Source organism: Varroa destructor, unplaced genomic scaffold, assembly GCF_002443255.2.
Source record: "Varroa destructor unplaced genomic scaffold, Vdes_3.0 BEIS01000002.1, whole genome shotgun sequence".
In the NCBI taxonomy this organism is placed as follows: domain Eukaryota; kingdom Metazoa; phylum Arthropoda; class Arachnida; order Mesostigmata; family Varroidae; genus Varroa; species Varroa destructor.
Window position 1 is genome coordinate 4,969,580 of NW_019211455.1, and position 72,089 is coordinate 5,041,668.

A 72,089-nucleotide genomic window follows, 5' to 3' on the forward strand; every position below is an offset into this window, starting at 1 on the left:
GTTTCTCTCTTATTTAGACTATGCGATTCGAATCTTCTCGGCAAGCACGATGTATAATTTCATCGAAAATCGTAGGCACCTTTGTCAGATTCTAATAGACTAATTAAATCGATTAAATAAATTCCATTTATATAAATGTTCTGTAATTATAAATAGTATTTGAATAATTACAGTACGCTTAGCCTGGTCAACCGATTTTTCACAGCGCTTCATATAGCAACAGTGTTTTACAGTATCTATTTAATTAAATGGCGTTATCGTAAGCGGGTGTTTATTTACTCGAGAGGTAAAAAACAAATAGGTATATATCTACATAATGAGTTATAGGACATTATAGACAACAGGCGATATTCATTTCGGCAAACGATGCTATTTTTAAAAGCAAACCGCAACCTCTAGAGCTGTGAATGTGGTACGTACACGGCACCGTGAGACGCTCTGAGAGCCGCGTAAACAGCTACTGCTAGGTACATTATTCTGCTCGATTTAATCAACCACAGGCAAAGTAACATCAAAGAAAGTTATTACGAAGTGAGCTTGAGCTAGTCAATTTTTCTTGATTTTCATCTAGCTAGGACGACGCGCATCTTGACTTTGCTGTTTTGCTACAAGCCAGGCCCAAGACCCAGAAGCTAATCGCACCAAAACATATCCAAGCGTTTGCGGGGCAAGGTTAAAAATAACAGTTTGGCTCAGAAAACAACTGCAAAAGGCACTTTAATCTACAAGCGATACTCTCACAATGGCCGCACCACCTACCCCCAAGGATTTCGTGGCTATCAAGTCCACGGAGGCCACATGTGGACTGTTGATCGAAAGCTTCGTTAGATAACACGCTTTGCCCGGAAGCTTGCACATGAGAAAATTAGCGGCGAACAATCAGGTGCCTTATGTTTTTCGGAGAGCTTCGATTTAGTGCCGACCTATACTGGACGATACTGATAGCTATGGGATTTTGTATGAGCCGAAACGCATAAATATAATGATTTACGTGTATCTGTAATATTTTATTGGATATTCGCGTTATCGGATCTAATCAGTTCCGAAGACAGCTTATAGTCCTAACGGCTTTGTCGCGACGTCACAAGAGTCGCTAAAATGGTCTCGAGGCATGTGATACCGTAGCACGCACACAAAACCTTACCGTCTAGTGACCGAACTCAGCCACATGACCTGAAGCGTACATCAATAGTAGTTTTCATTTGTGCACTCGAGTGGCTATTCCGGTACCAATCGTGTACTTAATTTTATATATAATATCACTTCGACAGTAGCAACAGAACGAGGTATGCTTATTTCGTTATTAGGTCATTTCGACCTCAAACACTCGAAGAGTAGGTAAAATGTCCTGGAATTCATCGCAGTCTTGGCCTTTTTGGAGATACCGTGTTAAATAACGTTTATAGAATACATTTAGTTTTATATAATATTGGTAATAGTAACTTGAATCGAATGCTATTTCCCTTCGTTTAGAGCAACTAGCTTAGATTGCGATGTTGATCTGCTCGACGTTCGAGACGAAGGCGTCTCTTTGCAGCCGGGCTTGTCACTGTGTAGCTGCCATCATTAATGAGAAGTTTTCTTGAGTTTAATTTGCCCTTAGTGACCAACGTGTTTGACAGGGTAATTTTCAATGAACATATTATATTAATGCAAGTAACATCATGCGCTAGCTCTGAAAATCCAGACTATTTAGTATTACGAGTTATACACATACGTACATATAAATTAAAGAATACAAATTAATTTCATTTATAGTGACACGTGTATGTTTCACAGTGTGGTAATGTCCACCCCTGCGCCAAGTAAGCTTCGATCGTCTGAGATCAACGTTAGAGAATCGGCCGTTTCTGCCACCAATTTAAGATCGCAATTGACCTTTCTATTATCACTTTCTTCCAGTGGTAATATGCTATTTTAGATAAGTCCGAAATTAGCCCAAACCATGCTAACGACAACCTACTTAGTCGATATTTGTATGTACGTATCCAACATAGAAACAGATTTAGGCTTGTCAACATGTTCTGTGCCTCATACGACACTTGCCATAGGCCCATGCACATAAGGACAATTAGGTGTGACGACGCGCCGACAGGCAGAAAACATTGACGAAAGCTGAGGGGTTTCAAGTAACGGCTCAGCCGATTCATATTATTAGAGAGAGAGAGAGAGAGAGAGAGAGAGAGAGCAAGCTAGCTCTGAGATCAGCTTTTCTGCTTTCCACTTACGGCTTATTCTTCCTAATCTGCTCATATACTCCCTCTCCCTCGTTCTGTTCTGCTGCTTACCAAATCCCCCGTACCGTTTCCTACGGGGATCGGATTCTCTATACGTTACTCTAATGCCTTACTAAAAGCTCTATGTATAGGCCTGTCTCATTTGGGCCCTTCGTTGGCAGAGATCAACGCGGCATAACGTAGCAACGGCAGTAGCAGCAGCATGGAATAGTGCGACGGTAAATGATTCTTCTCCGGTGCAAAGAAAACCTGCTAACAGGCAAACAGGCGGTACTTTCCTAGCGCTCTGCTCCGTTTCACTTCTATTCCATCTTCTCCCCTCAATTCCTGTGATGCGTTTGTGCTATTATAAGACGAAGGCAGTAGCGGACCTCTTTCTGTTCGTTCATACGTTCATCTGTCTATATTCGTTCAGTGGCGTTCAATGAGAGACCCAGTGGCCACCCAGAGAGCTAGCAGTGTAGTGGCCAAGTAGCCGTTTTCGTCCATAAGACAACCTGTTGCCAGACGGCAGCAAATCGGCACTTCGGGCCGAGGTCCCGCCCCTAGACCCTGTACGACTCCAGCCAGCTCTTCGTTCCCGATTCCTGCGTACCCTTTTCTACCGGCTCTCGCATCATCGTCACCATTCGACCTCGTTTGCGTCGGAAAATACGGTAGTGTGGACTACGAATTTTCAGGTACAGAGAATACTTGAGACACAGAAAGCAGATTGGGAGGCAGGCAGATAGACAGAGCTCAGAGAAGGAAAATGGGACGGGGCTGTATGTAGGAATTTGGAAAAAGCCGGCTGGGAGATGGGGGCATTTGCAGATGGGAGGCTATGCACGAAGAAGTCAAGCACGAAATGCCGAGTGAAGGTGAAGTAAATTCAACCTGAGTGGATCTCCGCCGATCTGTTCATCGTCCTCCTTTACCTGTCGTTCCTCTTTCGTCCTCGTCTTCCTTGAAGCTCAAGCTCTGTCTCATTCTTCGTCTATTTTCCCCTGTTGGGAAGACCGCCGCGGCAACCCTGAGATATTACCTACCGCGCGCACTCAGTCACGCACTTAGTTATACACTCATCGTCTCTTGCCTTCGCCTTGCTTCTACTTTGCTCCACGCACCCTCACTTAGCAGATTCGATCAGTCGCTTGTCGCTTTTTCGCTAGCGGATTTTCCCGACCCCCATTTGCAGTGAGGAAGAGACCGTTTTCAGCGTTGACGATGGATTGGGATGGACTGCTGGGACACTACAGGAAACCCCGTGGAAAGGTCCTTTGAGAACAACCGCGTTGCATTGCCTCTTATATATATACGTCTTCCGTTAGTTTTACATAGCCGTGGAAAGACCAAAATATCTTATTGGAATTTTACCAAGCACAACTTGTTAGGCATTGTCGTAGTAGATAAGTAGTCCTGAGAGTGTATCAAATATGGGTAATAAAGAATGGGTTAGACATTTCAATTGGCGGTCCCGAAGCCCCAAACGAAATCAGCTTTGAAGATTCGCGTTGGTTCCCGTGTGTATGCGCTTTCGATAAACAAGTCTCTAGCATCATGACACAGATCGTCGAAGATTGGATGCGGAAATTGCCCCAGCCGCTGCCCCAGTCAAAACGCGTACTCGAATGGGAAACCCCGGCAACGAGTGAGACCGGTGCATTGCATTGCCAACAATAATAACATTCGCGATTCATCTGGCAGGAAACTAATATCAAATTGCTTCATTAACTGCGTGTAAATATCTGTGATATATAGACATTCGTTATTACGTGAGTCGTATACGTTCTTGTAGACTATTGCCTTCAAAACAAACTGAAAACTTAAATATGAAACCTGTCAAATGCTCTGGCGGAAAAGTTTAATGCTACCTCCCTGTTCTTAACTGAAGAAGATATATTTATTTAAATCCATAGATTGACACTATAAACATAGTTAGCGATGATTGCAGTGATTGCCTTGGGCCGAAGCGACAAATACATACAGTAACTTGACGTTTGTATAAGTTCATAATGCCTGCGGTACATATTGTTCGAGGGAACACATGCTGAACTATTATACTAGGTTCACTAACACACTTCTATGACAAAGTCTGCGACAACGTTATTTCTGCACAACGTTGTCGCAGGCTTTGTTGCATAACATATGTGAAACGCTAGAACTTATGCGACAATTGAGTCTGGACTATTTTAATTATTTAACATTTTATTAGATAAGAACAAGCCTACTCAATAATCAACCCCAACGTATGACGACCATGCCAATGAGTAAAATATTTAATTATAATAAATTCTAAATGAAATCCCTGGTCTCATTATATTGGTTTTACTTCTCGGATGCGGCGGTGCTCACCTATGACTTTGCTTCATTGATTGGCTATCCTATCACTTTAGAGTTGTACGCATTTATCTTCCGACCTGTAAGCGATTTATAATCAACCCAGGCCCTACGAGTCAGGCAAATTCTTGTGGGGTATCGATGGACGACTTTAAGAAACTGTACTAAGAGCATTCGTTACGATGACTTTCGTTTTCTTTTTGGAAATCTTTAGTCAGATTGTTAAGGCATGTCGATTCCCGTCGCGAACCCTATCAGTGTGTCCACTTGTTGAGACGATGGTTAGTCTCAATGGGGAGCCATCATTACGTCATGTCTTTGCCCAGAGCAGCCTAAAATAGTCAAGTGCATCATAACCTGTCTGTCCTTTAGTTGTGTGCCTGCAAGTTGGTCCTAGCAGACGGCCTTGCCGCAGTCCAGCCATCCGTTGCCTGTTAGCAGCAGTTAGTTCCCTGCCGCCTATCATCATACAGTAAAAGCTAAGTAAGCGACTAACTGGTCTTCCTGAATCGAATGGCTGCCTATACATCCTTCAGTCCTTTATTTACCAGCAGCTTTACTATCCCGCTGGCCGCCAACTAACCTTGAAGGTAACTCAAACGCAAGCCCAATTCCAGGCCCAGGCAAAATGGTCTCGACGCGTTAAGCGATTAGAGGCAACAGCTAACTTTTGTGGCTGCTTCTATTAAACATCCAGCCGAGGTGGACAGCAGGTAGGCTAAAGGGTATGTATTTAGTTGGTCTTGGGTCGTTGTGGGGTCTTCTACTTGTAGGACGACGATGACCAGCAGAAATGGCCGTACTAGCATTGGTAGTGATAGTTGTTGCGAGCCACTAGTACAGAGAGCAACGAAAATGCAGTGCCGTGTAGTGTAGTCCGTGCTGTCTTCCCAGAGCAGCTTTTTTTCGGCGTTGCCGCTACTCCCTCCCTTCCCAGACGTATCGCCTACCTTACATACAACGGTGGCTATGGCGACGGTACCACCGGTAGCTACCGGAACAGCGGTGGCAGCCTCTGTTGGACCAGTAGCAAGAGCGGTAGCAATAACAGGACCAGTGTCCCCAGGCCAAGCAGCGAGGAGCAGTAGAGGGACAACGAAATCCAGGAGGATGGATATGAAACTACAGAGCACTAACCAAAATGGGATAGTGCACTATTGGTATAAAAATGCATCGAAGATCCGAACATTACATAGAAACGAACAGTGAGGGATTTGGATCTCGGCTATGCTGTCCCCCAACCACCGGCTCCACCAGGTCGTTCTCTTCTGCTAGGCCTCGCTTGCCGGCGAACCCCTCCCGCTCTCCGTTTCTCACCCATATAGACGTTACAATCGTAGTCCGGAACAGTCCTGCCCTGTGAGAGGAGGATCTACCTGCGAACCTAAGGAGCAAGAAGCTGCTCTCACCGAGACATGAAGAAATGGTTGGGCTTTTTGGGTTTCCCGTCAGCGGCTGTCTACCGGTCGACTACCGGGTAAATATATATCTGGCACCCGCCAGCATCCTCGTCATTATATGTGCACTTGGTAAGGATGGTCCAGTTAGGAGGAATACCATCGCCTTGGGTTCGCGGTCCAGGATCAGTGTTATCGGGAAGAATCACTGATACAGCAAGGGACACCGGCTTTTGAGATGCCACCACCGTGGTCCTCTAGCTCGACCCGTCATGCTCTTCTCTTTCAGTCTCTTCCTCCCTTGGTACTCATCCATACCTCGGCTGTCCTGCCCACAACATTAACTAATATACTCATAGGCTCATCGGTAGACACACCATCCTTGAAGGAAAAACCCGTGACTCATAATATAGCAAATATACAAGTCCTGTGTAATCAAGACATTAAGTCTGTAGATGGTTAATAAACAACTACATATTCAGTTTCATTATGTATGGACGCATGTAGAACATCACATTAGTACGGTAATCTTGATGGTATCGTTATACATTTTGTGGTAAATTCTAACATGATGTTTCTATTACTTATCGATGCTTATCTATGTAAAGTATTGTTAAAGTAATGTTGCCTACACTTTGTCTGCAGCCGGTACGTTGTTTGAAAAATTTGCTTGGGATTGTCGAAGATTAGTTCTTGCTTTGGTCATAGCTGCGTTCGTTTTCACAAAAGTATCCATTCCTGTTCACTTCTTTACGAAAAGCGTCATTCTCCTAAATGTATATGTATTTTTACAGGGATGAGACCTCTGAAGTTGTTTCGGTGCTCTGACACGACTCCGTGCGGCGTTTTGCTCAATACAAAGAGAACTGATAAACGCTAGGTGGTAAAACTAGCCTCATTAGCGAATAGAAGTTGTGGGTATGTTAAGCGATCCAAGTTTTCCAATCTCTAGACCCGGATATTGACTCTTATCGAGCTTCGTGGATAGCCTAATGTGTTCCCTTAATCTACTTTATTTTTTTTTCGTTCGAGTCCTTTCCATTGTTTAATTGTTTTTAATCGCCTCTATATATATATATGAGAGTACTAAATATGAATAATTTTCCAACCGTTACTTTTACCCATCTCACAGAGTTCTAACGAAAGTCATTGATACCATTTCAAAAACAGTGGGTGCCTCAACAAGGCACACAAGAAAGGATAGTAAGTAGAAAAATAAAATGCCGAAATTCGAAAAGGGGTACGACCCGTGAATATGATATGGTCGAAATCAAAGAACGTACCGATAAATAGAGCGAGAGCTACTTTTCCGTGTAAATTTCCGTAAAAATTAGAATCGAAAATATGTCAAACTGGACATGAATTCGATGATTCTGAACATTGGGCAGATATTTTTTAAAAAACAAATTGTACTTGCAGTGTTGAAGAGGCCCATAGCGAATAAATCCAACGTTACAAGCTAAAGCTAGGATCGTCTCTCATGCGATATCGACGCCGACAATAGTACGCTTATGCTGTTTACTATCTTCATGAGAAAGCTTTACGTCTACCATTGGGTAGAATAGTAGTCAGAGGTAACACATGGAGTCAATTCAATATTCGGACAGAGTACGTTTAGGAGAAGCTACGACCGTTATTACTGCTCCCTGCGGCCTTTCGTCCAGTTGAGCCTAGAAAAATAGTACAGCGCTATAAACATCTAAACTGACGCTTTTTGCGTATTGGCGCGACATGAAGAGCACGAAGCAACAACCTAGGCTGACTGGCAGGCGGCACCAACTCTGTGTGTTTTTAGGTAGAAGGCTACACGACCTTTATACCAAGTGAACCCGGGGTAACGGGCATTGGTAACAGCATATTGAAAGATGTGTTGCGGCGACACCGAACCTCGACTCCCACCGCTGTCAGCGGCGCTCCCACCACCGGCGATCATCAAATGTCAATGGTGTCAATTGAGGCTGTGCAATGGAAGCCGCGAGGCAACATTCGTTCACCATCTTTGACAAGAGCCAAGGGTATCATCTTTCAGAATCTTGCAAAGGGGCCCCTTTCTCATGCGCGATCTAAGAGGAGAGGAGACCGCCGGATTCGTGGCCTCCCGAGAGGCGCCCCCACTGCCTCCGCATCGTACTGTTCGACTGGTCGGCGAAAATCGGTAAGGCCCATTCAATTTAGGACGTCCTTTAGGCTTGCTGACTGGCTGGCTGGCTGGCTGGCTGGCTGGCTCGGAGAACGAACGGCACTGTTGATCGACGACAGCATAGTCCGCGTCTACAGATACACACAGAACGATATTGGAAAGTAATTTCTTCGATGGCAGTTTACGGTGAAGATGAGGCAGTGAGATGGCAATGACTAAGATGATCGTGCAATAAAGAATAGAAGACGATTGGCACATTGACTCGTACTTCTGTGCTTCGACTGCATTAGTCTGCAGCTAGAAGTATTGACGTATGGAAATGTTCAACAGGTCCTGTGCTAAGTCTTCCTACAAAAACATATTTAACTACATCGCTAATAAGCTGGCAAGTGGGTGCCTCGATGCTGAGCGGAGCAATATTTTCTCGTTTTTATGCTGATTTGAGTCGTAAGACATAATTGATGATTATATAAAGAACAGTGATCATATAAGTAGTAGTGAATAGTAACATGCTATGGGTACAGCTTTTGTGATTTAGCATAAAATATAAGAGACACTTTAGCTACTGATACGGATAACATGGGGCTCAGGAATGAAGTATTTATGGATATTAGAAGAAAACACGCTATATATCGAAATAGAAAGTGGGCCTTTTTCAATGTTCAAGTTTTATTTAGAAAAGAATTTTGTCCTTTAATGAAGTTTCTACAGACGAGGACATATTTTAAGCTTATAATGGCTTTTTTTTTCTTTTTTCGGAAAAAGTAATATTTTATTGTACAAAGCTAACGTAAGTTATATTTAGACAACAACTTGTAATTAATAATGTACCTTTCTAGAGGTAATCGCATATGTTCGGGCATTTGGGCTTAAGTTGCAGCTTTTCTAACGAAACACCACCAATTAACCAATACAAAAAAAACGCTGAATCAAGACATAGGGCTAAACCCTATTTCGCAAAGCGGCCGTTCTTTCGATCCTCACAATAGTTTCTAGTAGATTAAAGTTACTTACGAACAACTTCTTCATGACTCGTGGATGGACACGGTAAATGAATAAGTTTTCTCCACTCAAATGTAAAATGGTTAATGCCACAGAAGCATGTTAAAGGGCTTCTCTTACCCGAAAGCCGATCGTTTAGATCTGAACAATATCTGGCCAGAGAGGAAAGTGTCACTAGTAGATGGCACGATATGTGCAGGCGACGAAACTCCTTGAGAGCATGAAGGGCTGCACGTGTTTTATACCCACAGGTTTATACGACCGAGTTTTATTGGACATTGATTTGAGAATTTCCTCAAGAAAATGGTCCGTGTTGATTCTAATGAGAAGCGGTTTGATGGTCATTTTAGCACACACACATATATATATATATATATATATATATATATATAGCACATAATGGAGAGCATTATGTTTTTAATGAGATATTTATACTGCGCCCATTTAAGGTCCAGACGTAAAGAAAGAATCATCCTTTCAGCTATCGCTGCATACGGTCAGCTAAAAGTGCAAGTGTAGGTCGAACTAATTCTCCTATTTCCATGACTTCCTCTTATCCTCCTCCTTGGCTAAATTTCGAATTAATGTTAAATAAAATAACCGTGACACATCCAACGCACTTTTCTGATTGTTTTTTAAGATGTGCAGGGTAATAAGGGAGCGCGTCAAACGTCTTTTGCCATAATGCCACTAAAAGACCGCCATCTGATGAAACCACGTCGAGAGATTACCGGAAGAGCTGTTACATCCTGTGCAGTGTCTATAAACATTACTCAGCTAAGCCAGCTTGGTCGGTCAAGGCAGTAAGGCCTATATATATATATATATATATATATATATATATATATATATATACAACGCTAGCAGTGGTGGAGGACGTCTAGATAGCAAGACAGCCTCGGCGCTGGAACCGAATTGGAAGCAATCCGCAAACGCTGCTGAGAGTGCTACGGCTCATACACATCTGTCCGTTGGACCGCCAACATGCAAGACAAATGTGGAGAGTCTACCAGTGTTTGACGGAACCGCTATCCTTTGAACAGCGTTTTCCTACTTACTTCAGGCCCTTTTAGTTCTTATACGGCTCCCGCCCCCCTGATCCCTATCCGGTTCTGTCGCTCATATACGCAAGGCCACAAAATCGAGGCTGATGACTTTAGAGGCGGCGTAACCTCGAAGAACACTTTGTAAAAGGAGCTTTTCCTTTTCGTATAACGGCGCTCCCTGTTCTGCATTACTTTCAACAACCACTGTTGCACAGCTCCGCTCTGCATACAAACTTCTTCTCTGCGCCATTTTTTGTTTATTTCCTTTTTTCCACTTCTAGTACATTGTCCCAAGAGGCCAATGCTAATTATTTAGTAGATTCAATAGAAGATACAATTTGCTGTAGTTCACGAAGTTAATTAAAAGTTTTGGTATTAACAGATCAGTAAGATACCTTTCGTATTGTAGACACAAGTTTAGCACATATTCGCTAACCGAAATTAGTACTAATAATGTTTCTAAAAAATAAAACAAACAAGTTGTACTCTTAGTATGCGGGCATTTATAACATAAATAAATAATAAATAAAAAATGTATATAATATAATATCGGAGGATATATATAATATATATATCGGAGGTTCAATGATTTCAGCTGAGGATTTGAACGAGTCATTGGAGCAACTACCGACAGGTATCTAGGTCACATGACCTATAATGGTCTAAATTTTTGTGGGTAGATACGCAGTTATGTTTTCCTGTTCTTTCTTCATTCAAAGTTTATCTGCAGTAACTGAGGCACAGCATAATATTAGACGGCAATATTTTTAAAAGAGACCATGTTTCTAGTTTGATCTTCTAGCTCGTATGGTCTCTACTATATCACGACTCTTTCACATAAATGGCTAGATATTTTTTGTTGGAAAATGTATGCCGAGTCAGAATATATATATATATACATATACAGCAAATCATCTAAAAGATCAGAAACTCATAGGTATGTGTATACCCAACCCAAGCATCATATCTACATTCATATACGATATTCAGACATAACGTATCTATACCAACATAAAGCCACAATTGCAGCCCCAGCATATGCTCAAAGAGGTGTTATTTGTAAATTATGAAGATGCTCGTCTGTCCGTCCTTAAAGTTCTTTACACAATTGCTAAGCAGTCGACTCTACAATTGACGGAAAGAGGGCAGCCTTATTGCCTTTATCCATTGGCCTGAGGCAACAATTGGTGACGCTAATGTTAGGGATCTTCGTTCAAGCTGCTTGTTTTCGGATTACCTGTCCCTTTGCTACACGTCTGGTTCTTGGGCATCTTTCTTCGTGATCGTGTCAATTGGCTATAGTGTAGCAGCAGCAGTGGCTTAATGCTAACACTGAGTGTGATCTAGCTCGAACAAATTTTCAGGGACGCTAACGTTGTCTATGTCGCAGCCTAGATGATGGTGCACAGGTGAAGGCAAATGGATGACTGAAACTGGACAACGTTGGGGAATGCAGCAAGTCACAGACTGTTTGGCGAGCGTTATAACAGGATGTGACCCTTGAGACCCTCAGTCACTCTTCCTAGCCCTGATCACGCTTGCTTCCCGTTTGCTCGACAACCCGTTGCGGGTTGTCTTTTCCGGGCTACAAGGTACGCTCAAGATCGGCCAGTATCATTCCGGTTGAAATGTGGTAGATGTCTGCGTTGCAACCCATGCGTGTTCGACCGAACCGACCGGGTTTGCCACCTAGGGATCTTTCCAGCTCACTCAAATTTTTGTGACTAACTCATACGTGCAGTAGTGAAGATCTCTGCTTCCAAGCAATAGGCCACGGGAGGAACACAGAGGCGAAGTGGGCGAAGGAATTATAGGACATGTCCTAATTCCTAACGAAGTTGCTCCTGGGTTCTACGTGGTTGCGTTAAACCTTTGGGGTAGGTTAACCAGACTTGTACTGCTTCTGCTACACTGACGGCGACGGGCGTGCTTAGCACGACAATGCTCCACAAGCAGAGCATTGTTTCTCTGGGCACTATCTAACTTCTAACATGGCTGGACGATGATGGCCAGCTTAATTGTAGAGAAGCTGGCAGACAAAAGCAGCAACCGGCCCTGGTAGGATTCCCAAGCAGCACGAGTAAACAGTAAAGCAGGCAGCAGAAGTAGAGGACGAAGGAACCGTTGTCCTGCTGCTTTTCACCGTTCAGCCAGGCGAGCGACAACCCAGCGAGGTAAAATCTGTCGCTGCCACTTGCGCAAGTTAACCGAAACTGGCCTAAAAGAGAAGCTCTTGTTGTTAAAGAAAAAAAGCTGGAACTGCTAGCCCTGCTGCTGCTTTTGCAGCTAAAAAAGAAGACGCCGAAATCGCCGGAACATCAGGTAGAGCCAACGTCATCACAACTCGGCGCCTTGCCGCGGCGCCCAGCAGAAGGGGCTCGGTGCTGTTTACCTTTGTGATTTGCTTGCTCGTGGATTCGCCTCTGAGTCCCACCTTTCGTTTTTTCGATAGCCTTCATCTCCTTCCACCTCTTTCCTAACTTAAGCAGCAGATTCCTTATGCCCTTTACTGCGTGGGCACCCTGTGTGGCTCTTCGGCCTGCCTTCTGGCCTGTAGACCACCTGACCTGCAGCAGCCACCTTTGCTCGTACCGAACAAACGAAAGCCAGTACACCTTGGTTGCTGCAATTTACTTTCTCCATCGTGACACCGCTGCTTCTGCTGCTTTGGCTAGTCAAGCAAGCGTCACCTCGCCCTTCTCCAGCTTTACGTTGCTCGTAACACTGCGACAACAGTGGCGGTTTCGTTCAGTGGGTGCGAAGCTACGAGGCGAGAACTCACACACGCCAAGTGCGGCTCCTATTAGCTTCGACGTCTCCGTGGAGTTGTCGTCCGATGGAACTGGAAAAAATAAAGTAGAAGTGAGAAGCGAGCATGAAATAAACCTCTTGCCGTATTGTCATCTTGTAATATCGGCTGTCACCTCACCATGCGGAACACATTCGCTCAGGACACCGAACAGCATCCGTCCTAAACCGTCCGATTTCTATACAAAGCCATACAAACCAACTAACCTCATATATACAATTATAACTACAAATGAGTGGCAAACATGTGCAGGGTAAACGATTAGGGGTCCGTTCCATTCAACCCACACATTATGTGTGATAGTCACTCATCTTTTTTACTAGATCTTGCTGACTGAAGTCGCCCTATCATGCTCCGTCGCAAAATAGCAGAAGTTGCCCAGTGAGCGACGTGGACGAGAGAAGCGACAACCGATGACGCGAGCACTTTGACGGGATCAAGCAATGAGCCACTGAGCGCCAGATAAGGGAGACATGTGCAAAGAACATGGGCGAATTCATATAGTGAACAAGAATGAGTTTATGGAAAGCAGAAGTAGCGAAGCGTTTGGGGTGGAATGGCAAGGCGGAACATTGAATGGAGAGAAACACAACACAAGGAACTACACACATACAAACAGACAGGCAGACATGTAGGTACCCACTCATATATGCAAGCACAGTCACCCAACCGCTTGCTTACACACAGACCGGCATGCACACGTAGACAAAAACACTAGAAGCAGGGGTTAGTACAAGCCGCATTGGTGTTAGGGGTCCTGGTCACAGGTCCCTGCTAGACGCTGGTCGTTGGCTGGATGACAGCGCAAATACCCTATAGCACATGTCTTTGCAGACGGAACGACTTCCAGCCAAGCAAGACTGCCTCCTCAGCGGCAGCAGCAGCAGCAGCACAAGTGGAGTCGACAGAAGGAGAGGAGTCTATGTTTAGCGTACAATTTGAACGTCATAAAGGGTCATCACGATCCATGTCCTCTATTTCTACTTTTTTTGCCCCTTCGCCCTCGTTTTGCTTCTTCGGCAGCAAAGGATCGGCTGCTGCTGCTGTGGCCGCGTCGGCGCTGGCGTCGGTTCCTCCCAAGAGGATGACACAGCCGTTTTCTCGCCAGTACCACAGTACGTAGTCACGGTAAAAAGATTTGGGGTATCTGGGCGAATCAGCAGGGGAAAGGGGTGGAAGGGAATGAGGCTGAGGGAATTCGCCTGCACCGTTGCCTTTTTCTGTCGTCTCATCAATGCTATCGGCGGAGAAGTATTTGTTTTAAGGAGAACATGAAGCAAGACCCTGTACCCGGCCCCAGATGAGACTGGCTGCCCGATTTGTGAGCGACTGAGTGCGCCCTGAGCCTAAGCCTGCTGCCGCGGTACCGGCAGCTGTGCGGTACGGACCCTCTCGAGCCAGCCGCGCTAGACTGGGCTGTCAAGCTCTCGTTCCCGCACGCTTCTTCTCTTCTTCTGTTTCACCATGTATCTACGTCCCTTGCGTTCGTCCATTCGACGACTCCCAAGTAGGGGACGCGGAGTAGCAGAGGGGTCAGTAGCGGCAAACCATGAGCGCAATCCGAATGGAGCAGCAGATCCGGGGTACCTGTACCTCTTTTTCCTTCCATCTTCAGCCGGTCCCATGTCTTCGTTTTCGTCTTCCTTCAATACAACTCAGTCGGTCGTCAGTGTCGCTGTCGTTGTCTTGTAACGAGCAAGCTGGTCACTGCGACACAGGACAACAAAGTGGGCTTCCTGGACAAAACCAACGTCCCAGTGGCCCAGCCCGGAATCCCACCGACGGCGGTTTTAATTGTGATAGCTGCAGCGGCAGTAGTAGTAGCTAGGAATGATACGACATGTGAATGTTACGTTCGAACATACATATGAAATACATAAATACGTTTGTTTTCTAATGGCAGTCAGGTATACGAACGCTATGGCATTTGCATATTCTATTAAAATTCGAAACGTTCATTAGTAAGGAGTTCCACTGAATGTGATTTACGCGCCATAGTTCTGCCGTCTTTCGTTCGTGGTCTTCTTCATAGGGATCTGCTGATTGGAGGCCGTAATCACCTTGAGACTCACATAATTTCCAATCAGAAATGAGGGATAAGATTAATTTTAATTAGCCTGTATATGCACGTACGTATGTGATGGCGAGCGCGCATTCGACCAGCATTGAGCCACTCTGCCGTTGATCTATGAGTTGTTTATTTCAGCGATGACCCGAATGCGTCGATAGGCACACGTGGTCGGCGATTGCTTTTAACTGCCCTTACAATCCGCATGCTATTGCATTCGGGGTCCGTACCGCCTTTAAATGTGCTTATTAATAGCCGACGTCTTCAAAAAGGCCCTGCCAGAGTCAGCAGATTAGCGCCGCGCGTCTATTCCTTGTATTTCGTCTCATTCCATTTGGTGTGTCTACCCGCTTTTCCATAATCTCGTTCCTGAAACCTTATTAATGGCATGGTTTTGTTTAGACAAGCAGACCCCTATGTCAAATAATTATTTATTCAGGTATTATATATTGTGCCTATCTCGTCACAGGCTTTGTCTGTTTCATCTTTAACCGTTTCATCGCACGCATCGCGATACCTTTTATAAAAATCGCATTCTAAAACAGATTTAGTTTGAAAATATAGATACTACACTTCGGCCGACGCCAGCGCCGACGCGACCATACCAACAGCAGCAGCAATAGATCTTTCGTAGCCGACGCAACGGCTAAGGAACTAAGAGACGTAGAAATAGAGAAACACGGGCCATAATGACCCTTTATGACGTTCAAATTGTACACTAAACATATATTTTTGCCTTTCTGCCGACCCCATTTGTGCTGTTGCCGCTGCCGTTGAAGAGTTCCTAGCCTTGACTGTGAGTTTCGTCTGTAAAGACAAACAGACCATGCGCCATAAAGCATCTGTAGTGTTCTTATTGCTATATGAGTTGAATCATTGATCATTTTTGTAACAGCATGAAATAACTTCCATAAGAATACGTCGACGCGGGTTGGCATTCACTGGCGATTGCTGACATTTAAACATGTCTGGTCTTCCCGTGGTCTAATTGAACATGTCAGAAAAACTGCCGCTGGTTCAGTTACCTTCTATGACATACTGTACCCATGTATTCTGGAGCGTAATGATAAGACGATTAGACAACGGTTCTCTGAACAGCGATCCGATATTCTGGCGCATTTGAAAGCCTTTCACTGCTCCCGCACACTGTTTTCTGTCAATTTATTTTGGTTTGAATCCGATCATATGGACTAGGTCGTCTTGTCGATCATCTATATCTCGGATGGCAATACTTCGACCACTGCGCCCTTTTCATATAATCATAGTAAAATGGCTGAAGTTAGAAATTCGCACGCAAATGTGATAACCCGTTGTGGGGCAAAGCAGTATCTCAAAAAGACAGAATATGTCGATTAGAGCTCTGCATTTCCATATAGGTAGCTTAATTTTCCAACGCCAATCAGCACATCTAAATTAGCAATGGTCTCGAAGTTAGTTGACTTATTGTTTATTAACCTGTAAGTTTTGGCCACGGTGTCAATAAGTGATCTCCATTCCAACAAATATATTTTTATATTGGTAACTTTCCTCTGTTTTACTTACGGTTCGATAAAAAATCATAGGGGACCGCTAAATCTGTACACCAGTTATTGGGCTCTCCCGTTTCCCCGCCAGGGCATTCATTATCCTGCCAAGCTTCATCTTCTTCTATAGCTCTGTCTGCGCCCACTAGCATGCTTACAGCGATTTAGTCTATTAATATAGTGAAATTAAAAACCTTTCTATCTGACAAAGAAAAAAGACGAGTAGCGATAGGGGAAGCGTAGAGGGCAAGACCGAACGAGCAAGCGAATGCCTCCAACGTCCAAGGATTTTCTGTGGAGTCGTAGGGTTGAATTAGCCCTTTGAGGAGACAGGTGCAAGAAAGTGGCCGTTCCAAAAGGGCCCAACTCGCTACTTTCGTTGGTGCAGCCTTGTCGTTTTTTGCGTAAGGCTGTCGTCGTAATAGGGATAGCAGCGGTAACCGTTGTAGCAATAGCTACCAGGGGGTACGCAGGGAGATACAGAAGCAAAGGGGTATATGAGAAGCAGGGGGTGCAGAAAAAGACTGGGGGAAGGGTGCGAGACCGGCTAGCAGGCACTGCTAGTGCCGCGTGACCGCCAGCGAGAGCTTCGATTATGAGCTGAGATACAAAGCTATTGCAATGCGCCTCCGTGTCTTGCGGCCATCTGAATCCAACTTGAAAGCCGCAACTGCTGCTTACCCAATTGTTGCGCATCCGCTGTAGCGCGTTCTTGCCGTGCCACAAAGCGTTAGCCCGCCTAGTCTAACTGAGGAACGCTTTTCGTTGGCACTAAAAACATGTCCAGCGTGCTCGATTTGCCATGCAAAACTCGATGTAAATTTTTTTCCTTCCACAGCACACCCGAGCCAGTCAACCAGCAGCACCGATCTGCCTTTTTTTCTTTCATCAGTCGTTTCCTGGGGCTGACGCTGGCTGCAGTCTCAACGTCGACCAAAGCAGCGAGCAGCGTTACTGATAGGAACACGGCAACGGACGCTTGAAGCCTCCAATATCCAAATTCACGAGTCTCGCAAACTCTCGTAAGTTGTACAAGGCACTTACAAGTACTGTCAGACAAACTCACAAAATAGGCGGGATCGGATTGGGGGACTTTTCTGCGTTGACCCTCTCTCCATCTTACCGCAGGGGTAAGGGGGCACGTTGTTCTTCCCAGCCGCCCGCTTCCGCTCCCACGTTTCTGCGCATCTTTAGAAGATCAGCCAACCAGCGCTTTGAGGGTCTTGGAGGTCGGACGGCTCTCAGATGTTGCCGCCGCTCAGATGTAGTACGCTGTAAGCAGCAGGCGGTGACAGCGAAGGTTCGATGGTTGGTAGGTGGCGAAGCAAACTTCGATTGGTTCGCTTCTGCATATCGGAAACCTGGGCTCTCCAGGGCAGCAGCGATGCCCGGGGCGTTTTCAGAACCCGCCAACTAAACCAAATCAGCCCCTAAGCTACCTTGCATAGATGCTTACGCAGAGGATAACACCAACGTTTCCGTCGACACCGGGACGTTGTCGTTGACGAAGATGTTGCTACTGCTCCTATCACATCGTCTTATTCATTCAGTTGAGCATACACTGGACAACGACGACTACCCCAGGACGATCATCCTGAAAGGCCGCACATATGTATATAATGTGGCCGGAAACGTTACATGAATGTCGCATATTTTTGTTTGCGCATTATTTATGTTTGTAACCGATTAGCAATGAATCGATATGTGCTACCATTTAGAATGCTCAATATATCTATCTATTAACTTAAGAAATAACATTTTTCAAACATAACACACAGTTGACAATGTGTAAGGGGGCATGAATTAAAACATAGAATTTGCATGTGAAGGACTTTCCAAGGAGGAAATTCAGATAGTAACTGTTATAGTTATGGGCAGTATCCATTGTCGTATCTATCCGGCTTCGTCGTTGTACCCATGCGCTTAGCACAGAGCAAGATATTGTGTGGCCGCTGGAAGCTTTGATATCGTTCCATAACAACAGTCACTCCTCTACACCACTGGCCATTCCTTCCATCGCAGATCCACTTCGGCCTCAGTCATGAGAAGGATCGATGTTCGGTCCTACCTTTGATCCTGAATAGGGCGATACTAGTAAAGAAAGAAGGTCGCTTTTGAGGCTGAAGCGCTTTTTGTCTTTAGCCCTTTTATTGTTGCTTCTGCTGATCCGCATCATCTTGGCGAAAGCTGACTGAGACTCTTTGCACGAAAAAGATCAATGGAAACACAACGTTAGCGAGATGAAAGGAGGTTAAATGAGTAAGTTGAGCAAGCTCCTTCCGATGACACGTGATGTGGACGTTGCCTTCATATCAACTTGTATTCCAATCCTATCTCATGCTTTAAATAACTACTAACTATTTTCTCAAACATATCAACAGCTGGCCGACGTAGTGCTGGCACTTGCCCGAACTCTGTGGTAATGCTCGCCCTTTAGAATACCCTCTGTTAGAGATACAAGTTGTCAGATGCATCGATCTATGTCAGCCTCTATGTATGCGCGTGCATCCGAACGGAGAGTAGATTGTACGGTGCAGAATAGCTCTCCTTTTCATCATTGCACTTCCATCTTTCCACTGCTGTGGAATTGTGTGTTAGCAATAGAAACAACGAAGCTTCCTGCCCACGAACGAAGACACGCTATGTACGAAGACTGATTTAGCAGGCGATACACAACGATTCACGAGATCCTAGGCAACCCTATTAGCTCTGTAGAATCCGTACCATCATCCTTGTTTGCACACCCCATCTATTCGAATTCTGCTTAGAGATCACAGAACTTAAGTGCTCAGCCGCTAATCACCTTTGAAATTATTAAAAAAATTCTTACCCCCTGATTAGGCAGCATGCGTCAACAGGTTAGACCTTTGGTCTGTCATTATAATAATAATAATATTTGCTGATCAATTGGCACTCAGTTCTTGTTTATTTCTCGATACTGAAGATTGTTGAAGCCTTATATGGTGTTGTACCAAATGAGCATAGCGGTAGAACTTTTAGCACGGTGACTGTAGCGGTGACTCTTATTCTGTAACAGTAACAACTCTACCAGGTGGTCAAATGGGGAGGGAGAACATAAGCGAAAGATAGCGTTGTTATTCTGATTGATAGAGAGCAAATGCCCTTAGAATTTTTCCAATGTGGTACCTTACCCCTGTTACACACAAGCTGATCTAGTTGTCGATCAGATGAGGCCAATGCATGTCTGTATCATACGCTACAAACAAATGAATTGTACCCAATTTGTCGGCCGAGTCTATGGTGCGTGCGCGAATATACTGCAAAGCCTGCCATTGACTAATGAGTCTATCTCGAGCGGTCTAAAAGCGTAGCTCTTTGTTGCGCTCCTAGTCTCTGACAACGCGGTTCACATAGGACTTCCTACCTAAATAAACCCTGCACATTGTGATGTCACCGGTTTTTCTATTAACTTTTATCACATGTACCGATATCTAAGTAGAAAAGAGCGTCAACGCACATGTATATATCGACTTGTCTAGTAATTATAACAATAATAGGAGTATGGTTTCTAGCTTGTGGTCCTGATCGTTTTCTGAAACGCTTCCTTACCTATATACTTATATCAGCTTTCCAACGGATAAAAACGTGATTCCACGGGCAGAACGGTTTGGTGGTCCGTTGGCCTTAGCACTGACCTTTGCCGCGTAACAGTAATAACTTGTGGCGTTGACGACCTAGTTTCTTTTTCTTCTGGTTGCTATCAGCAGTCGTCGATTCGCTGTGTCGATATCGGCAAGCAGAACCCCTTGTTGAGGGGCTGGTGGAGCTCCTCATAGTAGCTAGCTCAAGGTAATACGAAAAGAACGAAGGCCGTGCAAGGCTCTGCAGAGCAAAGCCGGCCATTGCGCAGTGGCGTCAAGCTTCACACAGAACTGCAAGGAAAACTCTAAGTGGAGGGTTTAAAGGGAGGCCAAAAGAAGGTAAGGGGGCATATATCCGACGACCAAGGAGGCAGCGACCCTCCAGCCGCCGCACGCCGCCAGACTGATGGATGTAGCAAAGGGAACTAATCGCACAGGCAAGCACCTACAGATAGACGTACAAGACAGGCCGCACTTGTGCGGTATCTGCTCAATGCGTGGTAATGCTCTACAAGACTGTGTTACATACATATATATCGAAGATTTCAAGCTGACTAAAAGCCATTGTAGGTAACTACAGTGACAGGTAGGAAGGGAAAGCTGAATGAGAAAATAGTGGCCAGTCAGCTAGCTAACCAGTCAGGCTCACTCTTGGCAGTGGTTACGCTGGGGTTATAGGAAAAGGGCACAATCAACTTGTCGCTAAAATGGGTCGGAGTTGGACCCAGTGCTGATGTGGCGCCACGGTGTATCAAAAGTTTAGGTTTAGATTCGCGGGTTTAGCAAAGGTCTTGTAGCACTCTGTTGTGGGAGAAGGCATAGCTTTTCTTATCCTAATAGATTAGTGAGCGACGTAGATGATCATACATCGAGGTAGACCACAGGTAATTTGAGGGTATAATTTTTTCTATATACAAGAGCAACGATGACAACGACAGCGGTAGCGTCAGCAGCAACGAATGATGCCGATTTTGTATATGAAATAATCGGACCGGTTGGTATTTTGTCTCACCGGCTCGCCCCGAAATATAGTGAGTAAACAGCAGGGCAAATGATGTGTCAGTTTTGTTTGATAAAGGAGGACGGGAAGGTTGACAACGCTAAGAATTCAAGATGATCATAGATAGTGGCTGGCCGGTTTCGATTTGTGGTCGGCCGGCAGAACCGGTGGAGTACAATAGCCGTTTAAGCCCGGAATCGAAGGACATCTCGCAGTGAACAGAAATTTTACGACGATCCGTGAGCTGCACACCACCTCGAAATGGCATTTGTGGTTACCATGTCGCTATACTAGCGAACGAGCAGATTGGGGACCGAAAACACGAACTACTCCGACAAATGCCGTCGACTTACGTTGTACGATTGTAGGCGAATGGGTCTATCTATGCGATATTCGCAATAGCAGCGATGTTGCCCTCTGATCAGCGTAGGCCTCTTTCAGTTCGCAAATGGACGTGGCCCACAGATCCAGCAGTATAAGTAGGATGGGCAACTATGCCTATACGGTGGCGATTGTCGATACATTTGATGGTCACGCCTGCACAAGGGATCGATCGTTTGATTAGCGGTGTAGTTAGGGAGTCAGGGACCAAGCCACATCATCTAGTCTGAGAAGGATACACGAGGGCAACGTATGTGTAGAAAGCTACAATAAAGCAGACAGCTCTAAGCAACAGCTCCACCCTGTCCCCAGTCATCTCATTAGCTCACTCTGAAGGCCGTAATGTTCTGACGAGTATTAGCAGCGTATTCTCTATTGTGGAACCACGAACAAACATTGCGCTAAAATATGGTGGCCTATGATAGCCCAACGTATTTCGACTACATCCATTAATAAAAAAAACACAGTGTAGTATACGTCGAACGTAAATAAAAATCAAATAAATACATTCATCCATCCAGATAGAACTTGTACCGAAGTATTGCACTTTCGACGACTTCAAACAAGTGATTGATTAACTAACTGCTTAGACTCTACACCGGTCACATGCTGACAAGATGATCATTGGGTTCATCCGGTAGACGTCCGTTAATACGTTTAATTTCGCGCTTTGGGTTACGGTCTTCAGAGAAAGGCGAGTGTCGGTTATCTTCGGATGCGCCCGGTACATATTACTAATATTAGATGGGAGCAAGTCGGTCAAATTAGTTCACGCGCAGCGAATGGGCGGCATTGGCATGAAATATGGCCTTCGAATGATAACCACCCTTAATATCTACTTCGGTATAAGGAACCGTTGTTTATTTTCTTTAGTATTATTATTACTGCTATTATTTTATCGTGTGCTCTGTAACTAGCGGAAACATCGCTATGACCATCATTGCAATCTTAATATCGTCACTGGAGGACCGTTGTATTAATCTGTTGTTTTTCCAACTTTTTCCCGTGTATGTTGAGAAACAGCACAGCAGGGATCTAATTCGATTGGTAGCATCGATAGATCATCACATTGCACAATGGCATTTCTTTTCTACTCGGTTGGTCAAACTATCATACAAGTGTTCATAGTTTGCCAGTTGCAATCACCGGTCAAATTGGCGTTTGTTCAGGACAGAATTTTCGATTTGGCGCGAATTATTGAAGGTCGGACCTTTAGATAACTGTATTACGCATGACTGATATCGAAAGCAACATATTCTGTATTTAATAGAACCCTATCGAAATGTGAAAGGAAACCCCTCATGCGTTTCGTCTTTATGACGGTGGCTCAAAAACGATCAAACATTGCGTTGTAGCCGTCAGTATTGTCCCAAAAGCCTGTTTGGACGGTAATCCCTCACGGTATTTCTCACTGCTGCTTTGCCCACTTCGGCGAGCCATTTGAGAGGTGGGGCTCCATCACTGACGCGGCCGTCATCAACCCCAATGTCAACATAGAGAGAGGTCTACGAACCGAGCATACGCCACATCCTTCCCTGATGGCTATAGTTAATTTTGTGGACCACGTCGAAACGTTGGGACTTTCAAGGAATACTTAGGAGGAATACTTAGAAAGAGTGCTAAGAGATATCCCATCAAAACTGAGACACTGCTTGTTGGATATGCTATCTGAGCTAGCCAATCTACATCTTGCCTACCTTGCAGGGGTAGTGACTTCGCCAGTTTAAATCAGTCCGCACAGCGGATCAGTCGCAAATCGAACCCTTAGCTGCTTTTAATTAGCGAAAGTAAAATTGCAAATAGGCCGTCCTGTGCTGGAATTCTAGTCTAGTTATTATGAAGCAATCTGAATACGTTAAACTGAGGAGTCTCTACCATTTTTTGGCAAAATTATTTTCTAAAAATCACGCGGCAATATTTTGTCTTTCCTCGTGCCATGCACTGTATCTTTGTCCATGCTATTATTGGCTTTAGTCCAGCACTACAAGTTAAAGTTAAAGTTAATAAAGTAAAGCTAACAAATACCAGGAATAATATCAAATGTTTGGTATCTGTTGGATAGATCGGGATTAGTTATTCATTGGAGTATCAGAACGGTAAACGTCGAACTGCCTGCACGTATTACGATTTTTTTTTACTACCCATCCACTAAACGAAATTGATAATATCAATAATATCCATGAAAAAATACCTAATACAGTGAAGTTTACTAGAAGTTAACCGATCTACAAAGCCAATCAAAGCGAAATACATCATTATTTTACATAAGAACAGACCTATATACATTTTACATGAAAAATTTTCGGTTTGTTAGCAAAAATAGTTTTTATTGCTAAGTAGTGTTTGTTTTAGCTGTGTTATTAAAAGCCAAGAAAAATTTCGCAATACGTCTTATAAAGACAAATAGTACTAATTGAAACTATTTCACCTCCTGATAAAAGCTAATTTAATAACGATAATTTGAAACTCGATCATTACCGAAAAAAAAAAAATTTTTGCAATTCTGCGAAAATGATATTATTATATGTGGGCACCTTAAACTATTTGTTGGTATAGATAGAGATAAACTCAATGAACGAGCTAACGGTTCATGAAAAGCGTGCAGTGCTATCTATAGCTTATAAAGTTAATTGTTCCGTAAAAGGAGGCGTGGTGAGACTTTTCAGCACTAAGATCAAGATATCGAATTGGACGGGATCGTCAACTGTTACGTATGTTTTCCAAAGCTTCGATTCAAATTCTCTCAAATTGCTAGTACTAATGGCCATTAGCGTAGGTGCTAGCACTAATGGCGTTGGTGTAAAAGCAGCATTAGGAGTATAGAGAGAATTGTATAGAGAAGCTAGTTATAAAGGAATACTGAATACGTCTGACAGTCCCTTCTTGTGAGGACATTGTATTAAGACGCCTTGAAAAGCACACATTTCAAGGTTTCATTAAGTGGGCTATTAAAGTACTGGGCTTTTCAGGAAGGACGGAAGTGACACTTGATAAAAATTACTGAGTTCGTATATTGAATTGATCTAAAAGCAAACCTACTATGAACTCAGCAGTTGGTTGAAGCGCTTTTGCGAGATTTCTAACTGTCGTCGTAATTCTTCATGCGGATTATATCACAACACTTACATTAACTAGATGAAGAATAGACCTTTGACAAGGCGGTCATGACACTCTTATCACGCATTATCGCTCTTCTGTAAAGAGTTAGCGCTAAGACAAGGGACATATAAACTGATGAACATTTATATTATTGTTAATAGAGTAAAAGCACACGCGTGAGGAGACAGCGCTCAGGTGTGAGAGTTCGCCGGAACGCTGCCAAGTATGGACGGCTGCGCGACAGCAGACCTATCGAGAGAAGTTCAATTGTAGAATTGATCTAGAACACAAGATATATAGGAAGCCAAAAAAACAGGAGAACAGATCAGTACCGACTACATGTTCAAATAAGCTTCTCGTCACGGGAACCTTTCAAGGGTGTCATTATCGCTTTCTAGCTAGCCGAGACGCTTGGAGATAATGGCATCAATGGGAAAATAACCGTTTATATAAGACGTATACCTAAAACACACAGATACAGGTCATTCTACTCAAATGGGTTAGTTATTTCAAAACAGACAGCGAGAAGCAGGTGCAGTTCTTATGCCGAGTGTCTGTCTACTTCACGACGTTTTCTTTTACTTCAAAAAGAAATGCTGCACTTCGGTATTACAAACTACTGTGGCAATAGTTACTAACATATAGAAACATCGTAGAGAAAGAGATATGGCCTTTGCTTTGTGAGAGTTTGAGAGCTCTTGAGGGAACAGCTCAAACGAGAGACGCGCGCTGATCTCTTGGAAATTGCTACAATTGTCATCATCGATAAGTGACACCTGGAGTTGAAGTGTAACAGGGCTAATCAAATGGGGCTAAGACGCAGCCCTTAACAAAACATCATATTTGCACAGTATATGAAATTGAGCAAATCTAACGTATTGAAATTTCGATCTTTATTGAATTCCCGCCTCAACTCAGGTAGCAGATACTATGGAAGACATACATAAGAATGTGGCCAACGTCTGTGTAATTACAAGGCTTTCACGAGTATGGCGGTAAGTACCAGCAAATACTCTCTTCCAGAAAAATACTCGAAGTTAGTGCCTATTAGCGATCTTAAGAGTTAAACAGCGCTAACAAATACTGTGCTGTATAGCCACTACACACTTCAGCATACGAGCATAGTAAACGTAGAGTAGATTTTGTCTACATCCTCGAATTTAACGTAATAATCTACATTTCTACAGATTTCATGAAGGTATCTGCGCCTTAGACCTTTATCACCTATTCGTCCGCTCCCTTGTTGAGTAGATACACCAGCTATTCGCACAGCCAAATGATTCTTCCGACAAATGACGCTAAGTATCTACCTTAGCAGCAAGAAAATATAAGGGTATTTACCATAGCGGCGTCGCGTGGGTAGAATAGAATCGGGTCTGAATCTCTTACACCAAAGGAAACGCCAGTCCTAGAAGGAGCAGGAAACAGACAAAGGTAGACGTTTGTAAACGATACAATTTGCACATATTTTTTCCTTTTTTTTTTTTTTTTTTGGTGTTTTACGTCTGGCACCGTCATTTAACATTCCATCAAATGGCTGGACAACGTCTATGCTCGGATGCGAACCTGGACCATCACGTGTCCTTAAGATTAGCAGGCGAATACATCTCCATTAAGCCGCCACGACAAATCTGTCGCGCGTACAATTTGTCTATAGTTGTTAAGCCATAGCTGCCATCCATGCGCCTTAACCTCATATGGCGATAAGGGTATTGAGAGACTCGAACCGCCTCCGAAACAGCTGCAGATTGATTGGTATAGCACAATTGAGAGTCGCTTCTATGAAACCATCTAACGAGCAGAACATTAGTTGAAAGATTAAATTGTTGAACCTCGTTATGGCCTACGATTTTGAGAACCTTCCAACTAGAGTGCGTACGAGTAAAGTGTCTACTGTATCTGCCATAGTATCAGGTTGAACGGATTGAGAACTTGTATTCTACATGAACTTCTTGACCGGCCTCTTCTTGTCCGCCGATAGGCCTGCAGTCGCTCCAAATGACATATGGCATGGCCAAGCAGAGGATTTGCTGCACGCCAAGACAGGCGAGCGTGGTGCTTTTAAAGGACAGAATAATGTAGTAGAAGATGAAAAAAGTGCAACAGCGTGGCTTGCCTGCTTGGCGAATATGCTAACTGCTGCTCGTTTTGCTATTCGTCTTTAGTTCCGTTGTCCAATGCCGTTCTTCGTGTTCTCACTGGCGTCTACACCATCCTCTTGAGATGTCGCACAAGCGGAAGAAGACTTCGTGCCGTCACGCAATTTGCTTCGGTAAATGTCGCTGTACAGCAGAATTCGAGTCTGGCGGGCCGGGCATGCAGGTCTCCAGTTATCTGCCCTTCGCCGTCTACGTTGAGTAGGGGAATGTGCTTTCGCGAAGCTCCGGCTGAGTAACATGCAACGGCCGACTGCGAGCTTTGCGGGCTCGTAGTGACAGAGCAGCAGCTGCGTCTACTGCTGCTGCTGTTCAGGTTGTTATCGTGGCGAATGGCCGGCATCATAAGGGACCTGTGAGCTGTAAGAGAGGCTGGGATACTGGAAGTGTTCCCCGTACGGTCGAAGGTTGTGGAAAAGAGTACGGGTTACTCATGGCTTTCCTGGTGCGGATGGCTTGGCCTAGCCCTGTATTGCACATTTTGAACGCAGTCTAGGAGTGCTGCTGGCGAGAAATAGGAAAAAATAGTCAAAGAAAGATATCTGCAGAATGAAAAGCGTAAGAGGAATGAAACGAGCACGCGGTATTGGGCCCATTTTTCCGTTCGGATCGGCTCGCGGTTCCGCAACGGAACAGGGAAGCACTTGCGTCAACTATCCGGAACTAAAAAAAGCAGTAGCAGAGGGCGCCTCTTACCTCGCCTCGTCGTGTTCTCACTATGGCGCGTTCTACGGGCAACCTACAAACAGCAACAGGAGCAGCTGCTGGACTGACGAAGAGAAAGCGAAACCTGTCTTCAACAACAAGAAGGACGATGCACTCTACGGCGCAGAATTCATCTTTAGTAGAATTATTGCTTTTTTCGTCGTCTCTATTTGACTCTTTTTTATCCGTTCTTTTCTTCTTAATCCGTCCATCCTGTATGCGCGCGTGAAGCTCTTGTCGCAGAAGGAAGGTACTCAAAGTGGCGGTAACTTCCTAAAAAAGTCCTGCTAGACGCGATATTTAAAGTAAAATTTTGATCAAATACAAGCTAATTTTAAAATTGTCGTTTTTTTATGGTGTGTTATTCCGGGACAATTTAGATCCACTCTCGCTGTTATTAGAGGTCCTTTTAAAACTGAGCTAAGTCACGTACACGAAAGCGCGATCCGACGGCCTCCGGCATTAAAACACATCCGTCTTGTGTGTGCTAATGTGGGTACAGACTTGATACTAAATAAGAATACATAGGTTTTTTTTTAATTGTATAAAATGAAATAGAAACGTAATATTTAATAATTAACGAACGCATAACTTGTTCATCCGAACGTTAATGTTCTTTATTAAAACGTTAAAAACTTACAATCCGTTGATGATAACCAGCTTTGTTGGTATGATATAAACGTAACTTCCAGGAAAAGACAAGTTATGCTACTGTTCCGCTAATTGAATGAATTCAATAAGTAAATGGCCGTTACCTAAATACGGATATACACATGCGTGTTCTCCCTCGAATTGCCTATTTTCAAAATTGGAAGTATGCGACTTAATCCGGCAAGCAAGTTCCAATTTAACTAGCTGAACACTTTTATATAATCTGCTCAAAATATTTCTGGAAGCAATTGCAAAGTTTTTTTTTTTGTAATTTTTTTGAACTTCTCAGGCATATAGCCCATGCTTATATCATACTTTTATCGTCTGGTATAGCTTCGCAAATATTGCATCTCTAAAACACTCACTCATTTTAAAATACTCCTACGCGGAGAATTTCGTATAGCATAAATGATGCATATTATGAGGGCAAATATGCGAGTGCCAGCTCAGTAGGGATGCTCTTCTTGTATATACGAGTTCGGGTAACTTCACGTCTCAGCAATACGATTAGTGCTTCTACTAACTAGCACCACCACCAAATGTCTCGAACCTCATGTATGGAGACATCGCTAAGCATTACATCATTACGTAGCTGCGCTCCAGCAACGTTACGCCAGATGAGTTATACTACTACTGGTAATGGCAGCCATCGCTGAGTATTCCTTATCCCCATGTACCCGAATCTACTGGCCTTATCTATTCATTGGGCCGCAATCTCTACTGTTACTTCAGCAGTTGCCATCTTGTCAGTAATCGCTGACGACCGTCTGGTATTTCTGTTCTCTTTTGGTTAGGTTTGGAAGGTCGCCCCAGCAAAACGGAAAAGGTCGATATTGTTGCCTGCAGTGTCGTCTATCGGTTGTTGCTATCGTATGTTTTTTATTCGTTTGATTTGTTTGCTAGCCCGCCCGTCCGTTCGAAACTTCATCTCACGGCTACTTACTACTGTAGTCAACGTCACCACAAATATATCAGCGAGGTAACTTGGGCGGCTGGCTGAGCTTCTACCGATGCGAAACCGCGTGATAAGGGGACCCGACGACAGCCGTGGTGGTGACGGTGTCTGCTTGGCCATCAAAGTTCCATTACTTATGTAGGGCTTAGAAGTACATGCAAGACAGCGAAGTCCGAGCAGGAGAAAGCGGCGCGCTTCGGGCTGCTGTGAGAAATACCGAGTCCGAGTTGAGAGACGCCGCCACTCAGCAGTTGCTTGCACTTCACCTGGCTGTAGCAGTAGGAAACAGATGGCACTGAGGAAGAAGCATCGGCCGCTTCCGTTATACTTTACTCGAGTGAACGCCTTTCATGCAGAGAGGACACAGACAGATAGGAGAAAGGCAGGTAAGCCGGCAGGCGGATGAACGGGCAGACCCTTGCTCGAAAAAGGAACGCGACAAGGTTCGCTTGTGAGGGGCTGAAATGGAAAATATTTTGGGGGTGAGACAGTCATAGTCTTTACTGAAGCCAGGATGAGAAGAGCTTGGGGTTAAACCTGCACAAGTAGCAAGAACGCGGGAAAAATGAGAGAATCGGTAGCGGAATAGGAAGACAGCGAAGCAGAATAAGAATGTAGCAAGAGCGAAGTACATAGGGGGCCTGGCATAAAATCATCATACACACACACACACGTACGCTAAGGATATATACATTTAGAAGAATGTTTGAAAAAGTGAAACCCATCGGACGGAGGCCCCCTAGAGACTCGTCGCTCCCTTGTTCAGGCACGAAGCCGTTCATACGTTTAAGTGACTGAGCCAAAAGCAGTGGAAGCCTGCAAGAACCAAGCAACTTAGAGCTTCTCACTGAGGGAAAAACAATAGTGATCAGAAAGACTTGTTGTCATTGTGGAAATTAGATGACGGCCCGTTTTACACAACTACGAGGGAAGAGTGACACATCTGAATTTCAGTAAAGGTTAGGCGAAAACAAAGCTGTCGGCTGTCATTTCAAAACCTCACCCTATTGTAGACGCACGACACAAGAAAGCACGTGATGATCCGTCATAGAGACGCACTCGGATAAAAGCTAAATGCTGGGCCGTACACACAAACATTCAAAATCGACAGAATTGCTACCTGTTTCAACCCTTCTAACAAAAAAGGTTAGAAACGATTTTTCGTATTCGCTATGATAAAAAAAAGATTGACTAAGTTATACGTGTTAACAGAAACAAGGATAAGGTCAAATATATTTAAAAAAAAAAAAGACAATCGTCCGTTGCCAGCCTAAAGAAAACCAATTCCCAGTCGTTCCATTTCAAGGCATCTTCAGAACGTTTAGGGCTGTTACGTCTTAAGACGTTTTTGTTCGTGTTTTTGCGCATCCTTATACTCCTTCCTGTTGATAGGACCCACCCCTAGGCCTGATTTAGAAATAAAGATGTATGCAATGACTAAGAAGGCATGACTAAAAGGGGTCTTCCGTGTGCGTAAGATTTTACTAAAATTGTACTCTACATAGGATAACGTCACATATATCGAATGACAGCTTTGTCGTTTGAGCCTGTATATACTTACCTCAACATAAGTATTTTCGCCGAGGTACGCTGTTCCCAACGGCGGTCTCCCAACGAAGGTTATAATTCATATGCAAGTGTAGAACACACAAACAAACGAAACAGGTGAATGAATGTTAAATATATATACTGGATAGTAACAAGCTATTGGTAAGATCTCATAGCAGTCCTAAGGTCTTCACCACTTTCCAGAATCCTAGCCGTTACTTTGCGATTTTCTATGAGCGTTAATCTTTTTATGTTCTGTCAGAATTACCGACTACAGCATACATCGGAAATTAGTATACACTTAGAGCAGCTAATGAAATGCAATAGAATCATTGTACTAGATGCCTTGGAACACTTGCTTAAATCTACACCAAATAATTATCACAAAAATTACTAAGCAGGACAAAAGCTGAGCTGTAATAGCGTTTTAGTGTAACGCAGAGAAAAAAACGAATCCTGCCGAGACGTTTCTAACATACAAGTAGAAAATCCGCTTGTAAGTAATCCCATAACAGCACATCAGCCAGATGACGTGTTTGCTAGACGCCCACCTACATAGCTGCCGAATCCCTTATTATCCTGCGATTGACAAAAGCAAGCAAGTTCTTCGCTGCTTGATCCGCCAGTCCTTTAATATAATAACTGTGACAGGACTGGCTCGGAGGCAGAAGCTAATGCAAGAGCGGGGTGGAGGGTGCATAACGCGGCGGTGAACCTACTTCCTTGTCGGTCGACCATTAGGAAACGGCTACTACGTGATTCATGGGGCAAAGGTTGCATCACTAGACTGAGGGTAACCGGCAAAGAAGATCTGTACTAAAGGCCATTTCCACTAAAAGGGTACCGCATTGGAGATGGATGAATTCTTCAAGAAGTCCTTTCCTAAAGCAGTGGAAGACACGTCCTATAAGCGGTGGCGTGCCTGTAAGCCGTGTCAGGCACGATGGTCCTAAGGAAATTCGTACTGGAAGTGGCTAGGCTTTTACTGTTATAAATCATTCGAGTGAATTTATGATCAGCGACAGTTGTGTTTGTAATGACGCTATTCTATGAAGAAATCGATTAAGAGCTCACACAGTAGATGGGCAAACGGATCAAGATATATTTATAAAGTCGTTCAAAAGAAGACAAAACGACAGAATACGTTTTCGACACGCTGCGGGTAGCCAAGCGAGACGAAGCCTCTAGTCGCTGTTTTCACCTTCTCGATGTTGGTTACGATAGAGGCACCGTGAGTCGCAAAATTAGCAACGGCCAGGTTTTCTTGATGTGGGCAAACCGAGCTTAGGCTTAGGCGGAAGTCTTGCTGTTAGGACTCTCCAACTTAGGGCTTTCAGTGACTGGCGCTAATTGCCGGATTTAAGTGCACAGTTGTATTTCTTATCGAAGTACAGTCGAATTAGGAGCCACGCGGCATGGTACTTTTATTAAAAGCCAAGATCCCTCAGCGCCGGTTCACCTTCCATAAGAAGGATTCAATACGTCACGCAACGCATGATAAATACGTTTTATTAAATATATAGTTTCGAGTTCGACGAGACATTTATTCGGTGTCAGCTTGTTCGTCCAGTATATTGTCCACTGTAAGTACCCGGAAGCGTTATGTCACCGTTGAGTGCAGTATTTTATACATAGTGCTTAGGCGCCAATTAACAGATCCGTGGATGATGACTTCTGCCGAAACCTACGTTAAAACACTTGATCAAACATTAGAGTTCCCTATAAATTAGGATGGATTTTTATTTTGTTCAATTACGAAGTAGATAGCATGATGGTGAAGTGTTTCATTAACGATTCCCGCGGCTGAACGACTTTGAGTACCGCCAACATTTGAAGAGTGTTGTCCTCCCTTCTAGCCTTTGCCAAACTCAAAATGAATATAATAATTTTCTAATCGTATATGACATCATTGTATGTTTAATGCAATTAGACAACAATTAACCGAATCTACGAGAATTAGTTCGAAAATTTACTTCAACATGTTGACTGATTATTTTTATTGAGGTTGTTTGATTGATGATGACTTCCTAGCAAATAATCAATCATAAACAATTGGTCACAATGAATATTGAGGATTTAGATTTTTACAAGTGCTATTGCATTTGTGCGAATACACTTAAATACGGTATTGCAACACTCTGTAATCGGAAGTTCAACATGCTAGGCTTCCGACGTTTTTTTCATTGTAAGCGCTTCATTGAGGCAATTGTTTTTTATATGCCATATTTTCTTAGCCTCGTCGTTAATTTAGGAATATATATGATACACGTTCGTCAAGTTTACGTGTCTCCTTCTAGATAGTTTGCAAAGTTCGTCTTAGCGGCTGAAAATGAGTAAGTTATGTTTAGGTTAGTTTCAATCTTTTACAGATATCTTGGACGGCTATAGAACAGCGACAAAAGCCGTAATCATGCACCCTGATCATGGATAGTGCTTGAATTGCTACAGGCTTCAGTCTATTTAAGAAACACAATGTCAAGTTGTTGCTTTACATAGATAAGCGCACTGCCGGTATATTATCGAGTAAATAAAATCTTTTTTCTTCTATAATAATTATCTAAATAGTGCGATTTATCCCAATAGAACGTTCGGCTGTCAAGGCAATGTTAGATAATAATGATAATAATTATCGTCTGCAGTCTTCGGGCAGTGGTAAACAGGAAGGATTTTCTTTCGTTGGCACTAGTAAGAAGCGAACGTAAACTGGTTTGTTCTAAATAGGTGTTGTAATATAGGAACTTCCCTGTTCTCACTAGATTATTCATCATTTCCGTATATTATCGAGTCATTTGGGTCGCAAACAAAGTAGTGCTTGCCTCTTTCGTATGGTTATATTCTTCAAGAGGGGCGGGTGTCATCTTTGCCCCTATCCTTTTAATATTAATAGCAGACCATATATATGCTTTTTCGTAACCCATGTTGCATTCAGAAAACTGGTTAGTTACGCTCACCATTCTACCGAACCGTTAACGGTGTACAGATATAAATCATTATGAATCGTAGCTGCTAAAATCAGTCATCGCAAGATACGTTTCCCTCGAACACTTGTGTTGTTTTTTGAATTTGTATGTCATCTATCCTTTAATTATATCTTTTCGGAAACTAGTTGTCATTCCGCTTGAATCTGAATTTCTTTTTTGTTCAGGTAAAGCTGATGTTGATCCGGTCTCGCCTTATACAACCCTGTTTGATCCTGGTTTCAGTCCGAACTTTTGTTGTCAGCCCAAATGAGAGCCTCATCATATGGTAGGACGCTGGATAGTAGCTTTACGTGGCTGACTGCTGTTTGTGCCCTTGACGTCGCGACCACTCACAACGTGCAGTAGCGTAGACGATGATGAGAATAACCCAGTCGACCCAGTCAAATGCTAGTTGGCCAAATGATCCTGGTTCTGCAACCCTCGTAAGTGAACTAACTTGATTACGTGCGGGGTGTATACGTTGTGCAGTCGTACTGACAGACACTCTCATGAACTCGCACCTCCATGCACAGGGAAAAGGGTGAGGAATGGAATACTCGTTCGCTCGTCCCTATCGTCGTTCATTGGAGCGCGACACAAGCGAACTACACTTGGCACTCTCCCACCACCGCCATTGTCATCCGCCGCAGGGTATTTACGTTAGTAGCTTGCTACAGCCGTATGTCTGCCACCACAGCAGCAGTGGCACCAGAAACAGCAGCTTCGCTACCACTGACGATGTCGCCGTAGTCCTAACTGTTAGATGCCAGCAGTAACGGCGGCGGTGGCAACCGACAAGATGACGGCGCTCTCGCGCAGACTTCCCCTTGATGTTTTCCCCCTGGTCTCCGACACTATAGCCTTTTGATCGCTGAACTTGTTCCCTCTGAACTGTGCCGAGGGGCGCACTACCAGCATCATGCAGATCTCGGTTGTACCGCCACCGTCGAGTTCCAATGAGGAAATCGCGGCGGCGACAACGGCAGCGACCCTAGTAGGCTGCACGAATACGTCCGATCGTTGTTTGCCGTTATCTACTTGCGTCTATAATAGGAAGAACCAGCGGCGTGACAGTTTGCCCTGGCCCTGCTGCTAAAAGAACAGGCTGACATTGGACAGAAGCTAGAACAGAGACGGAAAAAGGACAACCGAACAAATGACAATTTGTAACTGTAGTCGCTAAGCAGACTAATTAAATACGTTTATTACATAGTAGCTAAATAAGTTGTATTACTATCATAATAATAATGATTACTATGTCAAGTTATATTTCGTGTTTTAGCGCATGCTCGTTGCTGTTATACCAGATAAATATTGTGCGCTTTGTCTTCCTTGGACACTGTTAAAGACGATCAGACAACTGCCGTAATAGAACGCGTGGTTATTTTCTCATTTGGCCTGTATACTGGTCCCCGTTGTCTAGTAAAGTACAAATAAAATAGCTAGAGTGATTTCTGGGCTGCAGCCAATAGATGTTGATCTCTTGGCTTGTGACCTTTTAATTTGATCCATTCTTGTAACTGCCAGATTTTTTCTGAGCTGTTTCATTGTAATACGTAACTATGTTACTACCAATGAACTGCATGTGTTAGTCTATAGAGGCACGTGTTGGACAGTATTGGACCCGGCGTTTTTGCTATCGAATCATTTACAACTTACTGTTAGGATGTCTCAAGTTACCTGGACGCTCTTCGCTAAGGAGCCTTAAGTTATTCGAACCATTGTGTACTAACTAATATGTAAAATTATGCGGTCAATAACATATATATTGGCGAAAAATTGTTCACTTTAATATTTTTTATATTTAAAAACAATATTATCGCTATTTTTCTAGTTGCGGCATAATCCCATCACTGTGGAACATCTGTGGCTTTGGAATCTATTCTTGCATTTCTCTATTTAAGCTGAATTAATACTATTGACGGAGTTCTGCAGATCTGATGACACAAGATCCGGGCTATCTAGCGAACGCATGAGAATGTCCCATTGAAATTCTCATAATTTTTGCCGAATAACTAAAGGTGTATGTGGTAATATAGTGTCATGGCTGCAGATGAAGCCTTGCCTCGTTGCTAGTTCCAGTCTATTTTTTCAATGGTTTATTGTGATCCTATTAATTGACAGTAGAGGTTCAAATTAATGACAACGGCTCGTAAAGTACGATTCCTTCTCAAGTCTACTAAACACAACGCATCAGCCCTCTTGGCGTCAGTCTGTGATTTGCCACAGATTGTCGGATACGTTTTGCGTTGAACTTCCGCAAAGATTTAGTCGACTTTTTTTTTTCCGTAACTTATCGACCGCTATGAGCCGCATTTTTCAGGCCGAAATTTCCAGGACAAAAGCAACAGGGCCGCTTTGGGACCGTTCATTCGGTAACGCATCTAACTTTAACCATTTTTATAGGCCTTGGCAGAATTTATCCCCTTACTGTTATAATAGCATAGAATCTAGTGAATTTTCAGTTTCAAGCCATTTAATCTCAAGTTTGAGTCAAAGCATACCCAACCATTTTAGCACATATAATACCGCCAAATTTCAGTTTTCAAATAATTCTACGTCAACCATTCGTCACGGCTCATATGACCCGAGACTTATGATTTTGAAGTCATCTAGGTAAACGGTATCTATCAAAGTCATCTAGGTAAACGGTATCTATCAAAGTCATCTATCAAACAGTAGACATTTTTCGACAAGCCTTATATTGGCTTATATCACCACCAAGCGTACATCGATCAACATTATGTAGAATGAACATCGCGTGTATGTGGTATTCTTCGAAAATAGCGTCCTGGTAAGTCGCCAGGACGGCTAGTTAGCTCCGTACATACGTGCATATTAAGACATCTTTAAACGTGCCTGTAGAGGCTAAACACAGATTGCTCTTCAGCGGACGCCGGCCACGATCGCTAATCTGCCTCTGCCTCTGCCTGTAGCTTCTACACGTACACTCGTCAGTACGCTCACCTAGCAAATGAAGGTTGGGCCAAGTCTCGTTGCGAGAATGCCGCTACCCAAGGGACAAAGAAATGGCGACAGGACCCTGGTGCTATGGGGGTCGGGGGTTGAGACTGGGAGGTTTCGGACGGAAAATCCGGCGAGGCTGACAAACGTATGAACGAAGGAGTTTGGAGATCGGCCAGTGAGGAGAGCCGAAGGATCTAGAGAAACGCTATTCGTTGGTGGACAGCAAAGAAGAAAAGAACTCATCCCGTTAAATTCTTTATCCGCCTTTCAGATTCTGCTCGGGCGCGGGCCTTTTTCATCATCATCATCATCGCCAAACGTCGTCATCATCGGTTGCAACAGTAACGGCACAGGACATAATCTTGCATCTTTCCTGTTCCTTCGGATCATTGCCTGTTGAATCATTTGTTCCGATAACACTTTGTTTTCGTTCCCCCAGTACCCGCTTTTCCTGGTTTACTACAAAACGGGAAAAATCAAATATCATGCTCAGTGTTCGCCAGCAAAATTCTTATTTCGCAAACATAAATTAGAAGTTCTCAGTTCATTTTTTCAAAGGACTTAGTTTTAAGAATGAAAAGCGAGAGCGATGCCCTATGAGCGTGACGGTGACGTGTTGTACCAGCTTCGTGCTGGTGAGCGGTTGCCGAATACCGTCAAGGTTGGCTAGTAGATTGCGGTGCGCACTTAAAGGGGGGATCGAAAATTAGTAGGCAGCTAAAAATGCAAGTTCGTACCACATGGTCGAAGGATCGTGCGCTTCACGTCATCAGGCTCCGAATTTCATCTATTGGTGCGGGCGGCCCAGCTCGCCCGCATCCTCTCGGGCGTATTGTACAAACGACCTGATGAAACCTTAAGTCCGATGTGATTCATGGTCGCGGAAGGTTCCAATCAACGTTTTTCATTTTTTAGCGACAGTTCTTCAAGGCCAAGCGATGTTAGATGGCCCGCGGTCAGTGAAGGACTGTCGTTTTCCTAGTGGTTATTGTTAAACAACCCGGAATAAATACCGATTTTGGGCTGAATATGCTTAGACTGTTAAGGCCATCAAAAACGCGTTGTATGTCCTGAAGTCATCCACAGTGCTTGCTGTTTAATGAAAGCGCACCTATTCCGACTTATTTATTGGCAACAAGGCTCCCGATTCAGTTTACGCTTCCGTCTCAGATGCCTCAGATCTCGTTCTTCTGTAAGCAGTGTGTTCTTTCGTCATTAACCACGACGTGATTAGCAAGCCAAACGCTGCCATTCGCGCCGAGATAGTCTATACCAAGCAGAGCTCTCATCGCTGCCTGCGACGATCTGGTGCACTGTCACTGGTGACCAAAAATGACAGCCGATTGTAGTTCTCTGTTTGGATGTAAAATAATCGCTGGTCAGTCTCGATGCTCGAACTTATTGGAAAATTTACTAAAAAAAATTAGCTTTATTGATTCCAGGAAAAAGAAGCAATATATTGATTAGAAAAGGAACAGTTGACTGGACTGCTAAGGTGACAATGCCAATTGTATTCGAATAAAAGGTTTTTATTAGAAAAAATTCCGCACGTATAGGAAAAGTTCCAAGTTTCAATACCGTACTGAAATTTCATTTTCTGAATAGGTCGCAGTAATTTCAGGGCACAGACTGGAACATTTCAAGGCCCTTGAGCAGCCTAATACGCCGCATCTTGACGATTTTACGGCCAAATCGGCACACACAGAGAGCAATGCCATGTCCGTTTGCGCTAAGATTGAGTTGATGCGTAGTCATGAACATCTATATCTATATATTAGGTAAAATGGTAACAAACTCAGTTTAATTAAAACTTCGGTGCTTTACGCGTATGCACTCCCCATGCATAATTGCTCAAAAGAAAAGCCTTCCTTCCTCCACTAATAGACCACTTCTTTCTAGTATTTATTCTTTACCTATTCTTTTAGCCCACTGTTTTTAAAATCTTCATCTCGTTTTCTTCCTGCTTAAAGAGAAGAATCCTTACGTAATGATTCGATGCTAAAATGTTAAAGAAAAACTTACTGCGTATCATTGTCGCCGTATCGTCCGATTTTATATTGCTTTCCATGTTCTGATATTGTATGAAGTCTTTGGTTGCCAGTTTGTAGTTAAGTGCTTTGCTTGTCCACTTTCTATTTACGTTATGGATAACAGGAGAACCGGCTCCAAAACGTAAACTCTTTCTTGTACGGACTTTCTTGTATATCTCCGAGAGCTTGTTATGGCGTCAAGCGCAGCTCAGTTTTGATTCAGAATGCATACACAATCATTGTCGTGTGAACAATAATAGAGGAATAAAAGGAGACAATACTGTCTACGTCCGAATAACATTGTTAGCACCCTCTGATCGAAATAAAAACGGCCGGTACAAAACGCTTCTGGAATAAATCATTACGCTACAGCCCAATGGAGAGGACCAGCATAGAACTGCGCCAGAATAACCAAAAGCGGTGAGCGATTCGACCCCTTTACCCTTCGATCTACTGCCCCTCTCCCCCTACAAGGAGCTAGGCAGGCACGATAGGTAGAGAATGAAAGAAAGGGCCTTAGTGATAGATACGCACACAGAAAACAAAATAGGGCTTGATTTTAGTTCGAGAAGGTGCGACAGTTCGTTGGTGTCGTTATCGACCATATCTTCTGGGCTATTCTGAGTGCCGAGTCTACTTTCTTGCATTGAAGCGGCTTTGGCGTTCCACATCGGCAGCAACGCAGCAGGCACCGCCATCTAGATGCGTCTCCTTTATAGTCATCACCAACATTTCTCTAGTACCATTACCGTCGCTTTAAGCTACCACTTCGGTACGGAATGGCTGGAGAAGGGGCCGAGAGGGGCGGTGGGCTTATGAAAGGGCGGCTAAGCTGAGCAGCGACTAGAATTACTAGCTTGCTCAGTTTGTCTTGCCCACAGCTAGGAGCTCGCCGCATTCGACTCGATCGTTTTAGCCGCGCTTCTTACTTTCAGAGTAGCGGCAATCCGCCGTCGTTGCTGCCGTTAGCTCCAATAGTGAATGCTCAAAACTAGTTCACGTTGCTCGGCGGCGAACTGTTGGTCCCATGGGAGCTGACGAAGGCTGAAGGGAGGAAGAACCAGTAAAATCTAGAGCCAGAGGAGAAAAACGAGTGGTGCTAAATAGAACGGTGCAGAAAGAGTCAATGAACTTGGCTTGACTGGCTAGCTATGTCACGGGTCTCGAGCCTTACCTCAACAAACTCAATTGGCTCTTAATTCAAGAGATTCTTCCTCCTTCCGTCGTCACTCTTTCTAGTTCCTCTCTTCCTGTATCTTGTTCACACACGTTCTGTCTGCCGCGCATTCTGAGCCTCTTGAATCTTTGCAATAACAACTGGCTCTGAAAGCGCATCTGGCTCGCGAGCTCTAGGCCTCTTACACACGAAGGGCTTCTGCCACCTTTGGCTTACCCTTGCCAGTTTGTTCACTCGCTGTGTCTTTCTTTCCAAAGAGCTGAAGACAAACTCGAAGCCAACACCATCGATAGCGGTAGTGGCTACTCTGTCATCTAATTGCCCACAACCACTACTCCCCCCAACACAAGCAATCTGAAATCCACGACTGGATTGGGGAAAACATAGCTGCCGTGTTCGAAGAGGGGAACATGAAAGTCATCTAGCGAGGCCATTTCCACCTTGGCAGTCCAACGTGCGTCATGACAGCCGCTGTCGGGCTTGAAGGAAACAACAGATGTCATGAGGGTGCACGACGGGAGGCTGACTTCGGGACATACGAAAGGAGCTTGTAAGGACCTCTACTCCCTGCATGTCGATTACGGTCCCGCATTTACACACGGTTACTACCGTGAGCTGAACCCACCATGACAGCATAAAATAAGCAGAACGAATCTCAACTCAACTCAACTATGAGGCAGGCCTCACAGCCTACTTCTCATGACTCTTGTCTGCTCCCTATTAGTTTAGCACGCGGATGCTTGATCTACCTGGAGGGTGTGTCCGCTATTCAGTGCTTACTGAGTTTGGGCTATCATTGCAGCTGGTGCCGCTACTTAATCTAGTCCGAACAAAAATATTCCAGATGTTGCTAGGCTTACTATATATATTCAATGCTTACAGGCGACTGCTCCATCGCCTACTTCTGAGTGGTTGTCAACTTATCTGCCTACAAAGACGAATAGTGAGACCTATGTTGCTTCACTGCTTATTTTTAAAGAAGGGGCCATTTACGAAACAATTTAGGTAAACTTCAAAAAGGACCCAACTTCTCTAACTGGACGAGTCATGCATACGTATAAATGTATTCATCTTATACATATTACTTTAGTCATACATGTATTGTAAACCTAAAAAAATTACAGTTAAATTAATGTCACCTAAGGTAATTTCAGTCAATGAAAAACACATTATTATTGTCCATCTTAATTAACGAAGAAACGTCTTGGTATTGGTTGTCATTGCCTTCGTTTTTCGTTTGTTTAACAATTATAAAAGACGCGTACTTACGTATAAATTAGATGATTGATCTCCAGTCAGTAAATCGTTCTACTGCTCATAAATTCATATTCTAGACTTTTTACTTCCAGATTTTCAAACATATACATTTTTATTATTAACACTTTCCGATCGGCGCTATTCAAATTTTTGTTATTAGAAAAGTCACACAGGCCTGTGGTCTTTAAAGAAATTTATACAAGCTTGCATAAAAAGAGGCACGTAAAGCGTGGTAACTTCACGGCCAAATCGAATTGAATGCCGTATGATTGGGCGCCTGGTCAAACATTTGGTAGCCCAAGGAAATCCCAACAGTAAATTTCAGTTTATGAAACTTTGAAAATACGACCTTTACATATATACATACAGACTTCGATATTGTTTTGCTAAAGTCAAATTTAATTGTGTACTTAACTCACAGTTAATAAATAAATAAGTCTTTTGAGCTTGATTTCCGGTACTAGCGTTAAGCATGGCTTAGCGTAAAGCTTAGTGCGGAATGAAGTACCTGTACGTCCAACTGCAAGACTATCTAACTTCAAGTTATCGAGCAGACAACTTAGCATTGAACCATCACAAAGGCAATTTTATACGTACGAATAGGTTTTGCATATTATCACCAGTGTTTCTTGGTAGAAAATTTCTTCTTCATGTTTTTCTTTTTTTTTTTCAGAAATAACATTTCTGTAAACATTTGGCCAATACTGCTCTTAACACGGCCTATCCTAAACTTAATTTACATACAGTTTCGCCTCACAAAAAATTATATGTCAAGTAATAGATTGTGACAAAGTTTCAAAGTTTTCCCACACTACATGCCATTTCAACATTTTACGTAACTTGCGTCTAGGCGTTTGGCACAGGTTTATTTCTGTAAGTAAGTGTTCAAGTTATAAGAAGAACCATCTTCGGTTAAACGTACGCAAAAATAAACTTCCCATCTTTCGAAACTAACTTCTTTTTGGAAACTTATATGAAAGCCAATCAAGTAGTCGAATGGGTTGTATCGTAAATGGTTTGTGATATAATCTCAATAAATCATCGATAGGAGTTAATAGGCTTCAATGAGAAAGTTCTGTTGAGTGAAGTTCGCAGGCTACATTAGCATAGAGGCGGTCTATCTTATCTGACTGCTTGTTCGGTATTTGAAGTTCTATTGAAGACTCATTAGGGAGACCGTTACACGTGCTCGACGTTGCCTACCAGAAAGGCTATTAGAGGTTCATACGAGAATATTAGTAGAATCGTTGAAAAGCCGATTAGGACCTTTCCAATGAGTTCAAGTCGACAATATCTGAAAAGACTTCCTAGATGGTCCATGGTAGAAAATCCTCAAGAACGTATGTCGAAGGCTCAATTAAAAGACCTATTCGGACATAGCAAAGGGAATATATTAAGCCTATGATAAATGATGTTAAAAGGGTCAAAGAAAAAGCTAATCCATAATTGCGTTAATAAACCTACTTGTGGGTTATATCGGGGTTACAACATAATATTCAAGAACTACTCAACTACGCACAAACTCTTGAACAATTACACAGAGCAGGCTCAGGTTGACGTAAAAACTTGTCCTTACAACCGTCAATTAACACGGTCCTAAATCTTAAGTGGAACATAGATACGCTAAATGAAAAAAAATAAGTAAACCATTTCCAATGAACACAGATTGTAAATATAGTATAAAATCCACATCTTTTTAATATAATCATTTTGAGGCGAATGCATAATAAGCAAGCCAGATCGCTCATTTTTTTTCCTAGATGAAGTTGTTTTTCCTGCTAGAACTATCTGTGTTCGAATTTTGTTATCTTTTTGTTACAACAGCATATTTCTAGCAAAAATATGTTGACTTAGGCAGATGTAAGTTTCCCTTAACGGTGATTTTTTTATATTCTGTAACTCACTATTTAAATGGACACATCCAAGGGAGGTCGATATTAGGGTAGGGTCAGATTAATGCTGGGAAAAAGTTATTTTAAATGACAAATAAGTAGTTGTATTAAGAAAAAAAGAAGAAAAATATTAAAAAAGACGAGAAGTAGGCGATAATATGAGTCGAATGGTACTCACCGTTCCATGTCACAATGCGTGAGGAATACTCTTCACGGAATTCTTCGTTCCAGTTCAATGGTGGAAAGGATCGAAACGATGCAAACCGAAAAAAATATGCCGCGAGGCTATAGCAGACGTAGTAGCGGTGCCAGCACGCTTAGCAAAAATAAGGCGACGGCGAACCGGCCGTTCATCTTGTTTTTGAGTGAAGTCTTTTCTAGGCAGTTCGGGGCCTGCAGTTTGGTTCCCTGTTAGGGCAAGAGGTCTGATAGGTCCTAACTGGTTTACAGCCTTGCACTAAGCAGGCGCAGGCTATTAACACAAGATTACGGGCTCATCAACCCGGAGCCCGACTTGCATACCATAAGAGGACGACGATCGGACGTTGTTTGTTGAAGCTGTGCGGCCGAGGGACGGTCGATTCCGGGGGCGGTTTCAGGGTCCGGGTGCACTTATCAGTTGAACCCTTTAGTCAGCGCGGTCAAAGGGGCCGAGAAAAAGTGGGGTTTGCAAGTACGACCGAGAATAGGGATCAAACTGGGTCTTCTTCGAGGATCTCGGAATAGTCGCTTCGAGACCTCCTACAGCCAGACGCTTCTCCTACCCTCGCTCAATCGCTTCTTCGACCGCTCGCCAGCGGCAGCGCCATCACGCTCAACAGGCAGCCGCCCTCTCCCACAAATTGATGTACTATGTTAATGATCTCCTACAGGCCAGTCCGCCGCTTCAAGACCACTTTCTGCCTAGCTGACGGACATAAAATTGTGTCGAGCATATCCATCCTCCGTGGAAGCTAGAGAACGAAGGTTGGTTAGCGATAACACTAAACGAGGCGAATAACGGCAACCACGACGACGACGACATCACATTCGATCTGATGCGAAAAATGTAATTGGTTGTTTTATCAGACAGATACATTTGTCTAGGGAAAAGCGGTTACGGGTATGCACTTGTGTCTTATATCACAGCTGACATAAGATTCTACTAAATCAAGCTTTCTTTATTTAGGACTATCTAATCGAAATTTTATCTATATTCAGGTCAAACCCTTTCGCTTAAAGGAAGCGAGTTCGGACTACTTAAGCCTTTTAATCGTTTTGTCCTCAGAGTACGGACGGCCTCTTCAGCTGCAGCTTCCATCCTGTTTCACCTGCTATGCCATCCAACTATACGCAGATCCACCAGCAAACGACATCTGACTGAAGTTCATCTGGATTATGCTTAAGGCCGAGCAATGCGTATCCACCTATAGTCGAACGGTAATGAGAACGCTGCTAGGGCGTTTGCTTAAGTACAATACGGAGCCCCAGAAATTATCGTTCGAGCCTGATAGGGTGTCACTCACAGCGCTAACACGGTTGCAAGGACATAAGGGCTCCTAACGCGTCCGGCGCAGCTGCCGCGTGTGTCCACGAACTGCCAGTAACGTTTACGGACAGGCCTGGTAAATCTCTCCGGGTCTCCAAGAGCTAAAAACTTTAAAAGGAATATCAAACCTAGACTTCAGTGCCTAAGACCGACAACGCGCCCTTCTTTCTATCTACGACCAGACGAAGTGTACGATGGATCGCAGGACGCAGAAATATAGAAGAGAAGGCGTTGATATCATCGTTGATGATTTCGACCCTCAGGCACTCACCCAGATCCAGTTCAGATGCCGTTGACGCTCCTGTTTATAAGGCGGCCGATGGCAGCGGCAGCGTTGGCCTGCGCTGGACGCTGTTAGTAACTAACGCCATATAACGGCAGCAATGAGAAAGGACATCTTCTTTGTTGACCACCAGGCCAAACAGCCGCATGACCTTTTTGGCTTGAACCTTTCTAAAAGCAGGCCATCCAGTTAGCCGACCATACGAGAAGAGCAATCGTCAAATAGTAGCGCTATATATCTCTCTTTTCCACTTAGTACCGTAGTCGCATTGGAATCATAGCTGCCGTCGTTCATAAAAGCAGTAGCAGTGTACATACCCAGTCCGCTAGATACTGGTCTACTGCTGAGCCCTTTCGCCGACGGACAACGAGTAGCGAGTGACCCGGAGAGGAGAAGTATGAAGAGGCCCGTAAGGGAGTCTTACGAAGTACCATGGCCAACAAGCCGGCTAAGTAACCAAGCAGTATCCAACCTAAGCCAGCTCAGTCCTTAGCTTCTGCTCAGCGAGCCACGAATGAGATAGCATTCGGAGAGCACCTTTATCGGTAGAGCGAAGGCAGTGGGTTTCTCTGTTCATTTCCACCCCGTTTGACTCCCCCGTTTGTCGCCGCTATTACCGTCTTCCTTTGCTAGATTCGCATCTCCTGCACCCAGCATGAGCATACAATTAGTTGTGGAAAATATCTTCTTTTACCAGGCTTCTACTTGCATGTATGATTCCAGCTGAAAAAATGAGCAGAGCTAGAACGAGCAAGCTCTATGACGCTGTAACAGCGCTTCGCGTAAGAGGCACATCCTTGATGACAAACACTGCCATTCGCTCCGAGTCGCCTTCGATGAGTGCGTCTATATACATGCACAGTTTTATACAAATGTATACCCGTGAAGATTTATCTGTGTGAGAATGAAGGTAGTCAAAAATAGAACAACGCCTTATTTATGCCACGAACGAAGACGCTAGGTTCTATTTCTGCCAAGGTCGAAAAAGTACAGTTGTTGTCGTGGATTGAATTCGCTAAAGCTGAGGCTCATCTCGTTCCGATTGAGTGCCTACACATATGAGAAACGGTTGCCTTCTCCGACGTTGAGTGTGCCCGCCTCATGATTAAGATAGCGCAGCGGATCCCGACAGACACACCCGGAGCGCTGCTGGTCCGCTCCGGCGGCCACCGGCTTGCTTTCGATTACCATATTCAGAGACTCTCATAGAAATCGGACGCAGAATACGGTTAGCGCTAGTTGGACAATAGGACAATCTGCTTCCGTATGTCTGAATAACCTCGACACATAGATTGCAAAGCAAGATAACCTGACGGAACAGCCTTCCAACGGAAATACAAGATGCGCCACTCGATACCCAAATCTATTTCTACTACTTTCAGTACCTGCTGAATGACTACCTTAATGGCTTCTATTACCAACTGAACAACATGGGTATTGTGAATTCATCGTCCCGTTCGGAAATAGGATAACACCGTGAGATTCTCTGAAGGGAGCCGACCCAATCTAGGAATTGCTAATCATCAGCGATTTTCATCATGGCCCAAATATGTTTCGCTTACCCATTCCGCAAAAAACTAGTAGACGTGCAGTCTCTTCGTTGCAAGCTTTTCGTGCAAGTTTTGCGGGGAGTGCAATTCATATGCATTTTAGCCAGTGCATCGCTGCTCCTCGATTGCGTGAACCCTTGTTCAATGCTTGTCTAGCATACTAGTTAGGTTACCTTTAATCAGAGCAGAGTACTCAACAGCTAACCGACCAGTGAACAAGACCTGATCAAATGCTATGGGGAATCTGCTTGGGGCATCCACAGGTTTCGTAACTCCGCCGCACATATTCAATCTGCTGTTCCAACATTTGGTCTCTCGTCTCTTGCTTTTGAATAAGTGCGTAAGAGTCAAGCAGCTGCATAGGTCGCTTGGTCAATTAGCTGCTGGTCGGTTTTCATTGAAAAAGCAAGCCGCGACCGTAGAATCCACCTAGTATTCGTAGGTTCTCAGGAAGACGTCGTAATAGGAGCGCTTGGTGGCAAGCGAGAGAGGCATGGAAACCGGACTTCGTCTTGGCCCGGTCAAGAAAGTGCTTGCTTAACTGTCAGCGAGATCTTAAAGTTACAGCGCCTCTTACTTTAACGAGACTCTGTCTGAGCCTGCCAGCGGCCAAGCATTCTGTTTTGCCGTACTGACTGAGCTACGGGTACGAAAGCCAAGTGTCTAGTTGTTTCAACTGTTTTCCTGTATTGGGCAAAGCATCAGGCACGCCGCCAGAACAAAAGTAGACATACACTTTTCGGAAGCCTTTGCCCCATGAAAGACAAGAGTATGGCAAGAGGTCTAAGGACCGGGCTTATCCACGAAGTCTAGACTCGGCCTAATGTAACGAAGCTCACGCCAAGAATCGTCCTCGTGCCAGCTGTTGCCTTAGCCCGCTCACTTGAGTCCACAGCGGCGGCGGTGGCGGCGTCGACTGCACCGTTCTTCGTGCTGCCCGACCGATTAACCCTTTTGGCAGTGGGCTTTATAGATAAGCAGTCGAGATATAAACATATACATAAATGCGCAAATCTTATCATGGATACCGATGCTATGTATATTATGATAGCAGAAATGACCAGCCATCAAAAAATGTACATGGTATATAGAACGTCCATGTATATGTACTTTTATATGGATAGGCGTGAAGACGGGCGTAACTAAAGACATACGCGTAGAACAGTCGAGACATACTTTTATAATGCGGTAGCGCTAAAAGCATCACCATTGGTTTTATGTTCGTGAATTTATTATAGCTCGAGGGGCAATAATAGCAAGCGTTGGTTCATATTGCGTATTGCGATAGAATGTGCGCTAGCAAAAAAATATAACTACGCTGTTTCACGTTACCCACACAATCCGAAAGCTAACGCTTTAGAACACATTACCATTTATATACCCGCTTAGAAGTAAGTAGAAATATTAAAATGCTTGCTTCAGTATAATAATATTTAAACAGGAATATAATAGGAACATAGTAAAATAGGAATAGGCTACAATGGTTTTTCAATAAATCACGGCTGTGACTTGCCGTACGCGGGCATCTTATGCCCCGTTGCTTGCCAAATTTCCGTAGCATATAGAAATTAAGCTAAAAGAAAGGCTGTCTTTCAATCAACTTAGCTACGGTTCTTTTAGTGTATTACCATCAGGCTTGAAATCACCATTCAGGATTGTCTTTGTTGACATCACTGCGAGTGTCGTAGGCCTCACAGTTGACCCCCCAATCTTGCCTAATAGATATATGTTATTTACACGAAACGTACGAGAATTTTATTGCATTTAAAACCGTTATCATTTATTTAAAATAGATTTAAATAATTTTACTGTACATACGTATATATATATATATATAATAGCAACACTAAAGCTGCCTGGTTTTATTCGCCCGGCAAACATTGACCCTCTTAGAAACTATTTCGACACAATATGCCTAACTAGTAAATAAGATAACTTGTTAAATGTGCATAGTCTTCTATATCTGCCGTTAATTAGACAGATTTATGAATTAGAATAAAACCAAGGATTACTTGACTATGCTTTACGATTAGAAAATGTGTTTTTTTTTTTTTTTTTTTTTAAATAAAAAGTTGCTTGCTCAGTGCATAGTCAACAAGTTAACCACACTACCCTATAATTGACTAAGTTCCATAGTATTATAGATCGCGTGTGGCTCGTTTAGGTAAAGTCAGTTACGTACCAGCCACATTCTGCCATCCGTACACGTAACATTTTGAACAAGTACGTGCTTGTTTAGACAACATAATTGATCCATCCAGTTCCTGTTTCCATCTTTTCCAATCTAGTGCCAGTTGTACAGCATTAATAGAGCTTATGTTCTAATATAGCTTAATTGCAAGAATTTTTTTAGATTGCGTCCTCTTTTTTGGTCCTTTATTAAGCAGATGGACAGACAATATTGAGGCAAGCCTTAATCCTTGCTTAGTGTATAATAACAATCGACGTTCGCTCGCCTACACGATCGGCAAATAATAATTGGCGACTGTGATGTGATGTCATTACTTGGTGTAGGCATCGCACCAGCAGAGGTAGCTGCCGTTCGGCTGGTAACCAGAACGACGGCGACCGCCAAAGTCAGTACAACTGGTATGTATTCCACCGTCTATAGAACCCAGCTAGCTAACGAACAGTAGCTGCATGTAGGTAGCGAAAAATAAACCGGCAGAGACCGCCCATCCACCCTTACTAGCACTACCTGTTATTAATTGACCCATGCTGGATAGGACAGAACGATTGAAGGAGTCTAGCAAACAAGGCCGTTTCAGTGGCGGCCGCGGTGTTACTGATTAACCAATAGTAGCCAAAGGAACGATGGTCTGGTTTCGTCGTGCAACGTGTCCTACCAGATGGACGGATGAACGGACGAAAAGACGGCTAAGCCAAAGTAGGGAATGAGCTGAGAGCAGTGGCCGCTCTAGGACGATCAGCGGCCTGTCTCCTAACCCGGGAATAATATCACCTGGCTCTGCACCGGTATCTTCGCCGAGTTCCTAGCCTGTCGTCATACCTAGTTCTAACTAGCACTATAATGGAATCATGAGGAAGTAGCTTTGTCAACGATTTCGTTGAATAGCGCATTTACCTAAGGAGGCAACCTATGGAGATCCTTCTGTAAAACACTATTATGTCGTTAACGAATAATGAAAAAATCTGGTTCGCTTCCTTTAACGCTACCGAAGTTCTCCAGGGGATCTTATTATGGGAGCGATTTTAAAGATATTGTACTTCATACGTACGTGCGGTTATCTACGCGTATGAAGTGCGTGCTTGATGAGTACGCTGACATGTGCAAACTTTCTATGAGTCTCCTTCTTTACAGCTATATCAGTTAAATTTCTGTATTCTTTTTCCTATATCATGGAAAACATGTACGAGCAAACATTTATCACCATGTAATTGTGCTAAGTATGTTATTCCGTCTTATTTCTATTGCTTTACATTTCTGTTGTATGGTGATCAGGGACCTGGTCATACCCATAAACATGGCTGATCAGATGATATCTTATAGAAGATGCCGAAAAACCCGATTTTTCTGTCACAGCGCGTTACATATGGTTGACATCGTAAATTTCTCTGATGATAAGCTCTATATGGTTCGTATAGATTGTTTGAAAATTTGATTACAAAAAGTATTGTTTTCGAAATGCAAAATCGATACGCCAGCCAGCTTTACTTATTGCTAATCATACCGAAACAACTGGACCATCTGCATTGTCAAGCACGATACTTTATAGGATTTGGCCCGTCGATCTTCAGCCCTTGTTAATAGCTATGAACACTTAGATGATGATTACTTACAACTTATCTGATGATGTTGTTATTCAACTTTTATTCCAGTAACTGAGAGTTGAATGTATGTGATGTCCTTATTTTAAACGCTAAGATCGACTATATTACTTTACGACCTTATTAATTATTTATTGTAGAAGAAGAAAACTGAGGTTACATACGGGTGCAAATATTCAAGCCATTCATCGTTTGATGGTATGTTATTTTTCTTTTAATTTCAATTATTCATTGTACGTTTTTCCTAGCGGCAAGTAGAAATTTTCGTGTGCTTTTCTACTCTCTTTCTTTCTACTTATCATTATTATAGTGTTTTGAATCATCAGTCGACTCTTTGGGGAGCGCTCTGTAATGTTCAAAGTGTGTTTATACATTTTCAAGTCTTCTGCATCTACTTTGCACCTAAGACGATCTGGTTCACTGCCTGTCACTTGCGTGGGCTTGAACATCTGCTGGCTTTTCTTTTCGTGTGTCCGAACTATGATCCTTTAAAATATAATTATATGCGGCCGGTACCATTAAAGGTAGTCTGAGTTTTGACTTTACTGTGGGGCAAAATGAAGGAGCACGATTTATTTTAACGTCAAGGATGACTCTCAAATACTTGCCTCTGGTGGCCTTCGACTCTCAGCCGAGAGGAAGTGTTCTTGTGGGTTTGCTCCAACGAGGTAAGGGAGCTGTGCCCTCGGGAGGGTACAACACTTCGTCCACATTGCTTCGGACCTTAATTAATCAAAGCTGCAACTGCTTGCCAGTGCTGGCAAACAACATCACCGGTCCCTAAAGCAAGCCTTGCAAAGGACCACGGCCTCCGACCATTCACCGGCTGCTAAAACAAAACCGCATGCAAAGTCTCAACAATCCGGAAAGCCCGAACGGTGCGAGCGGAAAACGCCAGTAGCAAAGGCTACGCAGTTAAGCCCAATAAAAATTCGCCTGAATTCGCCCAGCTGGGCAGGTTGACTGACGCTAGGGATTGGTCGCTAACGGAGTGTCCTGATGCGGCAGTGTGCCGACGAAAGCTCGACTGAGTACTCCTGCATTCGGCTAGAGTAAACTCCTCTCTTCTCGTGTGTTTGTCTTTTGAGCATTGTACTGACTTCGCAGTAAACTGGTGTTGTTGTACTATAGCTACTAATAGCAGCAGAAGTAGTGCTAAGGGTGGTAATAACTCTACCACTGAGTAACAAAACAGTTCGCAAGTTTTCTTCCAGCAAATTTCTCCAGAACAAGTAACATTGTCAATCGTGGACTCAATGGCCGTGAACGTCATAAGAACGTCTCCATCTCTCTCCCCTCACGTGTGCTACTACAACTACGACTACTATCTGTACCTTTCTTTCTGCGACTGGCTACGTGGAGTCATACCTAGTCGCATTTTCTCTGCGAACGTCTCTTCCAGTGTCTCCTATTCGTTTACGTACATAGGCACTGAAAACGATTGGCAAAGAGCTGTCGGGCGTTGAGCTGCGGGCGGCTTCGTCGAACGGCTTTGCCTTCCTTCAGGCCAAACCTTTTGGTGGTCGGCTGGCCTTTCTGGCTTTCTATTTTCTTCAGCCCGGATTCCCGTGTGGCGATGGTGGGTTTGTTCAGGCTTCGGTGTGGTCCACTGTTCTCAGCTTCACTTAAGTGTGGGTCCACAAAGAGAATATCTCGCCAATTATATCGCCTTTGATGGGAGAGCACGAGGCAGACCAGCAGGATGGAACGAGACAACGTGGACCAGGCTGGAAATTGGAGCTTCTTCTTCCTTAATGACGCCGCAGTCGCCACTACGACCACCCTTCTCCATACTGCCGCGGCTGTGTGCGCCGCATACTAAAAAACGCTATCCCTCGAGGCGGCGTACTAACGATTTTCGATTTTCTAATATCACCATCATCGCTCGCGCTACCAGCACTTGCACTAAAGACGAGCAGCAGCAGCAGGAGCAGCAGGGGAGAGAGTGGGTTGAGTCAGGGGACAGGGGTATGACTGGCTGGCCGATCGCTTGTTCGGAATAGACTGATGCAAGTAAGAAGCAAAGGGGTGGAAGGCGAGAGGTAAGTTACACTTCAGGGGGATTCAGACAAGCGGGCAGACAACGGTCGAGCAATGAACGGATGGCGCTCACCGCCATAGAACGCGCAGAGGCTAAAGAAAAGCTCGCGCGGCTCACTCATTTACTGCTGCTACTCGTTGGCAGGTCGCTGCACTTGGCTGGGTGAGCTGCTGCAAGACTCACGGCACGATGGCGACGGAATAGACGGCAGACGCTGTCGCTTGGCTGGCAACTGCCACAGCCTCTGCACCAGTCTTTGCACAATATCCAGCGGAGGTCGGGAATAAAGATGGTTATCCAAAGCGGAGGGGTAACACCCGATTTGTCTTTCTCGCCTTGCTTTTCATCCCCTGGTCTGGAGCATGCTTGTCGCTATAGGCCTTATAGACACAGAACTCTCGCCCTCGACAGGCTCCCGATCAGCTCGACGCAGCGCGTTCGCACTGAGGCTGCCTAGGTTGTCGCAATCGCCGGGATCAGTTACTAGCTACTGCTGGCCGACCAGTACATAACATCTTCTTCAATCCATGAAGAACTTGGAAGTCCGCCCAGTTCTTACCCGGTTAGTTCGGTTTTTCTATTTGAGCACTTCCCCACCTGAACTATTTCTTTACCCTGGTCCCACTTCTTATAAGCCTATATCTCTATAAATTATCTTACACGCCGATCAGTAAAAGGAGCTAGTAATGGTAATACTACGAATATACGTGGTCGGAACGGAGCGAGAGGACCACTGCTTTCAAAATTTCTTGCATCCCGTTGATTCGCGTGGCATACTATTGACTGTGTGCTAAGGTACGGCAACGTGGGGTACTACTGGTTGTTTCTTTGTGCGAAGCTGCTGGCGTGATCGTCGCCCCCTTTAATATGTATGTGCTTTCGAGTTTGGTTTAATTGCGTAGCACTTATGTGCTCCTGGATTAAGAGCCTGGGTTGACAGCTCAAATCTTACAAGACCCTTTTTAATCCCGAAGTCGACTAAACTTGTCAGCCTCGGCTGACAGTAGAAACAGTCGTTCAGAAAGGATGTGATAGAAAAAAAGTAAAAAGAGGTGTCTCACTGAGGGCGGAATTAGCTGGTGGTTGGAAAATCGCAGCAAGCAAAAGCAAGAGAGCTCGCAGAGGGCGGACAGGCGCAAAGTATTTCGTCGTCGCCGGTGTTTCATCCCCCTCCTTCTTCCGAGCGCCGATGGCGGCGGCAGTGGAGGCGCAAGAACAGCAAATGTAACGACGCAAGCAGTAGCGTCCACAGAAGCACATGGCAAGAGTATGATAGAATGAAGGTTCGGCAGCGAGTGGAAATTAGCTATGGCGTGCTTTTCTTGGCATAGTTGACGTTGTCGATTACGACGCCAGCGGCGCCAGCAACGGGAACAGGGGCAGCGTTGGCCACACCATGGTCACTGTTGGAAGAGGTAGACTAGACTGGCAAGGTTGTCCTTCTTTTCCCGTTTCTTTTCTTGGCAAAAGGAGGATCTTCAAGTTCGCCATCTTGTTCGCCTGATTTGGCCCTTCAAGCGACGAAGCAACGACGAATTCTGTCGACAACGGGTCGACCATCAACCTGCTGCTGTTACTTTTGCTATGCTGACAGTTAGAGCATCGGCTTGAAGAGATATAGGGGAAAACAACCAAGAGCATCTGATCTGATTTGATCCTTAATCAGGAGGATCAAAGATTGAAGTGGCGTTGCTGGCCTGCGTATAGCTATCTAGCGTGTCGTGGCCGTATAGATGATACGGTACGGGGCAAAGTAGGGCGTGAACACAAAAAAGGCCTGCACACCGAACGGCCTAACCGGTTCCGTTGGCTGGTGAAACGGCGGTGAACTTGCAGATTGATTGTGGGACAGCCCATTGCTGATTGGCCGAATCGATATCGAGACTGGAAAGAGGCAATGGGAAATAACGGAAGACGACAAAACGTCACCCCCGCATTGCAGTCGAAGCAATAACACGTCCGTTCTTCCAACAATATACCAGCGACTGCCCGAAATACTCCTGGATACTGGCACCATCACTGAGCCAAACGACATCGGACCTAGGGGATGAGGTATTTCATCACTGAACGAATTCGTATCAGCTAGCCCATACTATAAAACAGCGTGGGTCCCAGTAGAGAACCAATCTTTCAACATCGTGTTGTGTCTACCCTTTCCGAGTATCTCTTAACCATTTCAGTGCGGTGATTACAGTGGGTAGTTAGCTGAGTGGCAAACTGTCAATATATAGCAGAGATCGTTGTATAGTGGGACAGAATAAACTAGTTTGGCGGAGCAGAAAAAGATCCACAAAAGTGTCACCCAACAAGCGTTCACGTGCGGAACCAGCAGCAAACGGTCGCACCTTTTTGCCCGGGGCATTTTATGAAAAAAATTGTGCTTTCTGCTAGGCACTAAGTTGGTTATCATTAAGAGGACGACGCCAGCAGAAATTTAAAGCTGTCAATCGGTGGTCGTATGGAGGGCGCTCATTAAAAGTCAGCAAACGGTCTTCGCTTGGAGCGGAATACGTGGTTACTATAGGCGATGGTTGTCGAACATATATCAATTAGTCTGCGCGACATTTACTAAAGTGAGAATAAGTTTTGCGATCCGCTTCATATTGCACGATTTCACTCATTTTGCCACCATATACCTATCGTATGGCCCCGCCATTAAAGTTTCTAAGGATGCTCGTCGGACTGATAGATGTATTTTCGTGTCATCATTTCGATACAGCGACCATTGTATGGAGATGAGCTAGGCTCAGTGGAGCGTACCGGCAGTCGGCCTGATAGGATACTATAGAAAGTGATTGCTGCGATGTACGTAGCGGCTTAAAAGGAAAACTACAAAGAACGAGACAGACTCAGCGAAAATGAACAGAGCACACAAGCCGGCTGTAGCCTACATTCTCCTTCAGACACTCTCTTTTCCCCCTCATCCTCGACCTCATCCCGAAGAATGGAAGCGCCTCCATGAAGGCAGGGATGGGCGGACCAGCCAAGGCGGGGGTTGAGGGAGCTTATAACGTAAAGAGTGTGCTTCGTTCACGTGTGTGTAGTATTACTTTATAGAGCTTAGTGAAATGAAGTAATGGGCACGCGGCGAGAGCTAACAGCAGGTCGAAGACTAGTCATACGGCGGTGTCAGAAAAAGCAGTAGTAGCACCCTTAACATTTCCATAGGCAGTCGTTGTCGCGGCGACAGTGCGACTAATACTGGCTGTGGCCGGTCGTCTTGTCGCGCAATTCGATGGTGCATGTAGGGCGCACCGGTCGTCTAATACTCACGAGCTTTCCTTGAGCAAGGTGCGGCCAGCTGCTACTCGGATTTGACGTCGCACCAGATAGCAGTAGCAATAAGCAAGTTGCAAGACCCGCTTATCAGCAGCAAGCGCACCATGCCGCGATTGAACTGGACTAGCCTCGTAGCAGTTCACTTGGTGCGACTGCTACTGAATCTGTTTCCTTTGCACTGCGCCCCTTGCGACGGTGCCTTCAAGCATCTTGCGCATGCCATGCGAACAACAAAGACACGAATAGGAATCGGACAGGCAAATTTCGCTGCACAATGTAACTCTCTTCTGACCCAGTCACCCAGCTTTTTCATACTCATCTTCTTTCTGTTTCCCACTTTTGCAGCTACTCGTCAACTTTTGTAACCTTTACACACCTCCAATCTCTGCACCAGTACCCATTTCTCCAGGCACTGCCAGCCATTCTCCAGAAAATCGAAGGAAAGTAAGTGAACTCTCTTAGTGCAAGTTTCAAGTTGAAGAATCTTTCAATGAATTTAATCCCACCGCTCGTCGGCATCATCTGCCACTGGCGCTACCGTCAAAGCTCTCGCGCGCCCGCGCATTTCGTCCTGGGGCTTTTTCTGGACCTATGTCGCTTTTTTGGAACGTCGGTCGTTCCGAGAGCGACCAAAAAATTGTACGACGGGTGCTTCCTCCCTCTAAGGAGCAAACGAAAGCCCTCTAAGGAGCGCTAGATGAAAGGGTGACGCCGGCTGTGGCAGTAACGGGACTTTGTTGCGCGAACGAATTCCGACGAGAATAGGAACAACTTTCTATCATTTTATCTGCCAAAAAGTACTCGTAGCACCCCAAGCAACCCCTTGTCTTGCATTTCTTCCGTTCTTCTTCCGCGTCGTCTTTTACCTTGCTTCATAACCCTGTATTTAGTTTCTACAAACGGGCTCGCGAGAAGCGAAGCATGGTAACTCCTTGAAATAGAAGCAACATGTTAGAAGCCTATTATAGCCTGGGTAGTCGCGATCCACACTTGCCAGCTAGAAAGCATAAATCGCGAATATTCCGTCGCCTTTATGATGGTGTTCGCGAGTCAGCGGAATAATTGATTCACGTCAGACATGCTCTTCCCCTTATGTTCCTGAACAAACATTCTGCGCAGAGAACGGGCACAAGGCTGAAATCATCATCCAGTATTTCGTGGAATATTATTTCGAGTAGCAACAGCGGCAGCAATAGGCAATTCTTCTAGTACGCCTTCCCTTACCCGTTTACTATGTGACTTGGCCCGACAGAGGCGGCGTAGGAACAGTAACTACGAAACAACTCCTCGTGACAGAGGTGTATTGCGCTGCAGCACCGGCGGTAGTGCCTATCGCTATTATATTCCGAGCGCTTTGGCTGTTGAAGTGGCAGCACTATTTGCTTTCCCCGGTTCTAGCAAAGCCTTCAATTTCGCCAGAATGGTAAAGAAAAAGCGTACGCCGCGCTCATCAATACCACCGAGAGCGGAAAGGTCAGCTGGTGCTTCGGCGTAACGTAATCGCAGTCTCGAAGTACAGCTCAGCTTTCGGGGCATCGGTGACAAGTTTGCAAAGGCTAAAAGGAGAGGAGCCAAGGCGACGTGTGCAGGATGGTATATTAGCAGTTCCTCCTTTGAGGAACCAACGTGCAGGCGATGTTGACGGCAATAACGGCTTTCGTGCGGCTGGTCATCATACTAAGATATCCTGTTGGGCTTTAACTTACGCTGCGTCAACACATTCATATACATACGCAGGAGGCGTTACTCTGCGGCAAATCATTACCATGTAGGTGCGATGGTGCGCTCTACGCGCGACCAGAGCCAGATGGAAGAGTGTAGTTAGGGGACATAAGAAAATCTCTAAGAAGAAGCAAGGATAGGTAAGCGTAGCAACGTCGAAATTGCTTAATGTTACTATCGATAAAATAATGTCTGAAAATTGTTATATTCAACAATGTTGATGTCCTAGTAAGAACGCAATATTTGCGTGTATATTGTAGCCCAGGTCCTGCAGGTCCAGCAGTGCCGGTCGTAATACACAGCAGATTCCGCCTGGAACTTCAGAATAGGATTTTTGAATAGGTAAGGCAAGAATACTGAAAAGAAAGAGCTGCCAATCGAACAATGAGGAAATTGCTAAAATATTCAATATTTTAAGCAAACAGGACGCAGAGTGATCACTCCATTGCACCAGCTGTCATACGTGATGAACCGGTGAATATTGTTTTAAGCAAAAAGTTTCTTAGCTAGTAGAAACGCCCCAAGGCAATCTATAGTTCCTATACGAAATAATGTTTCAGCGCTTAAACACTGACAAAATAGTTTGTGGTCATTACCACCCTCTTTGTAATAATAACGACTGTTCCCAGAGCGTCCAACTTGGTGTCCGACATAAAATGTAAAAAAATTGATAGAATTGCCTTTATACATATTAGCAGTCTGATAGCAGCATAATAGCAGTTATTAGTCTTTGTAGTATACCAGCAAAAGTTATCAACTTATGTGAAATAATTATGAGAACAACAAATTTGCGTATAAGACACATACACCTTAAGCCATGGTGATGAAGTACACCTTACACAAACATTTATTAGATTCAACCACCGCGAATACTGCAAAGATAACAGTGCAACGGTTGCATACGCAGCGTGAACAGGGCAGGAACCTTCAAAATGGACACCCGGTCTTCGGTCGCTGTTTCTCGCTAAATATAGCGTTCAGTGTTTTACAGCTTATGCCCGGGTACACGCCAGTTTCTCATACGCTGTTTGCGGCTCGTGGTACTATGGCTTTACTCAGCTCGCAGAGAATGCGTACGTTAGAAGCTTGGAAAATACTGGCTGACTGTGGCCTGTGGGGGGTGCGGACGAACGAGCCTTTTTCTCCAGCGCATCCGCTCAGAGTACCTTGTACTAAGTGAAGATATTTACTTTATAAATTGAAAGGCGATGCAAGACGACGTTACAGAGCTCGTCTGAGGGTTACCCGTAATCATAGCATACACTCTACTGGCAGCCACCCAAGTAGCTGTTCGGATGTTTTCAAAGGATCGTACATAGCGCCCACGCGCATACGCCGACACATTTCTAGACTTCGCCGTTATGCCTTGCTTTTTTTTGTAACCAGCCGTTTCCTGTCTGTTTAACGCGCTCTCTCAGTTAGTCATATTGTCTCAATAGAAGAGTGTAGTACAACCTGCTAGCAATAGTAGACGAGGAGCATAAACTTATCTTCTTTGGTGCATAATCAGCGAGAAGAACAAAGCGAAGAGGGGACAAAAGGTTCGTATGGTGGCAGAACCCCTACTGACGAAGAACGGCGCAGTATGGCAGCATACCAGCCTAGAACAAGTTTACGCCAGGCTCGTGGCTCTGTAGCAGCAACCTGCCCTTTTAAAGCGCGCAACTTTCCCGTCCTCTACCTAGTTCACGAACGAACTGGCCTTCTATGAAATGAAATCCATTGTCATCATAGACAAATGCCGAGCTTTCATTTAATAGTACTATCAAGCATTGAACTCCATGTTTTGTGGGTAGCGGGGTCAAGGTGGCTAATCCGTATATTTTTGAGCGCTTCGTCCTGATAACCGTGAACGTGCGGACATCGCTGGTCCAAATTCCATTACTGACAAACGAACTCTGTGGCATATTTTTACTACGTCGCCGTATAAGTCTGTTGGCGAGAAACCCTGGTAGGTCCAGGAAGGGCCGATTAAACTAATGTCTGAGTACCAGACTTAGTGAAGAAGAAGCATTTTTTTGACCGGAGTTGGGCCAACATAGCGCTAAAAGCAGATGAGCTCAAAAGCCAACGAATTAGCAAAGGGTGCTAACATGCTACCGTAAACGTGCTACATGTGGATATGGGAGACGCGCAGGGACGAGCGCCCGCAGAGGAAGCGAGCGTCCATGAGAAGGCCTCAAAGGCCGGCAATACGGGGAGTAATTGAAACGACTATCTGTCATCTGCCACTATATGTAGAGAGAAAAGGCGTGCATCCGCAGTGTGCAACTTACGCCACCCAAATTGAAGGCAGAATTTGCAATCTGCGAGAAAATATTCTTGTGTGGCTAAACATACAGATGAAAAAGTACGAAATACGTTACAAACACGTTTGAATGTTGTTTATGCCGGCATCGTACCAAGTGCGGGCTATCGATAAAAAGAAAGAGTCATTAAGGAATGCTCACGACCTACCTATAGACTGTTAGATAATAGATAATAGAAAATGCATTTGTGTCAATTTTATCGGATTATGCAGTCTTCCTTATTTAGTTATTTCACTCTAATGCTCCATCGATGTATTTTGTGTATGGTCCTTTTATACTTTTTTGAATCTACCAAGAGTTGTCCTTGATCTATAAACAAGGTAGCCCAGAAAATAGAGGTCGAACAGTGGAGGGTACAAGCTTAGCGGTGTTAGTGGACTACAATAGCAACTAATTAAATGTCCTAAGCGCACCTTTGACTTCATTTGAACGAACACGATATGAACCTCACCTGCGATAGATAGTCCCTAAACCTAAATTTCCACTTTAAATGGATTGCTATCTAATCGGGCGCTTTTAGCAAAGAAGCCTAAAAGTAGGCCGAAGTGTAAATATTTGTATATTTTTACTGGCGAAAATTAACACGGGAGCGCATGCGTAGTTACGTTAATAACCATTTCGTGGTTAAATATCTTAACTGCAAGTACTTATATGTAGGAACTGCCAGGAACATGTACAGTGTTTCCTTGCAGTGTTTCCTGTAGGATATCGTGACTGCCGTGGCCATTATGTGTCCTTAGGCTTAGTACGTTACCACTGCACTGGTACGAGCATTGACTGTGGTGGCTAACAGCCGCACCATAGCTACAACTAAACCTGTAAATGTGAAGATATATAATAAGCTTGTTATTTGAATACAATATTACGTAGATAAATTATAAAATATTATTTGTTATAAAAATATGTGTATGACGTAAATGAGACATCACTATTTATACACAGTACTTACTGGAGCAAACATAATATACGAAAGTAAACGTTTTTGTAAACAGGGTCCTAGCACCTTATTTGCTATCTTTCTCGCCTAAAACCGTAAGATTTTAGAGCACGCTGAAATATATCGTATTTGCGTCCTGACAATGAACGGCACGAAGGACTTGCCGGTCAGAAAATAAATCTGCTAAAGGAAATAGGACAAAAGTGAAAAACTCTGTAACCGGTTTCATTAAGAAGCTATTAGGACAACATTCCAAAACAACGCTAAACGTACGGCGCTGCAATACTCCATTTAGACTAATACAGAATATCTATTGGTGAAGCAAAGAAGGTTTCGTTACTTCATGGAAAGACAGACCAACGGCATTTTTCTGAAAACCGGTAGGTAACCTTTGTTGCCACATAGCAAATTAACATTGACAAATCTAATCCTTTTGAGTTAGTTCATCATAATTTGTCCACAGGTCAACATGCAGTCGGCGCGTTGGCCTAAACATCGACGAGCATGCCTTTAAATGAACAAATCATCGAAGGCTAGCCCAGGCCCGCGACCTGGCGTCGACATATACGTTTTTTACGAAACAACGAATTATTACTTTTGCTAATTACAAATGGGTATTTGCGATAAGTGCTAGTATTGTGCATTTGATATTGGAGGCACCATTTGAAAAAAAAGCTGCTTTACTATGCCAGTATGTTGAGCACCCGGCTACCCTGTCATGAAGTAAAAATAATTTAAAGCTTCTTCGCCATAACCAGTCATCACTTTGGATCAAATGTACGTTTTTAAGTGGCTCCATCACGGAATCATTTCCACCTAGTCCTAGATAGTCAACGATTGCGCATGGCAAGAAAAAAACCAATCGGAACACTTAATTTAGAATGTTTATAATGGTTTTTCATGATCATTCTCACTGAAAAATATGACTCTGTCTTATATAAACGAACAAACAAACAAACAAATAAGTAATATATTCATAATATAAAAAAAAGTATAAATTCATAATAGGGATTATACTTTTCAACGAGGTACGAACTAATCCTCGATACATAAGGAGCGGATTTAGAATAAAGAAAGGATCAATTATCGGCGATAATTTTGCGCAAACGTTTCACGCAGTTTCTATATAACATATTTAATATGTATTTCACTAGTTGCTTTAAAAATGCTATATATATATATATATATATATAAATGTAATAGTACCATTAAGCACTATCTGCGACTTTGTAATCATTATTGTTTTACAAGGAGGAGAAGCGGTCAGTTTCGAGCGTCTGCATGCGTCGAGTATCTAGGAAAGACTCACTTGTTTCAGTCTGGCGTCAGTGAGATCGATGCGAATGTTCTTTTGCTAGCTGAAAGAAGATCTTCTCGCACGACATGTTGAACGATGTCAAAACCGTCTGCTGTGCAAGTCGGATAGGCAAATAATGAATTACGGACGCACCATTTACTGGAGTGTGTGAAACAGATGCCCAACCTATTTGATAAGATGAAAAATGAAATAAGTAAGTCGTCTCTAGTGCTGACTATTACCTCGACAGCTGATAGGTTAACTGATCTGGAAAGCCATCTCGTGTTGGACTGGTAGCTAGCCGTTACAAGGAACTGACCAAAGGGTCTGCTAAGGTACAAAATGCAGTAACCCTAACCGAGAATCGATGAAAAACTTCTAAAGTACCTCTATCGGGTTGACGTGCCAAATTGTACAATATAATGGCTTTCATATGTTATCAATAGATAGTTTTCTCACTAGGCACCACTCTCACGCAACGACACACGTTGAGTAACCGTGACGTGGCAGTGATATGAAGAAATTGTGTTCTTTTATCTAAGAACATTTTCGATATGTAGAATATTGTGCAGGACATAAGCGAACGCCATCTTTAAAAAGGCCGTTTACCAGACGTGCGCCCATTTGCTGCCCCTATCCTATGCCATATCCTATGCAATGACTGGACGTTTTTCGTGCGAGAGAAATCTTCTTGGGTAGCAGAAAAACGAAGAGTTATCGTCCTTGAACAGAACATAATTTAATTTAATACCGTTAATTTAATTGATGATAAAAAAAAAAAAAAGCATTTTGTACACATTAAGAATTAAGTCGGGTCGATTCCCTTAGTTAAGTGCTATTGTCGAAATTCGTCCTTCCCTAAGGACCACGTGCGGTAGGGTTTTCGCACGCAAAAATGGTTCACTCTCAAAGCTGCTTAATTAATAATGACGAGGCAGAATCATATGGTTGGTCCATATGTACTCCATCCAGGCCCGATTCTATATCATTTCGGTTCAATAGGAAATGGTGTGCAAAGCTGAAAAATGGACTTTATTAATTTACCGCCCATGAGTACAACACGCGCATGGGATGAAAGTCTTAGGGTTATCTAATCAGCGCAGTATTATATACATATACATATATTAATAACTTAGTGATTCATTGAGATATTCGATGTTCAAACAACTAATTGTACATTTAATGTAATACAATGTTAGTTTCCAAGAGTGTACATCAGTTCTCTTGCTCCTCGCCCTGCAACTTGGATTGTCTGCCATTTTAAACAAACATCAGCTGGTGCATGTCAACGATTTCTGATTATATACCATAGTATAGGAAGGCATTGTATTATACCAAGTGAGTATTGCCGTCTGAATCTTGGTCGGCGGAACACTATTTCTGGCACGTTCTTACAGCCATAAAAACGTATGAGTTCTATTGCCTATCTCAAATGATCGACCTCTTCAAACAACTGCAGCGCAAAACTATGACTTCAACAAATCTACATTTTGATTTCTCTGTAAAATGATCTCTGTGGTCAAATACTTTTCCAACCCGTTAAGTCAATACGTCAGCAACCTCATGAACGGTCTTACGATTTTTATTGTCCTGGTGGATGGGCCTCGCGTCCCACAAAAAGCATCGTCATTTTCGAGGAAATCCAATTTGAATTTAAAACCTTAAGTCTCCCAGGGGCCTCAACTGCATACGTTAACTGGCAACGCTGGTCAATGTTAGGTATAAAAGTACCACTAAAACACATGTTAAAACGACGATCTGTGCATAACCATATGTATTATTACTATTATTGGTATTGCGTGAAAATAGCTAAAAAATGTATGAAACTACCAAGCACTTCTGATACAAGACTTAACCGCACGGTAATCTCTCTTAGGAAAGTGGCTTACAACAAAGCGGCTAAGTTTCTACCATAAGTTTTAGGCCTGCTGAATTTGTTATTAGCAGGTCGGTCGAGTGGTGGCAGCTAATCGACCCAGGTGCCACAAAAAATGGACTAGTGTTCCAGTACATCCGTGAATAATGCTGTGAATGAAAACCAGTGTTCCGTGTTTTCCAATCCCAAACATAGCTTTCCATCATTTCGACCCGAGATATGCTTCGTTCATGACGCTCGCGTTGCGTACCAGAAACCTGCAAAATGCATTTCTCTGCTGCCGCTAATTATCACTGAAGAGGCGAGTATTACTGCAAAAACTTCTATTAAACCTGCTTACGAGTAACATCATTTTCGACGTAGACTGAAACGTTATTCATATATATATATATATATATATATATATATATATATATATATGACATAAAACACACGTTCCAAGCGTACGCATTAAAAAAATAATTGAAGATAGGGAAAACTGTAGCAATAAACCGTGTTCCAGTAATGTATATAGCTTTGCGCAGTGTAGACTTGCTTTACGTTACGACGTGTCCATATTCCCTTTAGAGAAGCAAAGCGTTGCAAAGATGACTGTGTCAGATGGCGTCCGTCCGCACAACTTAGCTGCTGCCGTAGCCTCTAGCCTGGCTCATTTTCTTCTTTTGCCTTCGAGTGGAGTTTCTCCTTTTTCTTGTCACCTTTGCCGAATCGCGTCGCTTATCGTCCGTCGTCTGCCACCCGCCCCGTTCGCTTCCATCGGAATCTCTTCCTACTCACGAAGGGGCATTTGAGTAGAGAAAATGGCAAACTGCGAGCGTACTATCTGTCCCGAAAAGGTCTTCTTGGCGCATACTGGCACATTTGGCTACCAGCTAGCAGCTTGTGCAGACAGATTTGTATGGTCTGTACGATCGCTTGAAATTGAATTGTGTAGATAGATCCCAACAACAATAGTTGAGCACACACTTATAAGAACATCCTGGCTTCGGCTTCTTTTTACGACATGGCTTTTTAAGCTAGGTTCACTAAAAAAATCCTAATAATGTCAATCATTGTGGGCTGCGGAGCGCCTCCCCCACCCTCACAGAATATCAACGTACTAACAGAAGGCAGGCATTTTCCGCTTAGACCAATATTTTTTTTATTTTTTAATGTTGTTTGATACTAATAGGGTTCGTTGGCAACGAAAGGCATTGCAACGACTGCTTAGATAAATGCTCTTGCTCTGAAGACTGATTTCAATACATTTTCGTTGCACCCGTTTGGCCATATATATATATGTAGTTTGTAAACGTATACTGAAATAAAGAAGTAGGAAATTCCCCTAGGATTGGCCCTTAGTTGGTTGAATTCAATCTTCCGAATTGACCAACTGAGCTCACTGTGATCTATAGTGTTTACCTAGAGTTAGGATCAGATTCTCTCAGTACTGCGAAACCGGACACGATGGAACAACGTTACAGCTAACTGGAGTAAGAAACTATGCGTTAAATAACAGAAGTTTATTTGAGATTTCTGCATAATCCATATGCACATTTACGATATGGTCACAAATCCAAAGCAAAAGCCAGACGAGCCGAGCGATATGTCTCCTACGAGGCTGGATTGACGACACCGAAAGAAGCAACGTTAACGTGAAGAGACATGAACGACACACATGGACGATGATGATAGTGGGGTCTGTTGACGCTATTCAGTGGGTCGCTTGCTTGGGCTGAGCAAAAAGAAAAGGATCAACAAGTGGAAAAGCCAATGATGAAAGCGGATAGGAGTGTCGAAAGCTGGTGGCAGCGGCGACGATGGGTTCTGGCAACGGTAGCATAGATTTCCCGTGTAATGTGAGCAAAAGCAGCAAGACCATAATGCATGGTACCAAGGGACAAATATTTTGTTTTTATAGTCCTATCTCCTGGCTCCCCCGTAAGAAAAAAAAAACAGTGCCATTATTCGTTATTTTTTCCTGATTTAGCACTTGAAAATGCAGATGATGGGCTGAAACTTTTCTAGATCCATCCAGTTGAAGCCGTTGTGGTTACATTAAAAGCGTCATAGCCTTCTATGTACGAGCCAACGAGGCTAGAAAACACGTGTTGACATTTTTCAACTACTGAACTATTGGTAAATTGAAACATGGCGGGACGTTTGCCCAACGTCTGAAAAACGCTTAAGGTGAGTGCGATCGTATCTGTACGGAAACTCTATGTGTGTATTTTTTTATGGTCAAAATAGCTCGGAGCTGCCTGAACAACGGATATAGGGATGAAGATGACATACGCCATGACATAGGTATTATTTTCATTCTTAAATTCATTACGGTTTCCTCGGAAGAGCAGCTAAAAATCTCATAGAAAAAGAAGACAGTCGCTGTTTGACAGGATAGACCTGGCGGAGACAGCTGGAATGCTTCCGAAAGGTTGTCTATTGGACCATATCAAAAATGCAACGTGTCTAGCGACCTTTTGACGTTTAGCATAAGCTGAGTTTATGGCAATATCACTGTATAAACGCAACGACAAGTGTGTTCTTCGATATTAAGTGTAGAAGGTGCTTCCGATATTATTAATTTCAGGCTATTTGAAATAATTCGTTAATAAGGAGATGTCACATTAGGCATATATGCGTCCTGGAAATATATTACATTATACGAATCCTTGCTAAAATAGGAAAAGAGGAACAATGAACGTTTCATTTGTTCTACTCGTCACCAACATATCACAGTCTCAGAATCGAAGCAGAATGAATGACGAATGCTTGTTAAGTAAAAGTGAAGATACTATTAAGCAGACGTCATTTGGCTTCAGACCTCGATTAACGTAGGAATAATCAGGTGCAACGTTGAACGACCTCTACTGGCTGGAAATGAACCTGAAGTCATTGGTGGAGAGCTACGTTTATGCATGGGAATAGAGAGCGACGCACCAAAACGAGAAAACAGCATCAAAATCTTCTACTAGATAATAGACGGAGCCTCTATCAAGAGCGTGTCATGGAGAGGCTTGACACGGAAGCCGAGGAAAAGAAGGAGATCCTGATATCTGAAACGCGATGCAGAAAACGCGAAGCAAGGAGGCATAGGCACGGCCTTCACAAAGGGATACGATCGAAGCATGCAATATCATTTCCTTTGGGCGCTTGCAATATGCAAAGCACGACAAAAAAAGTAGCAGCAATGGAAGGGCTGCTACCTTTTTCACACACATAGGGTAGTACTGCCAGTCTGGCGCGAGGGTTGCGAGTATAGACGCCAATAGAATGATTTTGGTTCATCACTTCCGTTCTGCTTGCCTGCAGGACTTCATTGTCTGGTATGCCTGTAAAACTATCTCGCAATGACAAAGAACAGTATGTTTTGACCATTTAGCAAAACGGTTGACCGTTTTCTCAACACGCTATCGTGCCGCTAGCCGTCAATCCACCCGATGCATTCTTTCTATCGCGGACGACAACAAACCGCCTCAACTCCGCATATGACGTGATCGTCAATGGCGGCAAATCGTCACTATAAACATTATTGTCGTCGAGTTTTTTCAGGGCTTTTGTCTGTTCTTCAGTCTAGATTACCCCGATTAAAGTCCAATTGCGTCACTTCAATTTGTACCTTTGCTTTTATTTTTTTCTTTGTGCACCACTCGCTTTTATCTTTTCGTCTCCCTGTCGTTGACGCTATTGCAGCCTTATTGATCGCACCATTCCCTTATGGCAGCCCCTAAATCCATCTTCCTTTGTTCTCTTTATTCCCTTTAGAAGGAGCCTTTACGTGCATGTCCCTTCACTAGGGACAAACGCAGAAAAGTATTTCTCGTCTATTCTTGAATGGAAGTCCGTGTGGCTTGCTGAATATCGGTCGTATCTAACCACGGCGCTGGCCACTGCGACCACAACTAACATTCCCATAGGTCTCTAGGGAATCATTGTCATCAAAAGCTATATACCCACTAAACTCTTTACTACCTTCTACCCTTATAGGACGAGAAGAGTACATTCATTGCTGGTATGAAGTAAGCGAACGAACGCAGGCATTTGAAAGTGTAGGAAGCCACCGGTGGCCGGGACCCCGTAGCTCCCGGGAGCAAGCCGACCTTCCTCCCGGTTGACCTTGCTCTGTCGTTTGTCGCGGCCTTGCTCACCACCACTTGTGCACTGCCACCTCCTGACGCTATTGTATGACGCACCCCAGCAAGCTAATGCTAACGCGTTTGACGAGGGAAAGTTAATGTGCAACCTATTTCGATATCGACTCCTTTCACACGATCTTCTCTCTCTCTCTCTCTCTGGTAAACCCCAGCCCCGAAGTCAACCCACATCCCGTCGTGAAGATCTGCTAGTGGTGAGTGCTACTGTTGGTCTTGCTGCAATTGTTGTCATTGTCGTTGTTGTCGTCACCACTAGAAGTAGCAATGGTCTCTTCGTCAGCTTGCTACCGGTTGCTGGAGAAACTAAGTCAGGGGTTTCGGAGAAAACGCAGAAAAGACACGGAAGTCGGAAAAGTCGCAAGCTTTTGTGTCGCATTATTCCTTCAATGTGGTCGTCTGGCCGGCAGCCGGCTTTACAATTTACGCCGCTATTTGGTTTGAAACCGCTGTGGGCGCAAATCGAGAAACGACGAAGGGACCGAAGAGAAGCTGTCCTCGCTTACAAAAGCGGGAGCAGCAATACCAGCAGTACGCTAATTTTTTTGCCAGTCAAAGTAGGCGGTTAATCAACTAGCTGAGAATTAAGTTCCAGCTTGCTTTCCAGAAGCTGTTCTAAGTTACCAGGACGGTGCTAGTATAGATAGGGTTGATTGAAAAACAGTGAAAAAGGTGGCATCGTTAATTTAACCAGTTTTCTATTGTAGCCGTTACGTGCCGACCGGCGAGTTGATTTGTGGCTTTGTTGGTAGCCTGTTAAATTCGTAATGGTTGAGCTTTTACCTGTTCATCGGAAAAGCATGGCTAGGAACTGTTGACGAACCATCGATTGACGGATGAGACATAGCTATAGTGGACTGCTGAGTTAGAGCTTTACAACAACATTAAAAGTAGAAAGGGTCAAAGAGTACCTTGGCATTTTGTTGCTTTCGTCGTTAAAGGCGAGGGTTGACTAGGGCCAACAAGGAAACTGTTGAGCCCCTTTGCGGATTGAAACTTTAGCAAATAATTTTACTATACACAATATTCAGCGAATCTAGTGGCAAGCGAATTGGACGTAGTAGAGGAGTTTGTATAAAGAAGTGGCATATTCTGCATGTAACCGGCACACTTGTAATAAAATGCAAGTTCTGGTCTATCACCCGAGCCGCAGCCACCGCTACTCACTACTGGCCAATTGGCCAAATAGCCTTTAGTATCCCTAGCCGACTTCTTTTCTTTGCATCCTTTTACCTCTAAGACCATCGAAGGTGACCAAACTGAGGAGATAATGTGTTGAATAAACAGGGATGTGTAAGAGTCGCTGAACTGTTTAGGTGGTCGTCAGAATATAGTTCCTTTTCGCTTATGACTAGAATTTAGAGCCACTTTATGAGGCCTTACACGAAGTAGTTCAGCCACTTCTCTCACGCATAGACCTTCATTCAATCACTGAGTTGAAGGCCTCTCTACATCTTTCCCTTTGTTCCCCTCATGTATGCAGCTGACAGCCCCGGCATGGTGGAAGCTCACGACCTTGTTCCACAGATAATGAGCTACCTTTGAAAGCCTGCGTGCTCTCTTCTTGGGTCTGACGGGGTTTGCTGTAGCAAGATGCTTCTAACTAGCAATAACATAGTGGCTTTGCTTGGATACGAGTTAGCATCCAGCGTATAGAGACCGGACTAAACCAGATGGTTGTACCGGTGATAGGCAGCCTTAGGTTAAAGAACAAGCACAAGATGAAAACGGCAATAAGGGATGAATGTGTTTGTTAGGCGGCTAACGCTGAAGAAGGAAGTTGCATTACTAGCAATACTTTGAAGCCCCTAACGAGCTGCAATACTATACCTAAACTGAACTTGGTTATATCAGATTATTATTATTCTATTTCGTCCGAAGTATTTTTTCAAGACGCAGTGAGCGCCAAGTGCATATCATAGATGTGTTTAGTTTTTTTCGCCGATCCGATTATCGCCGTCTAATATTCTTATTTGTACTGGTTGTATGCTCATGCCAGAGTGTGCGTATCTGTTAAAGTGTTCCCACCAGACGAATTACACCGGTGGAAATATGGCTGGGGGGTAACTAAAATTATTCAATCATGCAGAAAATTAGAGAACGAATTTTACCCCGAAGAAACGAAGTAAAGCGACATTAGTGGCTTGCAGCCTCACCATGGCCAGCTTCATTCGAAGAGGTGGCAAGGAGGGGCAGGGCGAACTAAGATCTGGAATGAATGGGGCTGGTCCTAGAGTTTCGTGACGTACCTTCGTCTCTTTTCCCCTATCACTTTCAAAGGTTCCAATTTCCCAAGGACCCTTCTATCCCGTAAAACTCCACTCTTTGAGCTAGATACGATATTATCTGCAACCAGTCTTGCAACCATCGCACTGGCCTGATAGTCTCAACACCCCTGGGGCGCCTGAGCTGCAAACATAGCCCTATTTCTTTCGCAACGCACTGCTACACCTGGCTTAAGTGGACGGATTTGCTCTCTTCTGGCTTGCTACGTGATGAGGCATAAAAAGGTGTCAACCGAAAAACTATAATGCCTTTCAAATTCTTCACCCCGATGATTACGACTCTTCTCGTGATACCAGTTCAAGTAAAACGTAAAATCAATGATACATGAGGTTTTTTGCTCGTTCGAGTGATACGTTCGCATCGATGTGGTAATATCTGCCGATACGTTTCAAACGCAGTAATTGAACTCGTTTCCTGTGTGCTTTACAACTCAATGTGAACATTGTGTGAATGATATTGTATCCTCGACTGATGCATAACTTATGGCTCACTAGGACAAAAGCATATCAAAAAATTTTAATAGATGCTCTTCTTAGCCATTGCTTTCATGAACCTCACTTTAGTACTCATACTTACTCTTCTAGATGAGTGAGGACTTCCTGCCTTCATCGAAATAATCTCCGAAAATATGTCAGACGTCTATATGGCTTAGGAAACATTCTATTATGACGCTTATCGTAATAGGAAGATAGCGCCTTGGAAGCTAGTAATTTTTCATCGTCATAAAGAAATCATGTACACAGTATGGTTGTGTGGAATGTAGTATTGATATCTTGCTCATCATATTTGATGTTTTACGGCTACGCGAAACTTCCATGGGCATTTACAATGCTCATTTTTTACTAGCTCAGCTATAAATGTAGGCGCGCCCATCAACGATTTCAATTTCACCTGCCATAATGGCCAACAGTGACGTCAGCATCGTATCATCTCCTAATATCGTCCAAGGCACTGATGATGACTTATAGTATATCTATATTCACTAAATAAGTGGTCAGCCTCTGAAAACTGACATTCATCTCCTGGCATTGTTGGAAAGAACCAACAAATGATAACGGCTTTGACAATCAGGATACTTCTAATCAAAAAGTACGTCCAGTTAAATCTTTTTTTCCTAAATAGGTTACCAATTTAGTTCAATACTGGCAACCTTGGAATATTATTGATAGCATGCTTCGGTTCGAAATGAACAGTACTCTGTATGTTGTATACTTCAGATCGATACTAGCTTTATTGTTTCGAGTAGAACCAACCTTTTAGTTCTCGTGTCAAAGCCCAGAGTGTTAGCTGTTACTATAGCTTGAAGTTCAAAAGTAATTGAAATGTAAAAAAAAGTAATATAGAGAAAGTATTATTAAAAACATAATCCATCTATATAAAAGGTATTGCAATTACTTCAATGTTATGATATTTGTTCAGATAGTTGATTAAGACGCGTACAGACTTCAACAGTTTCAGGGTTTGAACACTGGGCCCTGCATTATCCGCTAAACAAGCTCTTCAGTTGGTAACCTGCCTTCAGAGAATTCGATCCGGATGCTGGAGTAGTTCTGGGTTGCACTGATGAAGAAAGTAGCGTACATTTCTCCCTGTTTCTCTTCAGTGAACGAACATCTCTATAGCGTCACGTCGAAGACACGCTCGGGAACGCTGCTATACCTCCAGGCAGTATTTTATTCGTTCAACGAGTGGAAATGGGAGTTTAAAACGTGAGTCGAACTGGCGAAACGGGAAGTTCTCTGTGAGGATGGCTAACATTAACAACGCCTTCCCTTGCGACGTCACCTCAACCACTTCCGCCGCATACCTCTTGCAGCAGCAGCAGCAATGAACCTCAGCGTCTTCGCGAACCTCGGCTCTAACCGTCGGCTCTCCGCCCTCCTCTGCTCTTTCGATAATTCCGACCCCTGTTCATTTCTCTGCTAATTCAAGGGGCTTATAGGGAGAACGAAAGTCCTTACTTGACGGTGTAGCCGTATAGGTCCTTACTTGCTTTAAATAACCTTTGCTGACTAGGACGCCGCCATTCTGCCTTAGTTTCCTCGTTCACTTGCCGCGTTCTCCTTCCGTTGTTAAATCCTCTCATCGTCGTCTTCGTCCACTTGTCTGCCCAGACCCCCGTCGCCGCTGCTGCTTCTAGA

The 72,089-nt window shown here is 43.8% G+C and overlaps 1 long non-coding RNA gene across 4 annotated transcripts; it reads right to left on the minus strand.

Annotated features, from left to right (window-relative positions):
* Positions 1-28,076: 28,076 nt before the first annotated feature.
* LOC147757280 (uncharacterized) lies at positions 28,077-43,681 on the minus strand. 4 transcript variants are annotated; one of them, XR_015321461.1, is made up of 3 exons: positions 43,100-43,681; positions 30,652-34,720; positions 28,077-29,549 (listed from the first exon to the last, which is right to left on the minus strand). It is a non-coding gene; the product is annotated as an uncharacterized LOC147757280 (long non-coding RNA). The 4 variants fall into 4 exon arrangements; XR_015321460.1 differs by lacking the exon at positions 43,100-43,681 and adding an exon at positions 38,588-40,695 and having other exon boundaries at positions 30,652-30,697; XR_015321463.1 differs by lacking the exon at positions 43,100-43,681 and adding an exon at positions 38,588-40,695 and having other exon boundaries at positions 30,652-32,961.
* Positions 43,682-72,089: the final 28,408 nt, after the last annotated feature.